The sequence below is a fragment of the Hippocampus zosterae genome, chromosome 5 (genome assembly GCF_025434085.1).
Source record: "Hippocampus zosterae strain Florida chromosome 5, ASM2543408v3, whole genome shotgun sequence".
Taxonomy (NCBI): domain Eukaryota; kingdom Metazoa; phylum Chordata; class Actinopteri; order Syngnathiformes; family Syngnathidae; genus Hippocampus; species Hippocampus zosterae.
The window spans coordinates 12,453,500-12,508,120 of NC_067455.1; the positions used below are offsets into that span (position 1 = coordinate 12,453,500).

Below are 54,621 nucleotides of genomic sequence, written 5' to 3' on the forward strand. Positions count from 1 at the left end.
GCATAGACAAGACATTTTGTAATGTCCTGAAAAGGAAAAACTATTGGTGTACTGCGCAACAGACACAGAGCAGGTACTTTCAAGAGCAGTTGAGATTTGAGAACTGGATGTAATGATCATAATCCAATTCTCATGTGGTCACAAATCAAGTGGTGATTTGTAATTGGACTTAAGTGCAGGCCATCAATTGTACATAATTTTTTTAAAGAGTAACCAACTCATTTTGTATTGCTAATTTGATACCGTAAAAAAGGGGGGAAATGTCAAAATATAAAGTGTGTGGAAAAAAAGTGCCAACAAAAATTATCTTCATTAAGGCGGTTTCCGGCACCTTTATGCCTGTTGCCAATAATGCTGTCATCAAAGTGGGTGAACACGCAATTTATCACCCACTATTTGTAAATGAGGCCGGCCTAGAAATGCTTCGGGATTCCCACGGAAGAGCTGGATGAAGAGGCTGGGGAGAGGGGAAGTCTGGGCTTTCCTGCTTTGGCTGCTGCCACCGCAACCTGATCACTGGATGAAAAAATACATAATATTCAATTCCTTTATTATCCCAATATTATTATTATTCATAATAATTGATGTTATATATTATTTTAATCAATATTATTGATATATTATTATTATGAACCACCCTCTGAAGTAGACGCTCTTCCTAAAGATTGACTCTTTCGCCCTCTGGTGGTGAGAAGAATGAAACATTGCCTTTTTTTCCCTTCAAAGAACAGAGCCTCAAGGCTTTATTCTATGTATCTTCCAGGATCACAGGTCTTCATTTCGTCTGGTCCGTTCAGTACCACTTGTTTTCTCCAAAAAGATAGTCCTGGAAAAAATACTCATGGTAAGGATTTAGGAATAGGCAGCTCAACATATACATTAATTTGAGAAGTGAGCGCATATACATAATACATACTGTGTGCGTGTGTGTGTGAGTGTATCTAATTATTTATAATAATTTATATTATTATATATATACATTCATTCATTCATTTTCCGAACCGCTTAATCCTCACTAGGGTCCCGGGGGGTGCTGGAGCCTATCCCAGCCGTCTTCGGGCAGTAGGCTGGGGACACCCTGAACCGGTTGCCAGCCAGTCGCAGGGCACACGGAGACGAACAACCATGCACACTCACACTCACACCTAGGGACAATTTAGTGTCTTCAATCAGCCTGCCATGCATGCTTTTGGAATGTGGGAGGAAACCGGAGTACCCGGAGAAAACTCACGCAGGCCCGGGGAGAACATGCAAACTCCACACATATACAAGAGCCGGATTGAACCCACGACCTCTGCACTGTGAGATCGACGTGCCTACCACTGGACTACCGGGCTGCCCTAACAGAATTGCTTTGCGCGAACACCCGGGCTCGAACACACATATATACAATTACTGGCTGTTCATTTGCAATAGTATGCAAATAATAACCTCATCTCACCCCAAGGAGAGGATGAGGAGGAGCAGCAAAGATGTAAAGCAGATGGCGATGAGCACGCGTGATGGGAGGTACTGAGAGGGGCGAGGCGACTCAGCATGTAACCTCCCTCCAGGGAGCAGAGACCGCTCAAATATCTCCTGCAGCTCGGAATGGCCCGTCACGACGTGGGCGGTCACTTGGGGAAGGGAAACAGTCAAATGGAGAACACATGACATGAAGTGTTATTAATGTGTATAAAAGGATTTTTGGGAACACGGAGGCTAGTCGATAAGAATAGGAATTTATACATGACAGTTGACCAATGACTCCTGCTGTACTTGCTGCTTACAACCACTTTTTGACCCCCGCCAATGTGCTTTTCCTAGTAAACACAAACAACTTGTTAACTGTAGTATGGGAGTTGAATGACAAAAGATTTTTTAAATAGTCGACAAGAAGATGATGAAAGTCTAATGTAAGTTGATTAATCGATGACAAAAATTCAAAATAAAATGTCTACACAGTGAAGCAGTCCCAAAATATCTTTGTGCCACTACCGGTATTACAGAACACTGTACTGTGCAAAACTACATCCAGACGCTTGTAGCATTGTACCGCCGTATGTTGTGCAAGTGCTATGGCACAGTGACAGGAAGGACATTGATTTTTAACAAAGGATAGTACAGTTTTTCATGTCATTTCTCATACCTGTGAGATAGTAGTAAATTCTGGCAATGGCTATCTCATCTGAATAGATCTCACACTGGTAGGTGCCCTGGTGGTGCGTCCTGGTAGATGAGATGGAGTAGAGGTTGTCCTCCCCTACCGTCACTTCTTCAAACAACTCCACCTGCCGAGTTTTCACCTAACAAACACCATTCTTTAATTTGACAACAGGTTTTCACTACTCTGCAAATTTGAGTTAAAAAAAATATTCACAACTCCAAACAATTAACTCATTCAGTACCAGCCAATTCTGGACCAAGTCTGAAGAGACGTTTAAAAACGTCTTTGGGAGTGATTGAGTTAAGAGACTTCAATGAATGCAATATGCATGGTTTTTGAAATGTGTGAGGAAAATGGGCGACCCAGAGAAAAACGACACCATCAAAAGAACATGCAAACTCCAAACAGGAAGGCCCGGACCAGGATTTGATCCCAGAACACCGACGAAGACTGGGCTGCCGAGTAGCGTGGCGATTTAATTGTCTCATTAATAATATGCACAAAGTTATGTCACATACAGTGTGTCCTGTAGTGGGGCAATGGGCATATGTATACTGACCCGGGCTGGTTTTCCGACTAGTCAAGTGCAGTAAGTCTGAGAAATGTCACAGCAGAGATAAAACTTACTTGCTCTGCAAACTTCCAAATCTTCATGATCTTGGTATTTTGGGGTAATGGAAATGACACATCGCACAACATTTGGACTGGATTGTTCTCTTCCACGGTTCTGTTTTCAACTGAAAAATACACAAAAGGACACACGGGCCGTATATAACATTCCCCCGCGGTCACCTTTTGCAGACCAAACGCTCCTTAATGATTCCACTTAAGCTGAGTCTCTGAGGAGAAAAGTGGAACTGAGCATTAGGCGTGCTGTATGGGGATGACATGATACCATAGTGTGTGGGAGCCGACTGTCACCTTGCATAAAAAAGCCAAGGGCTTAAAGTGAAACCTTGTGCAAACGATATAATGTGTGGAAATAAACCCTCGCCTCCAGTCGCTTTCTCCAAATCCCGCCTTGATACTAAGAGCATTTCAAGGATCAAAAGCGGAGTTTCCAGGAACAAGGATGCTTGGGGAGGGTGATATCAAACTTATGTAAGGATGTGTCAGGTGTCGATTGCAATATTTTTTTTCTTTCTTACCTGGGCAGTCAAGAGGAAAATTGCAGGAATCTTTTTTGCATTTGACACAGTCGTAATGGCCGTCTGCAGTCTGAAAGCCTGGTTGGATGTGTTGAAATATTCCATTCTAAATGTTGTCAAGAGGCCTTGTGCAAAGTGAAGGTTTAAAGACGATGTAAAGCACTAACCGCACGGGGGGATGCATCCAGTGGCTGAAAAAAAAAAGTTTCTGTGATTACAGCTGGACATATTTCATGTTGTTGCTCGACCTGACAGCTTCTTGTCTTCTCCACGCTGTGTGAAAAGCCGTGATAACATAACTGGCCTATTACAGTGAGAGCGCAGAGATCAGAGGGAGCTATAATGACTCAACACGGGCTTCACTATGGATGAAAAGATGAAGGGAAGGGGAGGAGACCACGTCTCACCTCGAGGCAGTTTGGAGGCTTCAGCGATGAAATTGTCGGCTGCTGTCTGCAGCTTGCTCTCATACACGGTGTCTGATAGGACAGGAGAAAGAGGAAGACACACACATACACTTTTCACTCAACATTTCAAGCTGCAAGGCATCATTTTGAAACTCGGACATCATAATTTTAGAGCTAAGATGACAATTCAAGATGCAGAGAATGTCATTGCGGAGTAAAGTTTAAAAGTAATTTATGAACAAGGCCGTACATTCATTCGATAAAAATGCCAACAAGCACTGTCAAAAAATGCCGTTTGAATCCAGGTTAAAGCGTCATTCAGGAGTACTGATCAAATGTCATTTAGAAATAAGGCTGAAAAACTAATTTTAGAGCAATACTACAAAGTAATTCAGTCCGATGACAAAAAAAAAGGCGCAAATTAGGAGCAATTTTCAAAGGTAATTTCATAGGATGATAAAATGTCAAGGAGATTGCGGGAAGGAGTGTATTGGTAAAGAAGGTCGGAAAGATAGGAGGGGGCCTGATTGTGAAGGACTTTATAGGTGAGTAGGAGCAATTTAAATTGAATACGCTGGGGAACAGGGAGCCAGTGGAGATTTTTAAGGACGGGGGTGATGTGATCACGAGTTCGGGTGTGGGTGAGTAGGCAGGCGGTGGCATTCTGGATGTACTGTAGTTTATTGAGGAGTTTGGAGGTTGTACCATAGAGAATGCTATTGCAGTAGTCAAGGTGGGAGGTGATGAAGGCGTGGATGAGGGTTTGAGCAGCGTTGAAAGAAAGTGATGGGCGGAGACAAGCAATGTTTTTGAGGTGGAAGAAAGCAGTTTTGGTGGTTTGGTTGATGTGTTGATCGAAAGAGAGGTTATTATCAAAAAGGACCCCGAGGTTGCGACAGTGAGAGGAGGGGGACAGGGTGAAGTTATCTATAGTGAGGGTAAAGTTGGTGGTTGTTTGGGTGAGGGACCGAGGACCGATTATAAGCAGTTGCGATTTAGTACAGTAGTGAGTAAGAAAGTTTGTTTGCAACCAGGATTTGACATCTGAGAGACAGTTAGACAGGGTGGAGTGGGTTGTTGGGGTAAATGATTTGGTGGATATGTACAATTGGACATCATCAGCGTAGCAGTGGAACTGGAGACCATGATGACGTATGATTTGGCCGAGGGGTAAAAGATAGAAAATAAAGAGAAGAGGACCAAGCACAGAACCCTGGGGGACACCTTGGGACAGTGGGGCAGTGTAGGAAGAGCAGTTGTTTATGTGTATGAATTGTTTCCTGTCTGTGAGATATGAGTGTAGCCAGGTAAGGACTTTGTCGGTGATGTTTAGTGATTGTAGGCGAGAGAGTAGGATGGAATGGTTGATGGTGTCAAAGGCAGCTGTAAGGTCAAGAAGGATGAGGAAGGAGAGTAGGCCGGAGTCAGAGGCGAGGAGGAGGTCATTGGTGATTTTAAGGAGGGCTGTTTCAGTGCTGTGTTGTGTGCGGAATCCAGATTGAAATTGTTCAAAAAGTTGGTTGTTGTTTAGGTAGGTTTTAATTTGAGATGTGACGGCACGTTCTATGACTTTGGACAGAAAGGGGAGGTTGGAGATGGGTCGAAAGTTGCTCATGATGTCAGGGTTGAGTCCGGGTTTTTTGATGATGGGGGTTACGGCAGCCAGTTTGAGTGAGGAGGGGACATAGGCAAAGTTGAGGGAGGAGTTGACAATGTTCATGACGAGGTGGGAGATGGTGGGAAAGCAGTGTTTGACGTAGGAAGATGGGATGGGATCCAGTGTGCAGGTGGAGGAGTTCATTGTTGAAATGATATTGGTGAGTTCGGCTATGGAGACAGGTGTGAATTCAGAGAGAGGTGAAGTAGTTGGAGTGATGGATGCTGGTAGGAAGGAAGGGGGGACAGATGAGGTGGTGAGTGAACTGTAGAGGATGTCGATTTTGGATAGAAAGTGGGATAGGAATGAGTTGCATTTGTCAACGGTGAAAGAGGTTGAAATATTGTCGCTGGGTTTGAGGAGTTTGTTGACGGTGGAGAAGAGAGCCTTTTGGTTGTTGGAGTCGGTGTGGATTAGGTTGGAGTAGTAGGTGGAACGGCTGGAGTTGAGTGCGCTCTTGTATAACTGAAGGTGATCAGTGTAGGCGAGGAGATGAACAGTTAAACCAGATTTTTTATAGAGTCTTTCTAACTGGCGTTTTCGGGTTTTAAGTTTGCGGAGTTCTGGGGTGTACCAGGGGGCTGAGCGAGTGAAGGAGACATATTTGGTTTTGATGAGGGCGAGGTGGTTAAGACAGGAGGAGAGAGTGCTGTTGTAGTTGGTGAGAACAGTGGGGTCATGGGACAGTGGAGGCGGTAGTATGGACAAGTGGTTGAGGACGGAGGTAGAGAAGTCAGTTGGGGAAACGGATTTGAGGTTTCTGAATGATATGGTGCGCTTTACCTTGGGAATGGGGGTAGGGAGGTGGAGGTCCAGAATGATAGCCAGGTGATCGGAAATGTTGAGGTTGGTGCTAGAGAGTTTTTCAATGGTGAGACCGGTGGAATAGACCAAGTCCAGAGTGTGACCGTGGGTGTGGGTGGGGAAGTTGACATGTTGAGTGAAGTTAAGGCAGTCCAAAAGGTCAAGAAATTCAGAGGCATGTTTGCAGTTAGTATCGTCGATGTGGAAGTTAAAATGCCATTCAGGAGTGCTCCTACAATGCTACTAAGGAGCCTTAGTCGAATATGATGAAGCAGCAAGGTTAAAAGTTATTGTGGAGCTGTCATTTTGGAGCAATGTTAAATTTTTTATTTAGGAGCAATACTGCATATCTGTTAAGAGTCGAGCTACCGTAATTGGTTGTTTGACGAAACTCTTTCACCAGGGGAAGAATCTGCGACTTCATGATGTTCTGCAGCTGTACCTCGTAGGCTTTCCCTGTTAACATACACAAAGACCAAGTGACTTTGTTTTTTTCCCCAAAGGTTTGTGTAAATCCTTAGCACAGTTCCCTCTGAAAGTATTAGTATTGGATTTTGCAAAGAAGTGCAGAGATGAGCCACAAACGTTTTGAAAAATAGTTTTATGGATTGATGAGACCTAATGAGCGTAACCTCTACTAAAGTGATGGAAAGTCCGAAGTATGGAGAAGGAAAGAATCTGCTTATGAGCCCACAACACACAAGCTCATGTGTTAAGTATGGTGGAGGTAACTCTACAAAAACAATTTGTCTGCATCCAAACTAATCGCGAGAAGTATCATCAGTATGATGCAACTGGATGCAAAACACACTGCCAACACAAGAAAGGATTTCGTTATGGGGTTGAGGAAGGGTGTAAAGTGTTAGGCTTGATGAAAGAGGCTTGATGAAAGGCCAACAAAAGCATTTCAAATGAAGGATGCAACAGTGAGATGAGGTCAACGGGTCACAGTTATTGCAAGGAATGGTTAGGCGACCAAATAATATTCATTTTCAGCTTGTGTCTGTTCCGATACTTTTGCTCGCTTAAAAAGTGGAACACTTCAAACTAAAGATGTTCTGTCCAGAGTTGTTTCACCCATCTAGGTCTAAATACAGGGTGTTCAAAAAGTCTTGGGCACATTTTGACATTGAATATCTCAGAAACTATTAAGGATATAAAAACGCATCTGGTAAATTCAGAAAGCTTGTAATCTCAATTTTTACATGGAATGTTCAAAGATGTTAAACGTGAGCATAATTGGTCACACGACACACATCGAGCCGATGGACAAAGTCTTGCCAAACGCTTCCCAGCATTGCATTGTCAATGGTTGCAACAGCTTCTGTTATTCGTGCCTTCAGCTCATCCACATCTCTTGGAATAGGGGGCACATTGACCAATCCTTACACAAATTCCCATAAAAATAAATCGCATGGTGTGTTCCTTACGGGCTCTTCTGATCGATTTACGGGGGCTCTGCTGGAAAGCAGTTCAAACTTGTTCAAACACATCTTCTGAAGTTGAGGGACGTCCCGTTTTTTTTAGCTGGGCATAAGCACCCATCCGTTATGAATTTACCATGCTATTTCACTATGGATTTCCTCTCTGGTGGCTCCTTTCCGACTTTTCTGCGAAATGCACATTGAACAACAGTTCATGATTTAGTTTTTGCAAATTAAAGCATACAAAACGCCTTTTCTGGTTGAGTGAACGCCATTAATGGGTGTGAAAAGGGATAAAAAAAACTTAATGTAATTAGCTTTAAAATGGCTTAAAACTTTTATCTTATTACCATTCAAAGTTAAGAATCTATGGGGACTTCAAATGTGCCCAAGACTTTTGAAACACCCTGTATTGTGAAATAAAAGCTGAATTAAATATATTTTTTACCCCCCCCCCCCCCCCCCCCCCCATATTCATCTTTTGATGCTATCATGTTAATGCTATTGCTAGCTCATTCTGGCTGTTTTTCCTCACACTTTTACGAAATATATCGATTCACAAAAGTGGATATGCGGGCTACTTATGGGCCTTCTGGATTCTAGCGCAAAATTCTAGCGGGTAGTTGTTCTACCCGTTGCTACAGTAGATTGAATGGTAGAGGTGAAAACAAAACATTTCCTTTAGTAGAAAATATGTGTTTTGTCAAAATAACTGACATTGGAGACGATCTCTTACGGGACACGGCGGATTTTTTTTTAACGCATTTAATAAATAGCCCTTTTAGCCTTCGTTTTGCCCCCGGATGTTTTTTTTTTTTTACAGCTCTGCACGAGATAGTACAAGTGTTCCCAAAGGAATCCATACCGACTCTGCCGGCCTCGATCACTTTGGGGTTGTCGTTAAAGATACTGTCAAGGGTTTCGAAGCATCTGTCCACGTTGACCAAATGGAACGTTGTCATTTTGTAGCCGGCACACAGTTCAGAAGTTTCCTTCAGACTCACGAAGCAGTGAAAGCAGCCCACGGACGGCCTGACAAGGGCACACAACACACACAAGAGTAAAAAGCACAAGGCAAATGTGCACATTTTAAAATTATATTATTGTGCATCAGAAATGGTCAAATTCAACAAAAACGAGGGTTCCACTCACGCAAAACCCAGTGAGGCGTCACCGTGACGTCACAAGTTTGGAGTATGACTTCTCAAGTCGTCGTTTTGTCTTTGCGATGTATTTTATGTCACTTGTGTGTTCTTGAAGAATTTGATCTGTACACAAATACATTGAAAATGAGTAAAATTGTATGCTGCAACACGTTCGTGTTTTATCTTCAATAGAGCTCGAATCAAAAAGACTCCATTGTGCCTTATACTCTTTGCACCTTGTTGACTTTTGTTTGTATTCCTTTTTTCAGACAACGTACCCGGTGTACGACTGATGTTTCTGCATTTCGTGACATTAACATACTGATTGGTTTGCACGTTTGTATGATCATATCAAAGCCTCAGTGAAAATGTAAAAAAACGACTACTTATCGTCATCATGGATGTCATGTGACAAAAGTTTTACCATGCCATATTGTTTCTTTGAAAAATTTTACTTTGAAGGTCCGCATCGTCGTAAATGACTTCGTGTAATTCTCTACCAGAAAACGCTTCCAAACACACCTTTCTCCGCTTGATGGTTCAGTTTTTTATTAATAATTGAAAATGGTTCAGAATAAGAAATCTAGTGATTATTTTGTGGAGATAGTTGGTGCTGTCCACAACATTTCATGTTACAATTTATTTATATTTAAATTGTGTGGTCAAACGTTTGTGTCAAAGGGGAACTAGAAAGAATAGATTATTTTGAATTACAACACTTTATATGTAAAATTTTCATTTAATTCATTATTGTTTACAATAAATACACATATTGTTCGTACAAATACAACATGCAAAAACGAACCTTTTACACGCCGTTGGTGCACCTGACAATTTGGTGGCTGAAAGTTTACTTTCGAGCAGCTGAAATCAGGTCTAAATTGCTGCGCAGGTGATTAATGCAATTTTGATGGATTTGATTTGAGGTGCAGGCAGATTCTGAAAACAATTAAGAGAAATTGGCCAAATTCTCGCAGCACATAATCTCTCATGTCATACGAATGTGTCACCGCACCCTGCTTACACATAATCTTCTGTCCTCTCACAATCAAGATCAGCAAACGCCCGACCGTCGGCTGTCTCCAAAAGATAATCCTGACAGATTATTTTGTTTTTTTCCCTCCCAATAGGCTCCCATAACCTTCAAGGCTGACAATGGTCAACTTGCTCATTATTTACGAAGCCAAATTATTTGTGTGCTCCCTCTCACAGGTGTGTCTTGGTACAGACGTCACTGTGAGCGAGGTGCACTGTATTGATCATCTCAAAAGAATGACGCCCACCCGCTGCAATTTATTTTCTTTGTCAAGTGTGGTGTATTTTCAACCTCGGTTAAGATATTTTTAAAAAATCGGCACATGTAGTTGCTTAATGAAGTGACTGGTGTAGCTCCACATGTGTAATTGTAAAAGTACATTCCCGACACACTCACGTCTTTCGTCTTCTACGGTCTACCTCAATGCACCAGTTTTACTGCAGAGCAGAGCGAGATGGTGCAAGCAAAGGATGGGTGGGGGTGGGGGGTGTACGAGCGTTGGGAGAGGGGGGTGGGGGTAACGCTGATGTATATATCGGGAGGGTGGGGGATGAGGTAGGAAGCATGTCGGTTAGAACGCCTCAAGAGAAATAAAGCCCCGAAGTCTAACCCGTAGTCCAGGAGGAACAAAGGAAGTCAAGCAAATTCTTGGTGGTGGTGAGGAAATGAGGCAATGGAGGTGTAGACAGTGAAAGGGAAAACGGGGAGGGAAGAGGAAGAGGTGAGTGAGGCCACAAGTGACAAAAGGGGGAGAGCGAGCAAGCAGGCGGGACTACAAATCATGCCGACCGCCTCATCACATCCTGTATCCCCCACTTGTCTACCATCCTCCCTCCTCACTATGGCTACGTCACCATGGCAACCAGACAGGGTGCCTAATACACCAACTTAATATATTTCCAGTGGCAGGGTATGCAGGCTACTAATGCGTTCATCTGTCTCGCTGTAGACAAGCCAATCAATTTTAGACAAAAAGTCTGCTGCTGGACTGCCAAACTTTGCAAGTGCATAGGGAAAATCCCAAGTGTGCGTGTGTGTGAGACAGGGAGAGAAAGCGCGAGGGAGGGTGAGAGAGTTCAATCTGGCTCTGACGCGTGCTGCCAAGGGCACTTTGCCTCAATCTTATGTCCTACAACACATAAAAACATACTCATTCACACATTTTAAAAACAAGCTACCGTATTTCCACACAAGTGTTATTTACTCAACTGCAGGTGGTGGAAGGCGTGTATTGGAACAAACTTTTTTTTTAAACATTAAAGGTTTCCAGCGAATTATAAAATACAAAGTGAAGCTGCAGTTTAAGAGAGAAAATTGAAGTTTGTTTTGGAGAAATGCAGCAAAACATCACGAACCAGAGAAACCGAACATTTTTATGAGATGGAAAATCGTAAAATGAGACAAATAAATGGCTCAAACAAAAAAAATAATCAGGATATAAAGTCTGCAGCATTCAACGATTAGAAAACTTATTATATTCAGAATGCAAGAGCATCTTAATAAAAAAAAATATACACTTCACTACATTTTCTGAAAGGAAATGGACTTGAAAAATTGTTGACGATTATAATTTAGCATTAAAAATATGCCACTTAGACTTTCTGCAAACTGGTGCAATAAGCATTGCAGATAAAAAAAAAGATTTCTGTAATTACTAGAGCTGTTAATTTACAGCATCAGAGAGATAAACCTTGCATTTTGGGGTGATCCAATAAATTTGTTCAGCAATGCAACTCACAGTGACATCAATGTGGAAGCATACAACATTGTGGAGTGATTACGGGTCTGCTGGAAAAATAATCAATACAGACGCCGTTTATCACATCTGTGACATCCCAACTTCCATTTGGGTTAGCAGCTGAATTCACAACAGGCTCAGCAGTTCCTTTTTGAATGTCTATTTGTGAATGTCGTACTGCGGCAATTGCTTCACTTTTATTTTTCCCTGGTGGAAAAAGGTTAGTGTTTATTTGCAAGGGGCATTTCTCATCCTGCGGATGACAGGTTGGCACTACAGTGAGGAAATGATTTCCGCACCCTGAAACGGATCGGCTTTTGCTGGTCAAACAAAAATGACACCAACAAACACATTTAGCGAGCTTGGTGCCATTTCAAATAAGAGAGCAATAATCAAGAGTCTGCATCATTGAGTCACAACTTACGTGTCGCATTTTATTGATAGCAGAGCAGCAAAATGTACAAATGGATAAAAGTGCTCGATGGTGGCAAAACTGGCGGGGTCGCAACTCTTGACTGGCTTCCTTGGCCCCGTTTAGGGTGAATGTCACAAAGCCAGCCAACAGAGTCGCCCCCCCTGAGAGGGGCTGTCTACCTTGCAGCACCCTTGTTTGGCCTCAACCTTGTGATCAAACCTTGACCGCTGCAAACTCCAAAAAAGTGTAAGTTGGACACATGGCGGAGACCTGATGGGATGCTTTGTTGTAAACGTGGTAAGACGCACCTGCGGGGTGGGGGTTGGGCCTGAGAAGCCACCTGAGACTGCCACATGAAATTAAAAAAAAAATCCTCAAAAAAGGACTCGAAAATCAATAGACCCCCCCCCTACCCCCCCAAATGTACTCACAAATGCTCATTACAGCCAACATATTCAATTTGATTATTGCATCCGATTTTTTTCCTTCGGAGGGCTTTAGAAAAACTTGAGACCCGATATGAAAAAGGTTCCCCACCCTTGATTTGGGTTCAGTTTCAGAGGTTCACGACATTGTGATTATCGTTTAGATCACTTAATTGCAGGTGCTTCAAATATCACATTTTCACGCATGAGAGATTGAGCTCAATCTGACAAATGCATGCTTCATACGACAGGCTATAGAACACGTTACATCTAAAACAAGACCGCAGCTCTGAAAGGACCGTTGAAACTGAATGCAGCCCTGTTCCCGAGGACCTCACCTGTGACCTGCTTTGACCTCACAGGTTAAGGGTCTCAGGGACAGAGGGGCATACTGTTAAATGAAATCACGCCACTGCAAGTTCGATGGCAGCGACAGGAAAGAAAAAGGGACCCTCCAACCCCTCCCACCGAGAAGAGAAGACCAACAGTGGTCGCAGTGCCAAGACAAAGACGTGACCTCATCTCACATTTTGGATTCTGCGGCACCGACCGATCCGTCTCCTGCGGCCCACGCTCACGAGCGATCGTCTCAGTCGAGACACCAAGTGAACAATCTCCGCTGGGTCATGTCCATCTTCATGTCATTTCCATTTGGCTTGGCACGGGGGGCCATTTGATGGACAACTAATACAAATCACAGCGGGTACGTAAACATCAGGAGCAGACGCAATCAAAGCAGAATCATTTTTTAAATTTCTTGACGTATTGCGGCGTCTAACAGACCGGCAGTGAAGGGCAAATGTGCTAAAAAAACGCTAAGAGAAAAAGCACGCGATATCACACTTACCTTTCAGAAAAACACGAGTGCATCAATCGCTCCACAGCTGCCCGTTAGGAAAATTAAAACCACACTTCAGATGAAGGATATACCATTTCAATTGTCTCAAACATGCGATGAGTCTGAGCCAGTTCAATTAAAGACAAGAGACGGGCGGTCCGCTCGAAGCAGAAAACAGGGCGACTCGTGTGTTAAAAGGCACATAAACATCTAATTGGTCCAAGTATGATGTCATAGAATGAAATTCTTGATAGTGAATGTGTGCTCATGTTCGTGTGTATACCCAGGTAGTCTTTACGGGCCTGAAGGTAACCAACCTGTGATCCTTTCGCGTCTTCGTTCACGTTAGAGGGCACAATCGAGGCAGCTGTGTCACACCTGAGAGGGAAGACGACCGCATCAGAGACTTCATTCATATTCCCTAATGCCACAACAAAGATGAACATGCGACATAACGTAATACAATACAATACAATACATGCTGATATATTTGTCTATTAGGTTCATGGCCGTATATGTTTGACAACAATTGCGGGGCCAGCGTTTCGTCGACAGCAGCTCATTTGATTCATTCACCTGTCACATTTGGAAAAGCGGCTTTCCAAATGTGACAGGGGTTGCAGCCGAGCGCCGTTGACAAACACACTTTAAAAATTGAGTCATTTAAAAAAGGGATGCGACGCTTAAGGACACCGACACGGTAAACCAGGAGCGACTTTTAAAAAGAATTACCTTCCAATCGTACTTTTCCATGCCGGGTTGCGAGCGTGTTCCTTTCGAGCAGCCGCCTCTCCCCTGCTGCTCTCCGCCAGATGGCGAGCCCAGTGGCAGGTAGCTCACAGAAGGGAATATTGATTGCATTTGCGGTGTTGTGCCGTTGTGCGGCTTGCCTACCTGACGAACATCCACGCACCACTGCAAACCTTTTGTCTCTGCAGGGCTGCCGCCACGATGCTGCAACGAAGCAAATGACACAAGACATCACGCTCGCTTGAACCCCAACGAGCTATTCCATGCACAGAATATTCAAAACTTGGGAGGCGACACACACCGCACACACAAAATCGTTTACCCTCCGTGTTGCATTTCGTCGCCACGCGCCTCTTTGCATCACAAGACTTCTCCCCTCCTCCTTTTTTCGCTCTCTCCCCGTCGTCCCTCCGTGTCCCTCTTTCCCCCCTCACGTTCTCACAGCTTCATGTCTGCACACACCAGTCTGTCAGCCACTTGCATGTGTGTGTATGTGTGTGTGTGTGTGTGTGAGACAAGGGAGGTAGAGGGCGGGAATAAGAGTGCAACGAGTGCACGGATGTGTGTGTTTGTGTGAGACCATGCAAGAGAGGGTGCATGCACGTGTGTGAGAGCGATGGGGAGGGAGGGGTGGGTTGGTGTCAAAGCCGCGAGCTCGAAAGTGGGGATGAAGGGGGAGGGTCAGAATCCTCTAATAGGATGAACATGGAGAGAAAATATGAAGCGCAGGAGTGTAGTGAACCTTCGGGTCTTCCATGTACACCAATCAGAATGCCATGCTATCATGGTTTAGCAACCCCATGATGCTAACGTTGACGAGACGTGTGTGTGTGAACACGTTAAATTGTCACACATCCAAAAGGTCATCGAGACTAGACATCTTGAGGTCACGGGTACAAAGCGCTCAGTGCAACAGTTCGGTTAAAATGAAAACTTTACTCTGAAAAAAAAAATCTGTGCAAGTCAAAAACATGTGACATCACACTCGGGGCGAAGTCAGTGTGCATCAACGGATTTACGATGCACTCATGCTCTGTTTTTTCGTCTTTTTGGCAGCAACTGCTCTGGGTCGTTGGAGTTTTCATGCAACAGACTTCTTGAATATTTTGTTCAGAAACACAACTACTTTTACTCCATGACACTGAACTACGTTTGGCTAGCTGCTTTCAACGTTATCTATTTCGTATTGCTTGAGCGAGCTATTTGTTGTGGTTCCACAAGAGAGACTTGTGTCTTAGGTGCTGTCACGGGACACTGTTCTGCCAATCCAACACACATGGACAAAATTGTAGGTTCTCTTTTTTAATGAAATATAAACCTGCAGTGGTCACAGAAATAACTGGACTCTGACAAAACTAATTCTGTGTAATACTAATACCAAATCTATGAAAATGACCCAATGAAAAAATGCTTTTAAATTGCGATTCAAAAATATTTAAAGAAAAAAAACAACTTGAATAATCCTGGACAAAAACACTGGTAAGTATTTCGTTGCACAACCTTTTGAGGCAATTACGGCAACCCACATTTTTTTGCATTGGTCAATGATCCTTCTGCAGCCCTCAGCAGATATTTTGGCCCATGACTCTTCATGAGCAAACTGCTCCTCCACGTTGTCTAAAGTTTGAGGGGTGTTTTCTCCAGATGGCATGTTTCGCCTCCTTCCGGCGGATTTAGATCAAGGCTCACAGAAGGCCACTTGAAAATTGTCCAATAGTTTGATCTGAGCCAGTCAGTCTTGGGTGCTTTTAGCGTCATGATCCTGTTTCAAGACCCATGACCTGCAACTGAGGCAAAGCTTTTTGACACCGGGCAGCAAACCTCTCTCTAACAATACCTCAATAGTCTTCATAGTTGATTTTAAGCTGCACAGATTCAAGACACCCTGTGCTAGATGAAGCAAAGCAGCCCCAAAACATAACAGAGCCTCCTCCGTGTTTCACAGTGGAGGCAGTGTTCTTTTGTCGGCATGAATCTTTTTAGGATGCATTCATTCATTCATTCTGAAATAACTAATTTTATCAATTTTGTTTGGTCCAAAATGAAATTGCATATTTATTGAGTTTTGAAGAATTTCATTTGTCTTTGTGTTGTTTTTGTTTAAATGTTTTGTTTTGGACCAAAAAAAAAGACAATTGATTGTGATTTCCAGTATTACCAAAATAGTGGTGATTGATATTTTTTTTTTTATAATCCAGCAGCCCTATATCCATTTCTTCAATTGTCAACAATTTGCAGTGGATTTTAAAATTCTAAATATGTGCAAATTTTAAAGTCACAAGAAGTACTGATCAGTACTCTTAATGGCAATGTTGGGCTACACGACCTTTGACCGCGACTTGATGTCGGCGTACCTCAAAACTTGTGGGAATGGAAGGATCAGCCTCTAGAAGAGTGTCAACAGAAGACAACTGTAAGAAGACGACACGGGACGTTACGTGAATTCAAGCAATGGCATTATCTGGGAGATTACTTCTTATCAAAGCTTTGTTGTTCATATTAATTTTAGTTTTATGGGAAACATTGTTTCGAACATTCCAAAATGGGTTGTTTGACATTAGACTTTCCACTGTACTTGAAGTTTGTGGAAAAGTCCAATTTATTTATTTGTTTATAAAGCATTTTTTAGTTTTCCCTATTATCATTCCAATTCACAAGCTTTTCTCTAAATTGTAACCGTTTCTTGTTAAGGTGCACATTCAAGTCTAGAGGCAGTTCAAGTATGAGACTACCACCAGTAAGCTGACCACGAGTGGTAAACAAAATTACGGCCTTTGGGCAAACTGGAAAATAACAGCAAATACAAATTTGAAACCTCCATAAACGTGAGGAGACATGAAACTTTACAGGTTAATGGCTTGAGAGTGTTCATACAAGAACATGAGCAGCGTGTCACACTTTTTGCTGAACTGATTATATACATTTCTAGTTTGTGGCCTATAGGAAAAAAAACGAAAAAGACAATCTTTTAAGAGAGGAACAAAGGAAGCTTGAGCAAGGACGTGTAAAAGCCTGCCGGTGAAAGACGAGAGCTGACGTGATGGGAATCGATTAAGACAAACTCACTTTCACCTGTTAAAAATGCTTTCAGATGAGGATCTCATACATATGCATGGGCGATGATGCCAACCTTTTTTTCTACCCGAATTAGAGGTTAGAAAAACAATCTACACATTCATAACGCCTGATGAATATTCATGAGGCAGCCTCTTGTTTTGAGACCTACATACCCTGTATATATACTGTGCGAGTTCATCTACGTTGAGCTTCAGTCTTCTTGTATTTGCCCCGGGATGCGACTGTCTGGGTACAATGTCTGCTCACCTCAGTCTGACAAAAGGACTGACTGGCATCACTCTGCACAGAAACCCAAGTACTATGTTGTAATGCGGCAGCACACACGTCATTAACTCCCATACTCAAAGCTACACGTGCACAGTCGAGTGCACAGGGTTTGCCCGCTCTCGGCCATTTGTGTGTCCTGCCACACTGTCTTTGCAAGGCTGCGGCTAACAAGGGAGCCATTTTGTGCCGAAACCTCGTGCAAAGGCAGTTCTCGGAGGTTGGAGCATAACTCCCGGTCACATCGAGAAAGTGACAGCCAGGTGTGGGTGTGTATCCGTGTCTGCGAGTGTGTGCGCACGCCTGCGGCTGTACTCTGCAGTGCCACTAAGAGACAAAGCATTGGGAGTGCTCCACGGGGATGACATCATCAGTCTGGGATGGATGGTGTCTGCCTCGTCTGTCTCAGGGTCGAGACGCACTCATTTTCTCCCCCAAGAACCTAGCCGCTATCGCAGGGAACAAAGCAAGAATGGCGTTTGCAGACGCTTTAGGAGAAGCACAAGTTAAGGTCGGTTTGCACTGGACTCTTTGCCGCAAATCACGAGAGCAGCGCATGAATAAAAAATGAAATGTAAATAACGTTAAATGTGGGACGAATGGGCAACGAGTCAGACGTTTAGAGATGCTGCTATCTCTCCACCATGCTCATTATCCTTGGCCCACACGCCTCACAACTGTCAGGTGTTCATCCGTCTCCACTGGCAGGAGGGCGGCATGCTGCAGGGATGATAAAGACGACCGGCAGTGCCGAATCAGCATTATTCTTATAGATGCCCCTTTTCTGGGAGGTGGGAGGAGAGACGGCTAAAATGCACAACAGTCGGCGCATACCGCAAACTGACAAACCGAGGAGGAGGTGGTAAGGTTATTGGGTTGAAACCCGGAATATATTAGCGAGCGGGAGAGTCTGCAGGGTTGCAAAGCATTGTGCGGCGAGACGTCTACGACCATGGCAGCAAGCAAACCCAAAGTCATTGACAAGGCCACTCTACATTTTGTGTTATAGTGGGTGGGGGGAAGAACACGCAATTTACTGCTTAGGACCAACAATATCAATCGCGAGGCCATGTACAACATATATGCTTGGTGTGTACATGATATGCTTTAGGTCGTGTGGGAGGCTCAGGTTGTTCTCCCCAAAGTGTTTGCAGTGCAGTGGGACCTCAAGACTAATCTGCCACAAACCAGAAGGTGTTCCACATGACACATCGCTAGGCTGACGAATAATAATAAAATCTTCCTGATAGCTGTGCAGCGGCTACCATTAGGCCTGCAGGGGATAATAGACGCACCATTAGAAATGAATGAGTCACGTCGTTATCCACAAGGCGATGGGCTCGCAGAGTAACAACATACTTACCTCTCGGCCGGGGGTACATTAGACGTGGCAAAAAGTGACTCCGCAGGGAAAGCTAGAAGGTTGTACAGTTATCTCCGTGCTGTTTATTATGCGAAACAATACAACCAACTACCTCACGCTGCAGAGCACAGACGGTTGGACTGCACCCCCAGACACGATCTCAGTGTAGAAACGCTAAACAATCATCCTTTGCTTCCTTCTAGGCAAGTAGCAAGCAGGGTAAACATTTGATTTATTTGAAGGCTCGAACTGTACCACGTTTCCCCCCCCATTTTGTATGGAGCATCTTTGCTCTCAGATGTCTATGCCAGCTGGACAGAAACGTAAGCAGCAGAATTGATTCTTTCATTTGCCGCAGGATAACATAACTAAGTGGAAAACCTGAATGGCACAAACGGATTGAGTGAGAAGTTTAACAACAATGAATTAGCCGCATATTTACAACTCTCACGTCGGTGAGCAGACTACTGCTGAAGGTTTGACTCCATGTTCATTCATGGGATTCTCATGTATTTCTAAGCATGCGATGCCCTCTAGCGGAGACTGTGCCTCACTGTTACTCTAGTGTCTCGAGGCTGCACATTGAAAGCAGGCGTGACAGACAACAAGGATTTGGTGAACGAAGCAGTACTGTACCTCAATATTTGAAGAACCTCAAGGTCGTACAATTTGGAATATGACCCAAACCTTTGGAGGAAAAAATAAAAATAATTCCTCAAATGCTGGAGATCGCACAGTCATCATGGCAGAAGTCACTGGGTAGGGTGAGCCATCACATGATATTGAACCAGTATTATCGTCTTTAATGAATCATCTTCTTTGGCATGTTCACAGCCTTAACATCCACTTAATGCAATTGCAATTTTATCCATCTTTACTCTGGTCTGTCACATTTCCAGAACCCCTCGAATTGAACAAAACCAAACACAAAACTGTGTCGCCTCATTTGTTTTTTTTTCCACTGTCAAATGTAGCATTGCGCCAACCAATGTCCCAGAAACTCACAACTGTTCTAGATAGCAAAAAGCACTACTTTTGGAAGGTCTGCGACAGCAGTTGTGAAGGGTTGACAGCGTTTTGACAGACCGCAATTCATGGCCGCAAAGACCTGTCAATCTCATACAGTCAAGCAGAAAAAACTGATGGCTGTTGCGGCGTCATCTATCTTGGGTTCCCTGATTCCTGTCTCACGTTGACACCATTCCAATGTAAAGCCACTGCTGGCAAAAAACAGCCCGTGTAGGAGTGCGGCACTACTGCGTGGGAAAGAATGTTAAAAGCAAAGCAATTCGAATAGAGAGATTTGTCACATTAGACCTCCTGTTGAACTTTGCAGCTACGAGTAGACAATATGAGGAAAAAAAAAGACAATCTGATAGACTTTGACAAGACTTTCACCTATTGTTTTTGATTGTCATCCTCATCCTATTCTTACTCTGACCCTTCCGCCACCCCGAGCTCTCAACACTCACAAGTCCCTGTAGCCCACCTCTTACCCTTTTAGCCACCCTCCGCCAGCATTTCCCCAGCCGCGCCAAGAATTTCGACAGCACCCGCCGACTCTACCTTATTTCCCACCTTGTCGTACGTTCGCAGGCAAATCACGCAGAAATGCGGCGTAATTGTGCCAGTGTCAGCTATCCTCCTCTGGCTTCCTGCTCCCTCCACCCTTTGCAGCAGCAGGCTTGTCTGGCAAAAGGCATAGCTGAGGCTTAACTTCACGGTTTCGCTTAATTATCATGCTCTGGCGTTGACACAAGTTGGCCCGCCTCTCTTTATATAAGCTGATGGCCATAGTTCTTCAAAGACAAAGAAGAAATACATCGTAAATGATGTGCGTTGTTTTAAAGCTTTGAGTTGGTGGGGGCGATTAAACAATGGAACATAGAGATTGTGGAAGCTGAGCTGAACGTTCGGTTCCGTTTCAGCGAGTACCCATTTTCACAATCAAAACATTGGCGTGTCCTCACTTCCAATACAATACAGCAAGAGCGTGACATGTTGCAATGCTGATTTTGTTTTTCCAACCAGGCTCTTATACCAAGATGGCAAAAGGAGCGTTGCCATGGGAACCCTTTGCCTGGCAACCCAAACAGCCTGGCAACTAACCAAATTGTTGCTATGGCACAGATGTGAACCTAAGCGTTCTTGAGTTGCAGCTGCGATTGGTTTTTGGTGATTGGTCAGAATGTTTGAGGAAAAAATAAGATGTTTTCCACAACCTTTGCCAATATTCTATACTTGAGATCCAGAAACAGACCTTTTTTTGGGGTTGAAAATAAAAGCTGGTTACGATAGTGCTCAAGAGATCATCAACAGTTTAAAACATTCAAGCACAGCTTTGTGGGAGTATTTTACTTTTTGTTCATAAATTTCATCGACACGGACAGACAAATAAGCTCACACGTAACTGAAAATTCAACCTTGGCGGAAAATGCCATCGCTGCTCTAAGCACATACGGAAAACATCCATTCTTGTTGACCGACACGTACTCTTGCAGCGCGAAAGCAAACAAGCACTTTTGTCGCTGTCAAAGTGAATGAAGCGGAGCGTTCAAAGTAAAGCAATGACCTGCTTACCTGTATGATCCACTGCCATGATGTGTGTTCTTGTTGACTTTGTTTGCATTTGATTTGGCTTTGTTTCAGGTATTGTCACGCTTTCCCCGTCTCTTTTTTGTCTCTTCATGTCTTGTCTCACTCGTTTTTGTTTCCACCTGTCCTCGTCAGCCCAGTTCCGTCTGTCTATCAATCACCACCAGTCAACCACTTGTGTCTTGTCCAGGTGTACCTCGTCGTCTTGTCAGTTTGCTAGGATTTAGTTCGCTGGTTTCTTTCAGTCTTTGCTGATTCGTTGTTGTTTTTGCGGTCAGGTTTCCCAGTGGTGGTGAGTTCTTCTCATGTGTTTGTTTGTTAATTTGATTTTTTTAAATACTTTTTTGAGGGGGTAAAATAACTAAAATAACTTTGTTATTTTAGTGTATTGGATTGTTCGACAGGGTGGCCCGGTGTCCAGTGGTTAGAGCGTCAAGCTCACAGTGCAGAGGTCATGGGTTCGATCCCGGCTCTGGCCTTCCTGTGTGGAGTTTGCATGTTCTCTCCGCTTTCCTTCCACATTCCAAAGATATGCATGGCAGGCTGATTGGAAACTATAAATTGTCCCTAGGTGTGAGTGTGAGCGCGGATGGTTGTTCGTCTCTGCCCTGCGAGTGGCTGGTAACCGGTTCAGGGTGTCCCACGCCTACTGCCTGAAGATGGCTGGGATAGGCTCCAGCACCCCCCGTGACCTTTGTGATGATAAAGCGGATCGGAAAATGTTAGCATTTTTGTTTTCCATCCCTGCACTTCCCTCCACTGTCCACTGTGAACGAACACAATAGCTTGATTGGAGCTGCACCAATCAAATGTAGCTGCGCCCATCTTCATCTTGAGTCTAAAGATGAAGATGCCTGCCTCCCTCCCTGTATGGAGGCAGGGAAAAAACACAGTTCTTTTGATATATGAAATCCAAAGAACTGCGTATTTTAATTTGAGTCCCATGGTACAAATTTATATTTGGACTGTAAGAGTCATTATCTGTCATTTTCAAGGAAAATGATAAAAAACTAAACACCGTAAGTCCTGACTTTGCAGCTTTATCCTGATCCTCACCAGAAGGTAATGTATTTTTACTTGGCCTATATATATATATATATATATATATATATATAGCCACTTAGCCAAAATGGCTAAGTAGTTTTTGTGTGCTCGCGTTCACTAACTGAAGAAAACAATTCACTTGGAGGATGTTGGTGTTAATGCCAAGCTGCGTATGTTGTGCAGGCCTTTCTGCATGAGTGTACATGAACTAACGTAGACCTCTTTAACGTAGTCTTTTTGCGCTCATGAAATACTTCTGTTCAAAAGTCAATGTGTGTTCAGGTCGGTGAATTTGCTTTTGGATAAGAGAGATTGACGTGAATAGAAGAAGAAATACGGACAGGTCACGTGAATAACATTAAAATGGCATTACCTTCTGATGCCTTCCTGGTTTAAGCAGGTGCAACTCAGCCAGAAGAGAAAAGATGCAGCTGAAACACACAAACACATGACGAGCCTTAGGACTTAAATCATTGTTGAACCAAAAGGTCACAGGGTCAAAATCTGCAGCAAGTGGACAAGACCATGACGTTCATGGGCTACTCGGATAACATCATCTAAAAGTGCTGTGGAAGACACATTATCGTCTTTGGAGCATTGCAGCATCTTGAAAGCGCATTAACGTGTGAACAGCAACTAATCTACACAGAATAAATGAAGTTCACAAGGTCGTGGTTTCATCTCTTGAGACCATGGAGATTTTTGATCAAATTAAAGGCAACCTTAATTAACCAAACGGTTATCCATTTGTTACTTAGGCTACCGTGTGGGAGTTTTTGGATAATTCTGTCTGAAAATATAGCAATGTTATGAAACGTCAATGAAGATTCAATATGACATTTTGGTGACGATTGCTCATTTGTGTCTTTGACTGTTGGCATTTGTGTAAACGGGTGCTCCGACAACATGACTCTGCACTGATGGTAAATCATTCGACTTTAATGTCATACAATTACCGCTTGACAGCAAAGCGGACACACAATTTGAATTTATGATATCTGTAAAGCATCTAAATTGAGGGAAAAGTGATAAGCCTCCCGCTCGGGTCCGACAAACAGAACTTCAAAAGAAGCAGCCAAAGAGCTTTAGCTGTCCGGCTTCACAATGAGCATAATAACTCCCTACCGGCTGGGAGCTGCAGCAGCCTAGTTCATTTAGGCATCGCGAGCCATGTCTGTGCACATGTGTCTTTGTTCGACCGCCAGTTTCTCTGAGGCTCCCCACCTTCTGCCAGCTACAAAGCGGATGTATAGAGGAACCTTTTGGACCTTAATTTTACAGAGGAAATGCGCCCCCGCCTCCCTCTCCTCCCTACTATTTGCTCCTCACATGTAATGCCTGATTGACCACAGCACCCCTTACAGAGGTCAAAGGGCAGACAAAACAGTCTGGTGTCATGGCAACCTGTGTGCCACCAACCAGAATGGTCGGGGAAAAGCAGGGGGGCTCAAATGAGCTGTCAGTTAAGCCTTTTAAGAATGTTGCCTTGTGAGACTGGTGTGCGTGTGCATGTGTAAAATACAGAAACGTACACACAAGCACACACATAATCCACCTGCAACCTAAAAAGCCCCCTTCAAATCTGCACCCCAGAATAATGAAGTTAAATCCCACTGAGAGATGCATACAAATGGGCACCTATAGAATTACTGAGATGATGCGGTGACATAAATGTGTGAGTGTATGATGCAGTGCGTGTAGTACACTGCTTTTGGTGAGAGGTTCTTTGTGACCGCTCGATGCAGTGGGAGTTTGTGACCGCGATGGGGGGAGGGGGCGGGATAACGGATAAACGGCAAGCAAGTGCATTCAGATCAAATCAATACTGAGCTTAGAGGGGGCGAGTGAGGTTGAGGGGAGAGAGTGGAGAGTTGGTGAGTAGAGTGGGGTGCGGGGCGGTAGTGGGGGCTACAGAGGGACTGATTAATCAGTCCAGTATTGCGATTGATTTTCTGTTAAAGGGGTGAGTCAGACTCTGAATTATGTGCCTCTGTGTATATATGTACGCCAGTCCTCTTTGGGAGTGCAAAGTAATCAATTAGCCCCAACTTCCCAACGGTTTTGCTTTGCTCTATAAACCCTTTAGAAACTCTCAATGCCGTAACCTTTTGACCGTCTGTTTCTAAATTCAGCACAGCCAACGGTTTAATCTGTAATATTTTGTTGTGGAAAAAGTGCAAATATAGTTTTCAACGTTGAACAGGAACAAGGAAGAGAGGGGGGGTGAACAGGAAATCCCCTGTGAGGAGCTAATGAGGAGCTGACGACTGAGCAGACATAACAGAGAAGAGGGCAGGGTGGGGTGGGGGGCAGTGGGGTTAACGGCGTTCTGACATTGGCTGTGGCTTTGTTCGTTCATGTACTTGAGCGGGAGAACACACCTGGGCCAACATGCGAGCACAACAGCAAGCTTTATGCGGCATTCAAAGATGGACACCACACACTTCCCTACGTGAATGTAACCACCACTCATCATTACCTTGAACTTGAACAATGAGCCTGGTGTTTGTGCTGGGGCCACTTCCTGACCTTTCCATCCCTGTATGGAGGCAGCCGACCACGGTCTCTCCTTTCATCTTACAGATGTGACCCTGCGACACAAACGGTCGAGGGCAGCTTCTACTTCCTCCATACTCTTGACACTAGTAAATGTTTGTTTGTGATGCTCTGCAAATAGCCTAAGTGTTACGCCTATGAACCATTGTTTATTTACAACAAGGTCAGACTCAAACTGCGCAAAGGGCTGTGGAGGTGACCTTTGTGTTTTCGATCAAAAACAGACTGCCACCAAGGCTAAAACACAAAAATGTTTACTAACGATGTTAACTGGCATCTTGACAAGCTCAAAAGGATCACCTGCAAATAAAATTTGGTCTGACATCACATAACTGTGAGTTTTTACAATGACAATTAATAGGACTATCGAGGAAATACGTGTGCAGATTAGTCTAACAAGGAACTTAAATTTCAAGTCTTTCCAATAGTATGTTATATGCACCCCTACGAGTTTAAACATGATATTCTGATGTTGATGATGAATGTGTTTGGGGAAAAATAATGAAGAAAACTAATCCACCTGTTTTTGGCCATCTCAGGAGGCTGACATTTTATTCATGACTGCCACCTACTGGTAACTGAGACTGATGTCACAGTCCCCACGGGCTCCCCTTGCGAGCGTCGTGGCTCACCAGGTTTCACAAGTCAAGCCCATGGGCACTTTTACATCAATTTCAGTTGACACTCAGGGGCGGAGCCAAAATAAATGTCAGCCTCATTGGAAGGCTGAGAAGCGTGGATTAATCTCCTACATGTTTATTCCTCAAAGGAAATATTCATCTGTGTAAATGAATGGCAAAGAAAATGTTCGACTTGATTTTGCGAAAAGACAAATTCAGATTAATATGATGCGTCAGGGGCGGTACGGTGGACAACTAGTTAGCACATCCGCCTCATAGTGCAGAGGTGAAGGGTTCGATTCCGGTGACGGCCTTGCTGTCTGGAGTTTGCATGTTCTCTCTGTGCCTGCGTGGGTTTTCTCCGGGTACTTTGGTTTGCTCACACACTCCATAAACAGGTGTGGCAGGTTAATGGAAAACTCTAAATTGTGACTAGCTGTGATTGTGAGCGCAGACGGTTGTTTGTCTCTGTGTGCCCTGTGACTGGTTGGCAACTAGTTCTGGGTGTACCCTGACTACTGCCTGAAGACAGCTGGAATAGGCTCGAGCACGCCCCCGCGGCAGTCTTGAGGATAAACGGATTTGAAAATGGCTGGATGAATGATGCGTCAATTTAAACTGAACATTCAATTAAAAATCTGGAGATAGAATTTACCAATTAATAATGAGACATCCTTAGCAATGAAAAAGAAAGTTGCACATCAACAAACTCACCTTGAAAAAGATGGAGGTCACAATTTAGTGAGCAAATAAAGCCCAAGAAACAATGTTACTTTCCCCTCTCTTCTTTTCAATCCCGCCAACAATTCGATCCAAGTCACAGACTGTTTGCTTCTAACTGCCTTCATCTTTCTTCAAACAGTGTCCGCCTCCTCCTCCTCCAAGTCTGGCACCAGAGAAAGGGCACACAGGCAGATAACATTACTGCCATTGGCGAGCATGTGTTTCCCATAATGCAGAGCATTGTATGCACAATACCAGATAAGATGAGCCGATGTTCAGACTGATAAACTAGATATATCATTTGTTATTATTTTGAGATGCCTGTAACAAACTATTGCTCTCACATTTCATCTGGAAACACGGGCCACTAAAATCCAGAAAAAAAATTTTAAAAAAGAAAGAAAGAAAAAAGGTCAGACAGGGCAATTTAAGGGAAAAAAAATCCATTCATTGTGCTGCGGCTCAGCCAGGCTCCACAAACTAACCAAAAACATGCAAGATTTGGTGAATTTACATGTGAAGGGTTGTCTGTATCCAAATACCAGCCTTGTGACTGACTGGTAATCTGTTCAGGGTATAACTGGCCTCTGCCAGCATCAGTGGTGCATGCAAGTACACGGTGAGCATTCTGGAAAGTAAAGTCCCAAAGAATACACTTAGCCTCAAGCAACTGGCTCAATTAGCCTGCAAGATGACTGACTACACAGCCATACTCAATGGCAAATGAACTTACTTTATAAAGAGCCTTTCTGAATTCAAAATACCAAAAGAGACTTTACCAATGGCACCGCATTGCCACAATGATGACGGACGGTGCAGTGAAATGAACATACCGGTACTCTAAATGGTTCATTCACACACTGATGATGCAGTCTTCAGTTCAACTAGAGGCACTCAGTATCTAGCTCAAGGAAATCAAGATGTGGAGGAACTAACCTACCGTCTCACAGTTGAGATGCAACGACTCCACCACCTGAGCAAACCCGCCAACCCAATTCATTGCGCAATTAACTTGTTGACACCAGTTGTGAGAGGTGTTTGAGGAGAGTGATCTGCTAACAAGTCAGCGCTAATGGGCTAATTAGACATGGATAAGACACTAGATGGAAAAAAAGAAATCAATCTTTCCCTCGACGGCTGAAGCGGTGTTTGATTTTTGTTATGAACAAGGAATATAAGGTGCTGACGACAGCCATGTCATGCTGACATAAATGAAAATAGTGTAACCACTGATATTCACAATAACAGCACAGTCAGTCAAAACAACTGCTGCATCAATAAAAAGAGAGTGATCAATCGACTGTCTTCATAGTGCCTCAGCCATCACAAGAGTTTTTCTCATAGGGGCCAATGGTCCAAAAAGGGACGGTGGGCGAGGTGATCACAACGATCGTAGATATAGAGGAATGACTCCGTGGACACGCGGAAGTTTTGTACAAAACTGTTGAGAGGTGGACTCCGGCTCAAGTGTCCCACCCAGAAGAGCAATTGCGGATGTGCCCATACTTGGCACTTTGCTGGTGGAAAACCAAACACGTTCTTCATAAGAACTTGTAAAACACCAACTAAGCACAGCATTGGCCCTGGTGCCGAATGAGCATCAAGTTTTTCTGGGTGTAAAAGGGGTATTGGTCATAAAACAATTCCATAAACAAAAAACACTGTCCAAGAATGATGTACAGAAGAAGGTATGACACAAGGGCAGACAATTTCACAAAAAAGCAAATGACCAACTATTTTTCCAACTTTCTAAAGACGTGACTCCTTAAATGTTTGTGAAGCAAAAGGTGCAAAATGCCATCCATAGCCCATGCGGGAAACATGAGAGACAAAATCATGACAAAATGCTTACATGGCATACAGTTTTGCTACAAAGATGCCTCGCTTACAAGTCGATGCATGACGTTTTCCTTTCAAAGAAATAATGAAATGGTTTATGTAGCAAGCAAATGTAGTACAAGACAGACAACAAATGTATACACACCCACAAATGAATACATTTTTAAAGATTGCTGTTGAGAGACAAAGTGAAAGTCTTTGCTTTCAGGCTTACTATCGCCGATCTTCAGGCAGTGCATTATGTACCTGAGTGTTGGCACTATATCGTCGGGGGCATATACTATTAGTTCCCAAATATCACACATATGACGATAATGTTTGCCTAATGAGATTAGCTTTAAACTAGGATGTTGAAAAGGTTGTTTCACTAGCTATGATGCACGAAAACCATGGGGAATGTGTTTTGCCGCCTGATTCTCAACGACATGCGCAAATTGATGCTAGCTTAACCCGTTCGAGGATTATCATCACCATTTATCATCTGACAGTGAAAGATTTAAATCCTGGCTTATTTAATTTTATCTCGAGGAGCATGCTTCATATCTGTCATCTTGTTGTAGATTTTTTATACACACACATATATAAATGTATGAAGTAAGACCTGCATTAACAGTCGTGCACATTTGCGACCCTGACATTTTTTTTTGTTATCATTCATGAGAATGACTGACTTTGGAATTCCGAAAACAACTGTGGCAAGAAAGACAATTTATGTAGATTCTATGGCCATGCGTTTGACGTGCAATACTGTTTTCACTGTGCAATACTGTCTTTAGTGTGTCCTTACTGTGCAATACTGCTCGATGTGCAAAACTGTTTTGTTACTGGAACCACTACATCAAGACCTCAAGTGCTAAGCCCACAGCCCTACTCTCATCCTATGTATTTCTTTTGTTCTGACTGTCTCTACAATAAGCCTCTCTCGCACAACTCAAATTGCCCCACATGGATAAATAACATTTTCTGAATCTGAATGCAGGATTTGTGTTGCAAATCATCTTATGTGAATTGGACATTTATTTAAGTGGTCCAATTCACTATTGGGTTACAAAAAATCCAATATACAAATGTGCCTCAAAACAAAAGCTAATTGTTGGTCATCAAATGACTGGAAAATGCTAGAGGAAACACAGAACTTCAACTTTCATTTTACTGCTCAGTCTAGCTGAGGTAAACGGTGCTTATGAAGTAGGAAAGCCCTCTGGCTATGCAGATGGAGCTCTCCCAACGCAGCCTCATTTCAACTCTGTGTCCTAGAGAAAACTCACAAATGCAAATGGACAATTAGTCCACTGAGAATATAGCACACTCAGACCGTAAGAGCTTTAGCACATCCATAGTGGATGGTCACATGGTGCACATCTCCGTCTGTCTGCTAACTGGATGGATCGTGCCTTGTGTGTTGACCTTCACGCCAAGACTGCATAATTGAGTGTGAAGAACGAGTTGTGTTTCATTACACGTTTTGGCAGTCTTTTGTTCTAATGTCGCACATCCATTCATGGGAATTTCTTGCCAAATGTGGTAATAATAACCGATAAACATCCGAGGCAGGAGTAATCCGTTTCGTATTCAGTATTGTTCAGCAGAAGGAGTCTGTTCACACACTAAGGACATCTCAGGCCATTCTTCTCAAATGTTTAGAACGTACTCGGCAACGGTCTGAAGGAAAGACACACTTTGACAAAAAGAAACCGTGAAGAAACTTGGCTCAAGACTTGCCTTCACTGGTTGGTGTTTGGCACATGTGCCGATGGAATGCCTTTCTAATCTTTGTTGAAATGCTTGAGATTTTTTCATGACATAAATATGCTCCAATGAGTTGACGGAGCAGAGCCTCATTACAGCAATGCCTCATGAGGGGCCAAAAGTCAAATTGAAGTACCGGTATGTTCTATTTATGTGCATCTGATTTGCTATTTTTGTTGGGCTAACCTAAACTTGGAATATGAGGTCGTCTCAAGGAATTTTGAGGACAGCTTTTGACATCTCAACTTGGTTCCTCAAACAACACAACAAATGTCCCAGCCTAGACGTTTTTGAGTTGGATTGATCACAGATACCAAACCACAATTGGAAACATAGCCATCTAAACAGGGATGTTGCTAATGATTTGGAGAGTCGATTATTCAACATCTTAACTGGTTAAGCTGCCAGCACTCAAGAGAATAGTCGTGGCCAAGAGTCAACGTTAAAGAAAGACAACTAACTTTTGCCGTGGAGCAGTTACTTGCATCTGGCCTTTGCCTTCGAGAAATCAATCCAAAATCTGATGGGCACAAATGGCAGAACAGCAGCATATTCAATTTTCAATTCTCAGTTATTCCTTCGAATCTAACCCCATAAACATACAGTATGTTGCAAACACCATTAGTCTATCCCCATCTCTGTGTTTATACTGCACTTAGGCAGGCTGATTGAACACTCTAAATTGTCCCTAGGTGAGAGTGTGAGCGTGGATGGTTGTTCGTCTCTGTGTGCCCTGCGATTGGTTGGCAGCCGATTCAGGCCGGAGACAGCTGGGAGAGGCTCCAGCACCCCCCGCGACCCGAGTGAGGATAAAGCGGTTAGGAAGATGAATGAATGAATAAATAGTGAAAGTGAAAACTGTTGGTGTAATATCTTTTTATGCCTCTTTAGTGTTACTCAATTACTGTTAACTACTGCTATTGAATCGTAAACTGTCTGACCGACAATTGTGATACATTGAACTGGAGTTATGATGTAAATATTGCTGAATATAAACCTGCCTCACAATGTGCAAACATAGATAGGAGTCATTTTACAACATGAGTAACTTGCAGGTGCCACTGAAAAAGTCATGCTAATGCTTACACATAAATTTACTGAAGCCTAGATATTGCCAGGTTGGCATTCCAAATGAGAATCTGTTCTCAATTGCATTACCTGGACAAATAAAGGTTAGAAAAAGTAATAAAATAAACATCTCAAAAAAGCCCACGTCAGATACTGTATCTGGTTTGACTTTCCAAATGAGTCTCAACAAAACCTGAACAAATCCACAGCGATGAAGACCATCAACCAGTCCAACTCGGGAACAACCTCCAAGCGGTGTTGGGCGTGCCTTCAGGCTACGAACAGTTCCCAGTCAACAGCCGACAACTGGGTCTGCGGGTACCCGGGTCGTTACGGATTTTAGAGCCGCTTTGGGACCCAGTTGGAGGTTGCTCCAGCAACCATCAACAACAAAGTAAGCCTCTGCGATTTTCTGCCCTGTGCTGAATGCCGCTCCCCGGCAGGGAGAAAAGCAGGGCACCCTTGTCAATTTGCATGCATTGGCGCTGGAGTTCAATGCCTGAGTGCTGTAAGCAGGTCTCCATGGAGATAGGCAGGCTGGTTAAGAGCCTAGATTTAAAGACGATGCATCACAGGCCTTGGGGGGCACATGTGGAGAGATACAGACACAATAGAGGCTGGAAGCACAGGGAGGTGAGAAGCGCATGGACACAATCACACAGGTAAGAATAGGTGTGGGCACGCAGAGCACTGAGTGCATGAACACTACAAGTTGTCAAATTGAGTGTGAGATTCATCTCCGTGGCACACATGATTCTTCATCTTTTAAACAGTTCGATAAAAGCCAATTTAGACCAACACTGTCCCGTCAATGATAAAATCCACACACACTTAAATCAGTTCAACAGTGTTTCAACAACTACTCAGCAACAGAATAGGCCTTAAAATCTGCCTTTGGTTTGCAGAAAGCTGACTTTCTGGCTACACCTTAATGTGTTTGGCAAATATTGGAGACAAAATCCATGGTCAGAATACAGGAGAAGCATGGAAAATATTCCAGTTCAGTGGGAAACAGAAACATTTACTTTCGAAACTACGAAAACCCTGCTCCACGTAGACAAAGTAAGAGACTCCGTCACAAAAAAAAAACACCATTTAAATATAAAACTAAAATGTGTTAAATTTGCTTGTTAAATAACTTTAAAAGAGAAAGTTAATACTTTTTTTTTACCTTGCCCTGTGTTTCAAACCGCTTGATTCCTCTCCGCCAAGTGGCTCACTCAGGAGTTCGTGCCGTCCCTCTCAACTAGCAGCCTTACATTTGTGTTTTCCCTCCAGCCTTTGCGCCATTCCACTCTTTATATTTTGTCCGCCGTGTGCAGTAAAATGAGGGGCTGGCAGAGGTGCTGCTGGGATGCCATGCGCTTCGGCTGTGCAGAACCGGTTCCTTTGTAGTGTGAGACCAGAGTCACCAAAGTCTCACGAGGTGTAAAGAGCTGGAGCTGGGAAAAGCGAAGGAGGGAGAGAGCATCAATCGCCTCGTGTGTGTGTGTGTGTGTGTGTGTGTGTGTGTGTGTGCGTGCGCATGGTAGGAATGAAGGAGAAGTGAGAGGGAGGGCGGCAATTCAGAGAAAGGAAGGTGGGAGGGAAAATGTGGAAAGGAAAAGGGGAGGAGACAAATTTCCTGAATTTTCCTGTTCAAATATTTTTGAATTTCCCCCGCTCTCCTCTGATATGTGCCATATACTACATACGAGGAACCTTGTCAACGAGTGATTCGTTTTCCATTTTTACGGCTGTTTTGTTCCTCTTTGTGATATTCTCCTTTGTCAGAGCCAGCTGTGTCTTTAAGCCTGTGCACTTGAACTCCGGTGCTTTTCTTTCTCGGTGTACTTCCCCTCCGCTGGCCCCCCAGCATACAGGAAAGACACTCAGCTTGCAGGAGAGTGAGTGTGTGCGGGGGAGAGGAAGATAGAGAGAAAGCACAGAGGAGCAAAAAGGGGCCGAGGGAGAAATGCAGATGGGGGAAGGGAAAGGTTTATAAATGGTGGTTCATGGCTAGGGCAGCCTCTAGTGTCACATGAAATGACATTTCCGAATACTGTACACTGATCTACGACACGTGCACCAAAATCAGCACAATGACGTCCGAATGAGAACATGTGTTCTTTTGTTATTTTAAGGGCTGCATCAATATTAATGGACTGCCTAATGTGTTTGATGACTGCTGCTGAAATATTGATTGGGAGGAATAACGTGTGTTTGGAGCAGCCAACAGTCAAGAAGGGAGTGCAAGGTGAATGTCAGACCACGGAACAGATCTGCTCATCTCCATAGCAACTGCTGATACGTTTTACAATCACGCATTTTCGTCGTGCTTAGGGTCAGATTTTTGCTTTTGTCTCGAAAACAACAGAGGGAGAAAAAAAGTGTGAAGAGAGTGGGCACGCCCCCTCACCTTGAGTGATTGGATTGTGGAGGCAGCAAAAAGAGGAGGCCAGTCAGGAGATCTGGAAAGATTCAGTCGGAGGCCAACAAGGGAACTGTAAACTGAACCACCCCTACACCTCTCCTCTTGCAGAGGTTTGCATTTGTTCAATTGTTCCGCTTGACACGTGCCCCTCCCTTACTGATGCATACATTTTGCAACGATCCCGCAAGGGAGAAGCAGAGGTAACACAGGATTCACCACCCACATCCCACTACCAACCACACACAAAAGTTGATGAACAGCATGCTAAACTGTTCAAGCGCCTTGACCAACTGAGGGAAGTCTGAGACAGATGGACAAACCGTTCATTGAGATGTTGTAGCTCCCCTCAGCTCATCCTTACGGCACTAATATTATTTGTGATTCACAGAGGATAACGGATGAAGTTAGCGGTCTTAAAGGATGTTTCACAAGGTTTCTTCTTTTTCCCCGAAATGGGATTTGGAATTTTTCATTGCCCGGATGGGACTTTGGATGATGGGAAGTCGCCAATTTTTGTCAGCAATGGGCCAGTGAAGCCCTCTCAGTGAAAACTCTCTTGTGAATAATGGCCAAACAAATCATCATAACTTGTCTTATTGTCTGAAATATACTCTTGCATTTTATTTCGGGTTTAACTCCTATGAAGCTTTGGTCAGACACGCCCATGGGAACTAATCCCTCATATTCAATATCTGAGGCTGTACATATGGATATATTATCGAGTTTGAAGCTGTTCGGATAAAATCTCTGAGGAGTTTGTTGACCTACTGTATATGAAAGGCCAATAATGGGGTCAACCTTCAAAGAAAATTCAAAACGGCAGACTTCCTGTTTGGTTAAGGGTATGGCTCCAAGAAACTTTTTTTCTAGGTTTTGAGCTGTTCCACGTGCTTCCCAATTTTCATAGATGTACTGTATGTACAGCCGGGGGCTGCTTCATTAAAAAAAATTCGACGGGACACTCCTGAGCCATTAATTAGAAAACTGAACTGAATAACTCACTGAACTATTCAATTCAATTCAAATGTATTTATAGAGCTCTTTCGAACAGCCATCACTGCATACAATAATACTATTTAATATTTAATATTAAATTAATTTGCCACGCCTGATGTGTATGATGAGTTTCATGGGTTTTTGTTCATGTTTAGACCCTCACACACAGCGTTATCAAGCAATCACCACAAACAATTTTACATTAAATTGACTTCAATGTCTGTACACAAACCAACCTATAGGCACCACATACTCCTCCATATACAGTATGTATAATAATGGCGAAGTGAAGTACGCTTATTGGGACCTCAAGCATGTGTATTAGTTGTCGCACTAGTGCGATCCCTCAAGATGTGATTTACTTCTTGTGTACACAATGCTTCATTCTTTTCATGTTTGTTTTGTCTATTCCCAACCCACTTTGATGTGGAGTGGATCTGTAATTTATTCTGCGTTTTGAAGGGGCCAAAGCTGGAGTGGATCTGTAATGCATTCTGTGTTTTGATGGGACCAAAGCAAGGAGTTGGAATGAAATATAGGCAATTAAAAAGCCACAGGCAACATTCCATCAAGTGAGAGAGAGTCTGGTTGCTGATTTAAAATGATACCGGGGTTGATTTAAGGCCATCTGAACTGCTGAGAAAACATCTTTACATTGGATTTACATCCCGAGAATCTCGGAAAATTAGTAAATAATTCTGCGGGAAACTTGGAAACATGCTGAAGTTCAAGAAAACGATCATGCTGAAGTTCAAGAAAACGATCATGCATGCATTGAGAACACAATTTATTTCATCCTTCACTGACTCAATACAGTATAATTTCATCTCAAGTGTAAACCTTAATAAAGCACTTCAAACTAAAACGACATCTTCTAATTTATGGAATTGTACAATGACAGGATCAAACCCGCGTTTCCTTCATTCAGCTAAAATTCAAGTTCAAACAGCTTTTTACTTTGGCGCCATGAAACTAATCCTAAAAATTGTTATGTCTATTTCACTAAAATGTTCCCTTTTATTTTTTGGTCTGTGCGGGTCTACGCCAAGTATAGTATGGCATGCGTTTTTAATTTGAAATCTGATCTGTGGTTTAATACACTGCAAATACAAAGAGGTATCGATCCACAATGAAGTGGAGGAGGAGACAAGATGTTAAAGGTCAAAGGAGGAGGTGTTAGCTTCATTCATTCATACCTTTTGTGAGGAATGCACAAGCAAGTTGACCGCATGATCGGACCAGAGTGGAGGGACTGAATTGCCATATAGACACACTTCTGCAGCCAGACAAGCAGGTTCAAGGCTCAAGGTCGGTCATTACCTGAGGGAAAGAGCCGGCATGTGACTTCAGGCAAGGAATGCTTACACTGATCTTGAAATGGTCTGACCGATCGATGGCATTAAGCTCCCCCGTGAAAGCGAGAAATCAATATGTTTTTCAAGGCAAAGCAGACTGCATGTGGCCTGCGCGTGTGGCCCACGCTCAGGGCTCCAGACGTGTTCAGACTACAACCGCTGGCTTGAATGGCGAAACACTCATGTCTGTTTGTGAAAAATGTGTTTAAATCACGATTGTCTCGGTTTGATTGTTCCTCGCTCGAAGCATGTGTTTGGGCAGCGCAAATGCCATACCAACAGGGGAAATCAATTCAGCAAGGTGATGCACAGCTTGGAGAAACAAGCAAATAAATACACGGAGAAATGAACCGAACGACCTGTGACGCTTAGAGAAAATTAAGTGCTTGTTTAAAGACTCTGTAATGCAATCAGTGTTCCAGTTAATAACAGGAAGGGCCTCCAGGGGTTCAGCTCAAGAACTGGCGGCCTGGCCATTTGGACCAGCATACAATCCTGAGAACAAATAAAACCTAAAAAACTCTTGACTAAAAGAGAAAAAAGTGAAATGCTCGTAACATATTATGAATACACATTTGCTTCATTTTTATGATGAAAATTAATTTTGTATGCCACTGTATGTAAGGGACTTTTCAAAAAGGTTCCCTTGCCATGTTTTACAACATTGTGTACACAATTCCTCGCCTGGAGTTACCATCATATCTTCTATCTCTAGCCCACAAAAAATTAATCTTGACTTGCCCTCTGGGCAAAGTGAGTGTGATTAGTTGGAGGCAGCAGTTAAGAATAATCCACAGAGAAATGTTACATTGCCCAAAAATACCTCAACGCTGACCACAGAAAGACCTCAGTGGAAATGAGTTGTTTAAAAAAAAAAAAAAACATGGGACGGGATGCAAAGCCCACTCCCCACACCCACGCGACTATTGTGAGGATAAAGAGGATCGGAAAATGGATGGATGAATAAAAATATACAATGGATAAATACAATTATAATACACAAACTGACGGCACGGTGAAAGAATGTTTGGCACATCGGCCCCGCGGTGCAAAGGTGCAGGGTTCAATTCCGGCTCTGGCCTTCCTGTGTGGAGTTTGCATGTCCGCCATGTGCCTATGTGGGTTTTCTCCAGGTCCTCTGGTTTCCTCTCACATTCCCAAAGCATGCATGACAGGTTAATGAAACACGCTAAATTGTCCTTAGTTGTGATTGTGATCGCGAAGGGTTGTTCGTCTGTGTGCCCTGCAATTGGCTGGCAACCAATTTAGGGTGTAGCCCTCCTGCTGCCCAAAGACAGGTGGGATAGGCTCCAGCATGCCCGCGAACCTCGCCAGGCTAAGGGGATTCGAAAACGGATGGATGGATGGATGGATGGATGGATGGATGGATGGACATTAACACGGACTAAAATGAAGCATGTTCGATAAAAACAAATACAGTACATATTAGATTTGAGGCTACAAAACAAAAAGGGTGGGAACTATTACTGAAAAATTAAGCAGTACCGATAACTCCTTTTTTAAACTTATTTTTATTTATTATTTTTATACTGTATGTGTACATGTCACACGAGCAGTATTTGTTTGGAGACACAATGTTGCCCTCTAGTGGGCACAAAGAGAAACGAATCACAGAGTAAAGCTGCCGGGATGAGAAACCTTGTAGCTAATCAAGCGTGCGTGATTGCGCAAATATTGTAGCTGCTGACTAATTTTGCGGCACTAAGAAAGAAGTTCACTGAACACTGGTTGTTAAAAATGCATATCACATCCCCTTTTATATTGCTTAAGTGGGGCCAAATTTGTGCATTTAATCAATCTCATTCCAGGCAAAGGCCAGATTGTTGGGTGCCCCTAAAATATCCTGACTGATTATTCTATGGTGTTGAGTGGTGTTTCCTGACCTGTACTGAAACAAGACACATACTTCACATTGTGAAAACATTTTACAGCATGCCACAGAGCAATATGATTGGAAAAGGTGGAGACACAGACCGTTTGAAAGTGCTCTATAATACAGTTGAGTTGAGAATTATGTACCTCTCATCAAGTGGAAGATCAATTGATTGTTTGGACTGATACTGTAAAATACTTGGCTGAATTAACAACACATTTGTAAATCATTTTCCGTCCAATTAGTTGACATTGAAAAATCTCCCTTGGCACAACTGATGATCTCTCACGGCACACTAATGTGCCACAGCACTCTGGTTGGGAATCACTGGTGTAGACTGTGTTAAGAGTGATTTTCTCCTGGAAAAAAAAGCCAGGGGCCAACAATTTAAATATTTAAAAAAGTAAATCCCTATGTGTACTGGTCAATACTGAAACAGAAGAACAGCCAATTAGGAAGCGATGTGCAGCAAAGTACAAATAAAGGAGCAACTAACTAGTTGCGTCGAGTATTTGTACAAGATGTCGCTCAAGTCATTCATCACAATAGAAATGACAAGGAGAAGACTGCTATGCTGCGGTGTACCCGTAGTTTTTATGCAGACTAACCACAAGCACGGCCCCCTCTATTTCAAGTGAATTTTATTGTCAAATGTGCTCTACGTGCAACATACAGCACAGATGAAATTTCTTTCCTCCCACCACAGGAGAGAGAGGACCCGCTGCGGGTACCCGCACCGCCATCATAAAATGACAAATTATTACAACACAACACATACGACACAGACTGTCATGCAATCTTAGCCACTTTTTCTGCATACACTATGTTGTTTGAAGCAGTTGTAGATAAAAGAGGAAAAGTACTTCTCTTTCTTCTTCTCCTTTGCATTTTGCAGTATTCTGGATGCTCTGAGGCAATTCTGTGCCGGGTCAGTCTTGCTACTGTGACAGACATCTGGAGACTCAGAAATGCTGGAAAAACTACCGGTATGTGCATGGTGTATGGTATTCTTCATTAAATTCATTCATTCATTCATCTTCCGAGCCGCTTGATCCTCACTAGGGTCGCGGGGGGTGCTGGAGCCTATCCCAGCTGTCTTCGGGCAGTAGGCGGGGGACACCCTGAATCGGTTGCCAGCCAATCGCAGTCTTCATTAAAGCCTCATTTTTTATTTCTTTGTATGAAATAACAAATGTGCTCAAATTACCCTTAATAATATTAGCAAATATTAATTTATGTGAAGACTGGGATCACAGTAATAATTTCTTACAATGAATAACAAATAAATAAATATCAGCATTCAACAACTTCATTTTCTAAGCTATCTTTAGAACAGGCCTGCGGGCTACTCCTGTGGTCCACGGGGGCTACCTGATGCCTATGGGCACCATATTGGTGATTGCGAGTATGGACAAACATTCACACTAATCATACCTATGGACAATCTAACAGTGCATATTATATCATAAAAAGACTAAAACACTTGATTTGGTTGAAAGAAGTGTTAACTTTCAAATGAAAATCTCTATTTTTTATGGACTGAGGTTACACAGTCCATCTTTATTTACAAATATAATATAATATTTATAAATATTCTTTATTAGGTGATGAAATCTTTAGAACTTATAGTGGATGTAGAGTACATTTATACTCTACATCCACTGTAGAGTACATTTATACTCTACATCCACGATAAATTACAACACAAATTCTTAGGCTGCATGGAGAAATGGGGCTCCGATAAGGTGCCATGACTACAATCAGATAACGCATCAACATTCTCAATTGGTTAATGTTTTAAGAACTGCAGTCTGTCAGTCTCGGAAGCTGCCATAACGGCGAGTATTTATTTACACATTATCTGCCTTCAAAAAACTGACTCACGTTGTTATGGCTGGAGGTCTGCGGTCTAAAGAGCACCAGGTGGCTTGTAAAGGTGAAATACCGGTACCTAGGACAGCTCTGAGATAAGGATAAGTCCCTGAAAAAAGAAAGAAACACAAAGTGTCGAACCAGTGTTGCGTTTATGGGATTCACACAAGACAAAGATTCAGAAATGTAATTGAGCATGATCAAATAAGACTGTGGAGAGAACCCAGCTTTATTAAATTCTGTGGAGCGTCTTAATGGCCATGATTTGGAACTTAACATTAAAATTGAACAAAAACATAATTGTAAGTAACATCAGTTCAGGAACTAAAGTATGTGTTTTTGACTTATCCATGACATTTTGCTACACAGTAGTTAACTCCTTATTATGTCTGACAGTTAGCAATGTCCAAAAAATGAAATGCTCCACATGTGTTCTGTCTTTGCTTTTACCTCATAATATCAACATTCACAGTTACACACAATACATTTTTACATTACCGTTAATACAAATGGTTTTACTAGGAGCAAGGAAATTATAATTTTTTAGTAATGGGCATCGACCACCATCACAGAGTACATTAAGATGTGACCACATTACAACTAGAAAGATCAGTCCATAAGGCACGCATAACTGTTGTTAGATTCATTCATTCCAGCCATTTCTTAATTCGTCAAACTATTTGCATGAAATGAAACTGGAACACAAAACAGGGAACCCAGTGGTTAGCATGTCTGCCTCACACTTTTGAGGCTCTCGGTTTAAAACCCTGCTTCAAACTTCATGTATGGTGATGGAATGTTTTCCCTCTCTTTCCACAGGTTTTCTCCAGTTGCCTTGAATCCCTCCCGCAACTCAAAACCAGGCACGTTATGCTCATTGAAGTCTGTGAAGTTGACCTTAGGTTTGAATGTGAGTGTGAAAGGTCGCCAATCTCAAAGGGCATGGTTGGCAACCAGTCACCACGGTGACCCATCTCACATCCAAAACCAACCCAAGACCCAACAATGACAAGTGAAATGGAAAATGACTGGCTGTTATATGTGTGGCAATTTAAGACCTTTATTTGGTAGAATAAAGGGACATTTCAAAGGGAGGATACGTTAGGGCTCAGCTGACGAGCTCTCAGAGACACCAGTGCCAGCTGGTCAATAGAGGGAGCCAACTAACTACGCACGATGGTCACCACATTACATTCCTTTCAAGTGGGAGACAAGTTAAAAAAAAAAAAAGATTATATTGTGTGCAGCCACTTGACAAAATAAAATTGAGCAAATTCAACATACTATTTTTTTGTGTACATATATCTCACTGTTACTTTATGTAAAATTTTCTGCAAAGCATTGTGTTACACCCGCAGCTATTGTGAAAGCTGGACATAAATAAAAATATATTTTATTTATTGTATATACACGTAGATACACATAATCATATATCATATTAGGACTACATGACATTGGCAATACGTGATATGGGTGCTGAATATTGTGATGTCGATATTCAGGTATTTAACATGAATGTAAGAGAAATAACTTTATCTGAATAAAAAAATACTTATATGTAATATGGAAAAATAAGCAGTCTAATGCATGACTAGGTAAGTATTTGTAACTTTAATATTTTTATATACAGTACCAGTAAAAAGTTTGGAGACACAACAAAAATCAGCCCCCCCCCCAACCGCCGAATTGGATACTTACGTAATCAACATAATGAAGAAATATTACTGGAATTACTTGGTAAGAAAAAAATGTGACTCAAAACAGAATCGGTTTTATAATTTAGATTCTGGAAGGTAAGGCACCCTTGCCCAGAAAACAGCTTTGCACATCTTGGTATTTTCTCAGTCAGTTTAATGGTGTGGATGATGTTTTATGACCTGCAATGCCTTTCATTTCACGGTTGTGGATTATCAACCAAGAATTTTGTCAAACAATATTTTTTCATGACAATAAAATTGTTTTTCGTTGCAGTCGAAACAATTTGGGAGCCAATCAGCGTCACGGAACAGTGTCAGACTTCAGAGATTCCACTGTACACAACACTCAGCAGACTGGTATAACCATGGATAAAATTTTCCTCCAAATTATTAAGATGGGCACGTTGTCGGAATACTGTACTTAGTATTGTACAACAGAAACTGGAGAGGTTACACACAATCAAATAAAGCCAGAAAAAGAGTCAACCTCCACAATATTTTCTTTCAATAATAACCCACTACACCACGAGGAATGGTATCAGTTAAGCTAGCATAGCTGTACGTAGAAAAGTACACAAACTTCATACGTTCAGAGCAAGCTGACCCACCCAGTTGTTGCTTGGTCGAGCGCTGTTCTTAACAGACTCAACTGACAACAAACGTATCCAGCCGTGAGTATTAAAACGGAGAGCAGCAACGTACAAACACAGTTTGGAGTCGCCATAGCTTCAAACAAGTGCCACTTACCTGTCTGCCCTTATATGGTGTGGCAGGGGCGCGGCTTGTCGCGCCGAGCTGATCAGCGCGCTTTCATGACTGTTGGTTACAGGAAGTGAGTCACACAACTGACGGTAATGTTACTCGTCGCTTGCGGCAGCCGGCAACGCGGACTGGAGAGAGAACAAGGAAGCAGCGTGCACCGAGCACAATAACTCCGAACAGCAGCAAAGAGAGAGCCAGCCTGCGATCGCGATCAGACACGTCGACTGGATATTCAATGAACAGACACTTTTAAGTACTCAAACGGTGAGTTAGTTTTCTGGTCCCCTATATTTTAATAGCGCTTGTGTTTAATGTGTTCTTGGGGTAACGGCTCACTTTCGAGTTAAGGTCGTTACTATCTGCCGCATCTACCTCATGAACTTGAGTACAAAATATCCGTACTACCTTAACTACTGTTAAAATGAATTTAGTTTACGTAGTGATTGCTACTATATTTCATGCAGTAAATAGTTGTCACGTTTATTTCTTATTTTCACCCACTTGAATTGAGTTTTCACTGAGGGGGTTTCCGCATGCCGCAAAAAGTACAATGTAGCATTTCGCTTTCTATCGAAACAAAATAGCCTCCATAACAATAAGCTTGTTTTTTATGCTTCTTATAAGGCCCATCCGATCACGGACACGTGTTGCTTCTGTTGCTTTGTTGTTGCGCCTCTCCTGTGGGACAAGGGTGTCAAAACTAGTTTGATGGGTTTCATCTGAGTTTAAATATTAAATTCTAATACTCTAGTCGCACTTGTCATTTGATTTCCGTGATTGGGGATGATTCTGCGTGAATGATGAATGTAAAGTTGACTGATTATAGAGCTGTGTTCAAACGAAATCCTCCTCTCATTTTTGCCTTTTCTAAACGTAGAGCAATCTATCTAAAACCTACGAACCCCTCGAATCTTAAAAGGCATACTTTCAAGTACAGTAATCTGATTCTGAAGAGGACACTGTATGATCGCGATGTTTTCTGCAGATCCAGTGATAACGGCAGTTGGCCTGGTGGTCACTTTTTGAGGTCAACCACTGATGGGATCAAACACATTAAATAGAGGTGAAATTAATTAGATAATGGTTAGTGGTAATAAATCATTTAAATTGCAGACCTACATGTGAGTGGCGGTCTAATAAAACATAAGCCAATTTCTCCTCCCTACTTTGCCTTGGCGAATTAACTCATTCACACTCAGACTAACTAATGGGCTAAATATTGGCCCTTGGGCTGAAGTCAGAGTACAGCCATTTTGCATTGCTGTCTATGTACCGGTAGATTTGTTTTGTTTTTCTGTTGAAAATACTTATCAGCGATTGTTTTACATCTAGATCCCCTGTATGGAGTAATGAGAGCCTCTCAAAGAAGAAACATAACTGTTTGCATTCACAGAATGTTTTTTTGGTGTTATTTTTTACTTCAAGATGGCGCTGCGAGAGTGGCTGCCTTTCCAGCAGCTTCTGTAGTTTGTTGTTCTACTTCTTCCTTTTATGTCTTGGCTGCTGTGAATTGGGAATTTCTCCATTGCGAGACTAATAAAGTTTTTCTTATCTTATGTTATCTCGGTCATATGAATTGTGAATTATGGCTTAGGTTAGGTTTACGTTTTGCAACAAATGATTTCCTACCCTAGACCAACGGTTTGTACTGATGTCCGCAATTGTTTATTTCGCTTCCATTTTGGAACACAGAGAAAACTAAAAAGACATTCCAAACATTAACAATCAATGTTACAATAATATGTTTGACACAACATTAAGTGAACACACAAAGATAACATACCATGTGCACCTTGTAAACTGACAGTAGATACATTGAAAATAGAGTCAATCAGATGATATCATGTTTAGTCTTTCTGATTCCTTCGCACCATCTGGCATGTGTGAACCTAAAACGCAAAAGTGATCTTTCATAAAATATTGTACATAATAATTTGAAAAGAATAAATATCAAGGTTTATCTGGAGACAAATACATCTTCATAAAATCATAAACCAATATTACAGATTTTGGTTGTCATAGCAACCATTTGAAACCAATAACGCCAATGGCCTTTGCTTTCAACCCATGGTTCTGACAATGTCATGCAGACAGATTTGATTAGCACTTGGAGATATACTTTATAGGATAACATTTATAATCGCTTTCTCATTGATGAAATGTACATGTCCTGCTTCTCCCGGACTTATTGGTGGAACTGGCGCTTTTGTTGTCAAGATGGAAAATAACATGAAAATGCAACTGAGAGATCACTGCATTCAAGTTAGGCACATTTAGCGAGTGGACATGCAAGATGGCCCCCAGGGTCTTCATTTCTCACTACAATGAGTAAGAAGGCATTATTAGTCTATAACAGACGTCACCAACGCGGTGCCCGCGGGCACCAGGTCGCCCGTAAGGACTAGATGAGTCGCCCGCAGGCCTGTTCTAAAAATAGATCAAATAGCAGCACTTACCAGTGAGCTGCCTCTATTTTTTATTATTATTTTTTTTTGCTATTGTTGTTTAAATCAGACTTGCATGTAACTTACAAATGACAACATATATATAAAAACACTTAAAATTTAAAATGTTTTTTGTGTTTAATATAAATGAACTCTGACCTAGTATAGTTCATAGCGTTTGTTGCGCTCATACAAACAAGCTAGCAGACGCAACGAAACTGAGGAGAAGAGTTACCCCAAAAAATGGCAGAAAAAAGAAAGAAAACATATCATTTTCACGACGAATGGGAGGGAGAGTTTTTTTTTACCACTGTGAAAGGATCCTGCGTGTGTCTCATTTGCGGGGCAACTGTGGCGGTAGCAAAGCGGCACAATGTGGAGAGACATTTCACTACGTGTCACACAAGTTACCACGCTAACTACCCACCGGGCAGCGCACTGCGAGCAGAGAAAGCCCGTGAGTTAAAGGCTGCTTTGTGCAAACGGCAGTCTTTTTTCACTAGACCGGTTAAAAACTCCCAAAAAGCAACCGAAGCCTCGTTTAGAGCTACGCAATTCTTGATTAAGAAAAAGAAGGCATTTACAGACGGGGATGTTGTCAAAGAAGTAATGATGATGACCTTGCATTTTTAACGGACATTACTGGGAAACTGAACAGTTTGAACTGTGAGCTGCAAGGCAAAGGTAAGACTGTTGCCGATATGATAAGTGCTTTAAATGCATTTAAAGCTAAGATGAGCCTTTTCTCTGTGCATTTACAGAGAAAAAAAGTGCTGCACTTTCCCTCTGTGCAGATGGTGCAGAAAGACAATGCTTCTGCATCTGAGGCTTTTGACAAAGTTGCAGAAAAGTACTCTCAGGTCATAAACAGAGTTGGTCAAGAGTTTGAGAACAGGTTTTGTGACCTGGATCAGCTTGAGCCATGTGTGTCGTTCATTTCTAACCCTTTCATGAACGTGGACATATCATGTATTGCTGAGCAGTTAAGTGCAACATTCAGCCTGGATGCTGAACAGGTGGAGATTGAAATTGTAACACTGCAAAATGACCTCCACCTCAAAGCCCATCAGGCTGCACCAAACTTTTGGTGCCTTCTTGACACAGAAAAGTACAGTGGTGTATGCGCAGCAGCTATGAAGGTTGCAAGCCTGTTTGGTTCAACTTATCTTTGTGAATCAGCCTTTTCTGACATGAACTTCATCAAAAACAAACACAGAACACGCCTCACTGATGCACATCTGCAAGACTCACTCAGAGTTGCAGTGTCAAGTTACACACCAGAGTACAACACACTGGTTAACAGCATGCAATGCCAGGCTTCCCACTAATTGACATAGAAACAGATAACAGATTTGGTGTCCAGTTCAAAGTGTGACATGATTTATTTAAAAATTTGAGAGTTGATTTTTGTATTTTACATGAGTTATTATTTGTACAAACATGGTGCAAAGTAATTCATGATTTGTTAAAAAATGTTAGTGGCTAGCTAGTTAAAATGGGATATTGTGATTTCATAATACTGTTGTAGAAGTGATCATTTTCAAATGTTTGAAAAATATAAAAATAAAGTGTTGCATATTGATATTTATCTGTTTCTATATATTTGTTGTGAGAAATCATTAACATGATCAGTGTTTTCACAAAGATAAATATCATTAATTATTAATAATAACATAGAGTTAAAGGTAAATTGAGCAAATTGGCTATTTCTGGCAAATTATTTAAGTGTGTATCAAACTGGTAGCCCTTCACATTAATCAGTGCCCAAGAAGTAGCTCTTGGTTTCAAAAAGGTTGGTGACCCCTGGTCTATAATATACGTCCATGAAGTGCAACAACACCGCAACCCTGATGAGGATAAAGCAGATCAGACAATGCAGGGATGGATGGATTTGCAACAATCTTTATCTGAAAGAAAAAACTTGGTTTATAAGAAACTAAAACAAACGGACAGTGGTCATTATTTAAAAAAAGATAGGCTCCTAGGCTATTTTTTTCTAATATAAACATTCAGTGAGGTGAATAAACCAAGAGCAGGTGCAGTATGCTATGTTAAAGCAAGAGGTGGGCATTCCGTCAGTACGGACGAAAGGTCCGTCGGTCCATCACTGATGGAAACCCATTTTGCTAACAAATAACAAGAAACTTCGAATTGACGACAAAGCACTGACGGGCGTGCGTTGTCGTCCATCAGTGGAATTGTCATGACCTGGGTCAATTACCTACGGATCTCTCAGTGCGCCGCTGGCGGACAGCTGTTTCACGGACAACTGATGAAAACATGCCCCGTGTGTGCGTTTGTTTGCGGGGGTGAATACGGCAACTATGCATGAGCGAACTGCATTGACTACATATGGAAATGCTTTTCGCTTCCTCTATAGTAGGTGGCCAATAAATAAGAAAAGAGGAAGGATAGAGAACAATTTTATCTTCAGTTCCATAAACACAACTTCAGGATAAAGCCAAGTACAAGGTTGTATTTATCTGCAACTTGGGATGCCAGGAAGAGAAACGGCATACATGTCACTGCCTGACCAAATGACAGGACAGGTATGTGGCGAGGTGAATAGTCATGCGTCAGAATGGACTGATTTAGTTTGCTGGAGAAAAGAGCTTTATCACCGAAAGAGAAACAACAAACTGGAAAAGACACTTGCATCTTGAACGCCTTGCAGACTAGAACTGCAGGAGTCGAGTTCCTTGTGCGTGTGTGTTTTGACCATTCAAACAGAGCTGAGAGCACACAATTGCCTTCCTATCCGTCCATCCCATACATGCACGCATTTTCTATACTGCTTATCATCATTCGCATTGTAGGTAAGCTGGAGCCTCTCCCAGGTGATTTTGGGCGAGAGGCGTGGTACCCTGAACTGGTCGCCATCCAATCACTGGGCACGTACAGTGAACCATTCACCCTCACCTTCACATCTAAGTACAATTTATTGTCTTCAAAGTCAAGCAAACACTCTTCTGATTCTAGATTCTAAAGTACTAAAAGTAATGCGCATTAGGTTAACGTCTACGAACATATGCTGACATTTCGTGAGACTTGCAAACAACATTCTCGTGTGATGCTCAAACGACTGATCGTTTCCAACGACTGATCATTTCCAACTCCAAATCGTATAACTTTTAAAGGGAATTTGGCTTTGCAGGTTACTCTGTAGTTTTTCACAATTCTGCAAACAATGAAGGATTAGTGGCGGGATGCTCCAATAACTTTTGGCCTCAAGGTAAAACTTTCTGTCAGCCACAAGGGCAGTACATTCAGCCAGTTTGGCAGCCCAGCTGGAGTTGCCTTGGCCGTTTTTTCATCGACGTGCTCCTTTCCCTCGGTCAGGCTGACACTGGCAACATCCTCACACGGACACACTATCTGAAAATAAACAGCCAGCTCAATGTGCAGGTCATAATACTTGTCAGCTTGTATGTGCTGTTGTTTGACTTTATTCCAGCTTGTTTTGACCAACACTCACCTCCTGTTGTAAGATGTCCAGTTCTTGTTTTTAGATTACTGTACACTTACAGGCCATTGCAATATTATGTAAAGGAACAAATGTGCATCAAAAAAGGCTGCCTTGATTAAACTATAAACGCTTTATATCATTCTAGGAGTAATTGAATTCTACCCAATTGCAAACTATCAGCATAATGAAAATCATATTGTTAAAGTAACAAGAATGTATCTGGCAACATTAATTCAAGACAAACAGCACTTGCTTTGGATGTACCTCATGAAATGTTTGTTAAGGGATACAAGAAAAAAAAACATAAAATTCATACGGTTCATGGTCAAATGTGCAGGGACGTTCCTTATCACTGATAAGTTCTTACTCTCTCACTTTGCCCCGGAGTGGCTGCACCACACACACACACACATACACACAAATCTCTTCATGCATTCTGTCAGTAGACTGCTTATAAAAAACACCCATGTGAAAACCTGTTCTGTACATTGTTGACAAGTGCAAGTGACTTCTTATTTCATCTGTACAGGCAGCATGAAAAGAGAGGTGAAGGCCGGAGTCAACTTCTTCAAGCGGCTTGTTGTCGCTCGAGGCAAACTCGACGCAGCCAAAGTGCAATTGTTTGCAGAGAAGCTTCAGCAGCTCTTATGCGATAAGTATGATGGCCACTGGTACCCGGATTGCCCGAGCAAAGGCCAGGCGTTCAGGTGAATGAGCACACTGCATGCGACATTGTGTTGCATTTATTGTAACCATATTGCAAGAATGACACCCGTGATCATTTTTAGGTCCTATAATCTGAAAGCTTCCATGCCGTTTCATGTACTCTCTGATGCAAGGTTGTCAACCTACAAGAGAGGGAGGAATACGATCTTTCTGTCATCGCACATGGCCGATTGGGCTGTACATTCCATTCTTGTTTTATTGTTGTTGTTGACTTACTGTCGCTTCAGCACTCAAAATTGTACTGAGCAACTCTTAGGCATGTACCACTTTCATTGCTATGCCACTCACGAAATGTTCCATTTCTAGTTGGATGACAATTTTCACACTTCTCTCAGCTGAGGTGCCATCACAGAAAAAAAGCCAAAGAAAAAGGAGGATATAGCATTTTAAACCTTCATGTTTGTAACACGTTTCATTTGAGCTCATCATGCAATCACACACACAAAAAAAACTTGCAAGAACTATTGTAAAAAAAAATAATAATAAAAAACATTTAACCCACAAATGTTCATTGTACATAAACATTTGTTCAATCTTTTAATCAAATGTATTCATTTTATTATAGCCTTAGCGGGACGTTTCACCTCTGCGCTCCTGTCACGCAGCGTGCTTGCTTCACCCTGTTTATCACTCACTCCTCGAAGTTAATTTTAAAACTGGCAAACAAAGCAAAAGGGAAACAATTGAATAAACACAAACAAAATGTTCAACCAAAACCATTGAATCTCTTCGAACAATATCTGCTTGCGTAATGCTACCATACAGTGCCGAGTGCTATAAACCGTCTAGCCGTGATTGTAAGCCTTCAACTTTACCATTTGTAGGGCAGCGACACAAGAAGAGCATCCGACAATATTCACAGGAATATATTCCCTCTGCGGGAACAGAACAATAGGTGTCCTGTATTACACTGGAGGGGCATCATTAAAAAGTGCTACATAGACGCAAAAAATGAACTGGAGCTTTACTCTTGATACTAACATTCATTATGTCAATCAGGAGATCTAAAACGTCACTTTTGCTTTTTGTCCAGATGCATCCGGATAAATAACGGAATACCCAATGACGAGGTACTCCTGAAGGCCTGTGAGGAGAGCGAGCTCACACCGGGTGATCTTTGTCTTCCCCCAGAAGTTACCGTGTGGATTGACCCGCTGGAGGTGTGCGGGAGGTGAGTCACTGTCTAGGAGTTTGAGCATCATCAAGCGCTTCAAAATGTGATCAATCAACGTCTCATCATCCCCCCCACAGATCCAGAGAGAATAGCTATCCATTCCCAATAGCCAGTTTCACAGACGATGACAAAGAGGAGGAGGACAGCATGAACAAAGAGCGGGAGGATTCTCCCGTGGTCTCGACAAACCACGACACGTCCGACTATCACTCTGCTACATCTTCTGATTGCGGTTCGGCTGTGTCCAGCGACACGGAGGAAGAGGCAAAGGACGGAGAGACCGAAAGCGCGCAAGAGAAAACGGCACCGGTGAAAAAGCAGCCACAGAAAGATGACACGGTCAAGATAACAATGGTGCCCAGAATTCGGAAACGGCACGGAGGCGGATCAAATAGAGTCAAATATGGCAGAAACTTGGTAGGCTATGTTTTTCTCATTTTTTATAGCAGTGTTTAAGATCGAAATTAGAGTTAAAAATCTCTCCTCCTCGTCTCTTTTTCGGTTGACAAACATTATTGTCCTTGATCCGTTGTGCTTTTCTCACACCGTGTTGAACATCATTGGCTCAGAGTGTCACACAGACGGACTTTTCTTAACATGACGAATAAATGTGATTAATGATTATTACAATACTAATCAAAATAACCGGGTTTATCCGTTTGGCCAGAATCATACGGCCCTAATCCACCTTTGTAGGTTTTTGATAGCCTCTTTATATTGTGGATTTGCACCTATTGTGGGTAGGTCAGGAACATATGCCCTGTGGTAAAATGCGTAGACTTTAATTTTAAAGAGATGCACTGTAGGTTTCAAGGTCATACATTTTGTTCCTGGTTCTTATTGAAGCTGGTGTGTATTGTTCTGCTGCTGAAAGTTGGCCCCAAACGCATGCTAAATTTTAGCTTGACTAAGTTAATTACAGGGCATTGTGGAGAAATGCAGCAAAATATTTAGCTCAACCGTAAACTTGTTAGCTTAAGGTCCGAGTGACAAGCTGAGATTGCGCACTACATGTGATATTTATAGCAAATGTGGGATACGTTTGCAATTTGGGCCGTGAATACAATTTTTGCCCTTAACCCTCGTAGTGCACCGCTTGCGATAAATGTAAAATGATGTCTTTGAATCAAAGGCAAAGGCATTCAGAAAATCACGAGAGAGCTGAAACTTATGGAGGGTTTCTAAAATGGCCTAAATTTCATGACGTCACCGGCTGATAATTCTCAGGCATTGCATCAATAATAAATTGTTTTTATTTTTTTGATACCTTAACCTTCACAATTTACATATTTTGCACCATAGAGACTCATTATAATTCATATTTTTGAATGCATCGTAAACCTAATGTGTATACAATGCATTTCACGCGATTTTTACGTCAATCGCTTTGTTTTTCGCTTGGACAGACGTAAGCATGCCACATTGTTGGGTTGAGGTCATTCCAATTGTGCAACTTTTAGGTGGCGCCAGAGGATCGCAAATGAGTTTGCCTTTTTGCAGGAGGCTTCAAACCAATGCAATTTACATGAACATGTCCGGTCGGGATTGTTAGTAGGGCTTGGTTGGGAACTCCAGACACAATTTTTTTTTCCCTTTTGCAAAAAATAAAGAATAAAAAATCCCAAAGAACTAATAAAAACTATATATGTATGGATAGCACAGATGCCTCGGAACATTTTGAGTGTTTGAAGAAAAAAAATGTTTTTATAACACAAAATACATAATTACAAAAATTGTAAAATGCATAACTTAAGTCCTTTTTAATTTGGAGCACACAAGGGTTAAGTGGGCAGATAAGACGGGACATTACCATTGTAATCATGTCTTTGGTCTCTTTCCAATCTTCAGGTTCCAATGAGCGTCCAATATTTCTGCCAACCTGTGCCAGTCTGGTCCCATTGCATGAATGGCGCCCCGGTGTTCCTCACCACAGTGGTTGCGCCTCCACCTCCACCGCCACCCCATCGGGTGTTTGTGCACTACTTATCGCAGCCTCCTCCCTTACTGCAGCCTCTTCCGCACTTCATCGTTCCTCGGGCCGCTCCACAGTCATGGGAACCTGTGAACGATGAGATAGTCGGACTGCGGCCCTCGGCTGAGCCGGTTTAGCCAAACACGAGCCAGAAGATGAACTTTTCCACAATTGTCACCTTTTCAACTTGTCAGATTTGTTAAAAGTTATTCCTTGAACATAATGTGTCTTTTAGTGTATAAAGTTTTAATTTTTACCCTGTTACTTATTCTCGGCAGATGTATTGCTGAATTTTATTGATTATGATTACTACTGCTTTTTTCCATGGGTCCTATGAAATCTGCACGGTCACTTGAGTGCTTGTATAAGCTCCGGGATTCTCTGCAATACACTTTATCGCAAATAATTGCCTTTTTTCTGGTGGTATTTTCCATGTTCTTTCGCAGATGCTGCGATGTAGTGGTCCACTGCGCACACATAAGTGTTCATTTTTTGTAAAATCTGATTCAGGGTTCTAGTCTTTTATAGTCTCGTAGCTACGCCTGTCTGTAGAGAGAAGAAAATTATTTTCACTGAAATAATTCCAATCCTGCATATAACAAAGACTGATTTTCACTTTTGAATGTCATTTGTGTACGGTAATTTTATTTGGTCACTGTTGGAGATCACTCGACTTGAAACTCACTGATATTGTAAATTGTATATTTTTACTAATAAGAGTTACTGTGTGTTTCTTTTAAAGTGTGTGTGTGTGTGTTTGTGAGGGAAGGGGTAGCCCAAACAATTTTGTTTGTCTCACGAGTCGCTCAACACAGTAATGACAAGAGTCAGCAAGCCCAATGTATCGTAACTGACAGTTAGCCTACCTCACAGGTTCTGACCCGCCGCATTCTATGTGGCGTGTGAAAGAATTGTATGCATCAACTTAATGTTTCTGCCTAAAATATCAAATTGCTAGTTTCCTGCACTCTTTGAAATATTGCAAGCGTTTTTCTTACCAATTTACCTGAACAGTTTTAACTGGCCTCTGATTTTAAGTCAAGTCAAGTCAAGTCAACAGTATTTATAGAGCACTTTCAAACAGCCATCGCTGCATACAAAGTGCTGTAAACTACTGGTAGTTATTCAAAAATTTGTTGTGTAATCTGAGGCGATGAGACATTTACGGCCTCTCAGAAGGACACCAGAAAAATGATGCTGTCCGCAACAAAAATTAGTTGGAGACCTCTGGCTGACTTGGTTCCTTTTCTTCTTTGTATTTTCAGGATGTGCTGTGACCCTATGTTGCCACTTACAGGTCAATCTTGATACTATGCCAGACAGTGATTTAGGTAGGGCAGGCCCATAAATGTCAAGAGGTTTAGTTTATGGAATGTGCTGTGCGCTGGTGCCAGTTGTGTCAAGTAGGCCACACACTATAAGAGCAGTGCATGTGCACAATGTAACATTTTTTCTTTGACGTGTGGGGTCCCTCACATTTGAAAATCGGTTGTATGCTTACGATGTGAACAATCCCAGTGATTAACCCGCCTGACCAGTTTATCAGTGAATTCTTTCCTGCGAATATCTAATGTTAAAGATATCCATCCATCCATTTTCTAATCAGCTTATCCACAGAAGGGTTGAGGGTGTGCTCGAGCCTATCTCAGTTGTCTTCGGGCAGTAGGTTGGGTACACCCTGAAACTGGTTGCCAGCCAATTGCAGGGCACACATACACAAACAACCATCCGCACTCACATTCACGCTAAGGGACAATTTAGAGTGTTCCATCAACTGGTCATGCATGACTTTGAAATGCGGGAGGAAACCATAGTACCTGGAGAAACCGCCCGCAGGCACTGGGAGAACATGCACACTACACAAAGGAAGGCCGCAGCCGGAATTAAACCCTGCACATAAGCACTGTGAGGCTCATGTGCTAACCAGCCGTGCCGCCCCACCCTCAGTTAAATATATGCCAGGTAATTAATTGTACGCCAAAACAACAACCAGATGCTCCAGTTCACTCATGAACTTTATCAGGACAAACCCAATAGAGAATGGAAACTGGGAACCCCGCATTCTAAGTACAGTATTCTCAGAGAGCAACATGGCAGCTACATGTTTACGTAGGTCATGTCACAAAGTCCTCAGCTCTTTGATTTCACCCATGAGTGCAGTGGTTACATCATTTTTTTAGTAAGTGATTTTATTTACCCTTGCACTGGATTGTTATTTAAGCACTACAATTTATTTTTTATACAATACCGGTGCCGTTTTTTTCAAGCAAACAACAACAAGCCAAATAACAAAGCCCTTGTCCTTGAAATGCATAGCATACAGGTTTATATTTGTTACTTTTAGCAGGCCCAATTGAGATTCAGTATCCTACTTACAGTACTAGTACTTAAACACAACGCGTGACACCTGAGATTTAAAAAAACATAACTGGGTAAAAACATAGGCAGTCTGACAAAAAAAAACTAAAAACGAGAGAAAATGTATTATTATTATTATTAAAAATGAAAATGAAACACCTGCATAGGGCCTAGCGGCCACCAGGGGTCACCCAAGAACAATTAACGGCAACTACAGACCCAGTAGCCTGTCTTCATTTGTATTTTTGGGAGTAGTATTGAGGAGAGAGAGAAGCAATTACACCTTTTTGGTCACCTTATTTCAGGTACCACTGTTCAGTTGCATCAGAATTAAAATTATTTAGATTTAGTAATATTCATGAATGAAGAGTTATGGATCAGCAACAGGTGGACTTTTTTTCTGAAACTATGAATTACAACGTGTTGTAAATTACGTGCTGTACAAGCTTTTGTAGGTCAAATATCTTTGAAAAAATCTGTGCTGGGGGGGAGTAAATTTATTTGGAAAAGTTTGTCAAAACTACATTTAAGGACACAAAGTCATTACATTTTGCTCTTGACACAATTTTTAGCATATTGCGTGTTAATGCAGTCTCTTTTGCCAACAAAACATCATTGTTAATTTTTCACAATTAGGAGAATACAGAAATCGGGGTTTCG

At 42.3% G+C, this 54,621-nt stretch overlaps 2 protein-coding genes across 28 annotated transcripts; one reads left to right on the top strand and one right to left on the bottom strand.

The window, feature by feature from the left end:
• Window positions 1–303: 303 nt before the first annotated feature.
• Window positions 304–41,930, bottom strand: spaca6 (sperm acrosome associated 6). 27 transcript variants are annotated; one of them, XM_052065538.1, is made up of 20 exons: window positions 41,668–41,802; window positions 39,375–39,471; window positions 35,438–35,561; window positions 22,651–22,708; window positions 16,288–16,344; window positions 14,256–14,385; window positions 13,916–14,137; window positions 13,497–13,561; window positions 13,193–13,229; window positions 12,873–13,029; window positions 8,739–8,854; window positions 8,452–8,618; window positions 6,532–6,618; window positions 3,702–3,773; window positions 3,462–3,485; window positions 3,295–3,372; window positions 2,774–2,883; window positions 2,129–2,285; window positions 1,442–1,616; window positions 304–516 (listed from the first exon to the last, which is right to left on the bottom strand). In XM_052065538.1, exons 12-20 carry the CDS (start codon window positions 8,546–8,548, stop codon window positions 414–416), a joined length of 903 nt encoding a protein of 300 aa, XP_051921498.1. In that variant the 5' UTR covers window positions 8,549–8,618; window positions 8,739–8,854; window positions 12,873–13,029; window positions 13,193–13,229; window positions 13,497–13,561; window positions 13,916–14,137; window positions 14,256–14,385; window positions 16,288–16,344; window positions 22,651–22,708; window positions 35,438–35,561; window positions 39,375–39,471; window positions 41,668–41,802; the 3' UTR covers window positions 304–413. The 27 variants fall into 27 exon arrangements, 26 of the variants coding, with proteins under 26 accessions (XP_051921498.1, XP_051921495.1, XP_051921492.1 ...); XM_052065535.1 differs by lacking the exon at window positions 14,256–14,385 and adding an exon at window positions 19,275–19,325; XM_052065532.1 differs by lacking the exon at window positions 14,256–14,385 and adding an exon at window positions 26,168–26,339.
• Window positions 41,931–41,935: 5 nt separating this feature from the next.
• si:dkey-79d12.5 (protein BTG3) lies at window positions 41,936–52,344 on the top strand. The gene is made up of 5 exons (XM_052065549.1): window positions 41,936–42,085; window positions 48,261–48,438; window positions 49,491–49,628; window positions 49,709–50,048; window positions 51,480–52,344. Exons 2-5 carry the CDS (start codon window positions 48,266–48,268, stop codon window positions 51,738–51,740), a joined length of 912 nt encoding a protein of 303 aa, XP_051921509.1. The 5' UTR covers window positions 41,936–42,085; window positions 48,261–48,265; the 3' UTR covers window positions 51,741–52,344.
• The last annotated feature ends 2,277 nt before the right edge of the window (window positions 52,345–54,621 follow it).

Excerpts from the sequence above, each read along its gene's own strand:
- spaca6 (XM_052065520.1), bottom strand. The coding sequence starts at position 8,674 with ATGTGCACATTTGCCTTGTGCTTTTTACTCTTGTGTGTGTTGTGTGCC. Across the intron at positions 2,884-3,294 it reads TTTTCCTCTTGACTGCCCAG|TTGAAAACAGAACCGTGGAA; the intron begins GTAAGAAAGAAA and ends TGTATTTTTCAG. Across the intron at positions 517-1,441 it reads CTCCTCATCCTCTCCTTGGG|TGATCAGGTTGCGGTGGCAG; the intron begins GTGAGATGAGGT and ends TTTTTCATCCAG.
- si:dkey-79d12.5 (XM_052065549.1), top strand. The coding sequence starts at position 48,266 with ATGAAAAGAGAGGTGAAGGCCGGAGTCAACTTCTTCAAGCGGCTTGTT. Across the intron at positions 48,439-49,490 it reads AGCAAAGGCCAGGCGTTCAG|ATGCATCCGGATAAATAACG; the intron begins GTGAATGAGCAC and ends CTTTTTGTCCAG. Across the intron at positions 50,049-51,479 it reads TCAAATATGGCAGAAACTTG|GTTCCAATGAGCGTCCAATA; the intron begins GTAGGCTATGTT and ends TCCAATCTTCAG.